General features: G+C 49.1%; 1 long non-coding RNA gene across 1 annotated transcript; it reads left to right on the top strand.

Annotated features, from left to right (window-relative positions):
- Positions 1-25,208: 25,208 nt before the first annotated feature.
- On the top strand, positions 25,209-64,432 carry LOC125942972 (uncharacterized). The gene is made up of 3 exons (XR_007465453.1): positions 25,209-25,396; positions 42,091-42,171; positions 64,206-64,432. It is a non-coding gene; the product is annotated as an uncharacterized LOC125942972 (long non-coding RNA).
- The last annotated feature ends 5,948 nt before the right edge of the window (positions 64,433-70,380 follow it).

The following is a 70,380-nucleotide window of genomic DNA, read 5'->3' as shown; positions in this document are numbered from 1 at the left end:
CCATAGCCTTTTCTGCCATCGACGTTTCTGCCCGGTCATTACCTACAATTCATCGACATGCTTCAGCGCGAAGTAATTCGACCCTCGAAAAGTCCATGTGCTTCTCCTGTCGTTCTTGTTGCAAAGAAGGACGGCTCCGTAAGGTTTTGCGTCGATTATCGCCGGCTCACCAAGATCACTCGCAAGGACGTCTATCCTATGCCACGCATAGACGACGCAACTGACTGCCTGCAAGGAGCCGAGTTCTTTTGATCTCTGGATTGACGCTCCGGGTATTGGCAAGTACCTATGGAAGAAGTCGATCGGCCGAAAACAGCCTTTATCACGCCCGACGGCTTGTACGAATTTAACGTCATGCCTTTTGGACTCTGTAATGCGCCCGCGACATTCGAGCGCATGATGGACAAAGTTATGCGAGGCTTAAAGTGGCACACATATTTGTGCTATCTTGACGACAACGTAGTTTTCGCGCCCGACTTCACAACGCACCTCGAACGCCTCCGGCGTCTTTTGACGTGTTTATCGAACGCCGGCCTACAACTAAATATAAGGAAGTGCCGATTTACTGCACGGCAACTCTCGATTCTTGGCTATGTCGTTTCGAAGGACGGAATTCTCCCCTACCTCGACAAACTTCACGCCGTTGCCGAATTCCCCAATCCAACGTCCATCAAAGAATTGCGCAGTTTCATCGGTCTATGCTCGTACTTCAGACGCTTCATTCAGAATTTCGCCGCCATCGTATCGCCCCTGACGAAACTCCTAGGGGGCAACGGGCTCCTCACCTCGTGGTCATCAGAGTGTGACGAGGCGTTCACGAGTCTTCGTCGTTTGCTGACTCCCCCCCCCCCCCCCCCCCCCAATTTCGTGCCACTGCGATCCGACGGCCACAGATGCCAGAGGTGTTGACCTTGGCGCTGTCTTCGCGCAACGCAAGCAAGGGTTCCCTGAGTATGTCGTCGCTTATGCCAGCCGAACGCTTACGAAAGCCGAGCATAATTACGCCGTGACAGAAAAAGAATGTCTCGCGATCATCTGGGCTCTTACTTAAAATCCCTATATAAGAAAAGTACCGCCATCCTTTGACAAATGCCGCTTCGCTCTCTCCTGTGTTATCCTGTATCTCCGATTGGACGATGATAGCGCGTGCTTTTCACTTCTTTATATTTTATTTTTTTCCGCCTCAGAGCCATGTTGAAAGTCCTCTGCGCAGCCGCAGTCGCCGGCGGCGGCGGCGGCGCGCGCCCGGCCTGAAAGCTTCAACGTGGACTTTCTAGGTGCGCCACCGTCGACTTGGCTTTCGCAAGCAAAAAGTAAAGAAAATGCAAGCGCTTTAGGAGAGGAGGCGGCGGAGGAAAGAGTAGATGGCGGTACTTTTCTTATATAGGGACTTTACTCTTACTACGTTCCGGCCATATTTGTATGGCCGCCCATTTGATGTAATCACGGACATCCGCGTACTCTACCGCAGCGGACGACACCTATCGGACGCCGATGCCCTCTCACGCCGATGCCCTTTCGCGCTCTCCCTTGGCTGCCAACAATATATCTCGGTTGACTGTGTCTTCCATCGACCTTCGCACCATCGCTTCTGAACAGCGCAAGGACCCCTGGATTGCGTCACTTACAGGCTGGCTCTCTGATCCATCGACCAGATCACCAACCCGCGCGTTGCGCCGTCAAGCTCACCATTTCGCCATTCGCGACGACCTGCTTTACCGGAGCAATTACAGCTCCGACGGCCTCCGGTGGTTGTTAGTAGTGCCTTGCAGCCTGCGTTCTGATATGTGCGCAGCTTTCCACACCGATCTCCAGTGTGCCCACTCTGGCGTTTTCAAGACTTACCAGCGCCTTCAACAGCGGTACTACTCGCGAGGGATGTACAGCTACGTTCAAAAGTTCATACGCTCTTGTCTCGATTGCCAGCGCCGGAAATCTTCACCCCGCCTCTCGCCAGCCAGGCTGCAACCTTTACGTTGCCCCACCCGGCCCTTTGGACGCGTCGGTATAGATTTGTACGGGCCCCTTCCCATGACATCCACTGGAAACCGCTGGGCTATTGTGGCAGTTGACCACCTTACGCGATACGCTGAAACTGCGGCGCTTCCGGCAGCTACTGCGCGCTACGTTGCCTCCTTCCTGCTTCGTCGATCCATCTACGTCATGGCCACCCCAGGAGCTGCTCAGTGACCGCGGACGTGTCTTCCTCTCGCAAGTAGTTGAAGCTGTTCTCAAAGAGTGCCACGTTGTTCATCGCACAACAAAGGCGTACATTCTCAAACCAATGGACTAACGGAACGATTCAACCGTACGCTCGGCGACATGCTCTCAATGTACGTCTCCTCCGTCCACACGAACTGGGACGCCATTCTGCCCTTCGTCGCCTACGCGTACAATACCGCTACGCAGAGCACTTCTGGTTTTTCACCATATTTCTTATTGTACGGCCGGCACTCATCGCACACCATCGACACGATGCTACCATACCGGCCCGACGCGTCTGAATGTGCGCCCATTTCTGATACGGTGAGACATGCCGAAGAGTGCCGCGACCTCACCCGGGCCTTTACCTCCAATGACCAAGAGCGCCAGAAGAACACTCGCGGTCACACCACCTCTGCGCCCACCTTTCTTCTTGGAGCGCTTGTGTGGCTCTCAGTTCCTTCCGCTGCACCTGGTCTGTCTTCCAAGTTAACGCCCAATTATGAAGGTCCCTACCACATCGTCGAGCGTGCATCACCCGTCAACTATGTGATTGAGCCCGTTGCACCATCTTCGGACATGCGCCGTCGCGGACGCGACATTGTCAACGTCGAGCGCCTCAAGCTATTTTATGATCCCCTAATAGCGACGAACTGTTAGGTCGCCCGACGGCTCCCGTTTTCGTCTCCCAATTGTAGTTAAGAAGAGGGACGATGAAGTGGCGCATTCTTACCAGCGCTGTCTAGTGGGGCAGTCTCTCCAGCGCATCACCCGGACTACGCCGCTCGCGCTCGCGGTTCCCTGAACTGATCGGACGGTCAGCGTTACGCTTGCGTGCAATAAACGCCTTTACAATATATATATATATATATATATATATATATATATATATATATATATATTGCACGCCTTCATATACATGTATATATATATATATATATATATATATATCATAAGAAGCCAACAAACATTGACACCAATAACAACATAGGGGAAATTACTTGCACACACTAATTGAATTAAAGAAATGATAAATTAATGGAAATGAAAACGGATGAAAAAACAACTGTCCGCAGGTGGGGAACGAACCCACGTCTTCGCATTACGCGTGAGATGCTCTCACCATTGACATACCGCGGAACCGTTTCCCATCCGCTTTCTGGGGTATTTATGTTTTACAACTGGAACTAACTCTGGGAGTGTTAGCCAGTGCCACCACTCACAAGCCAAGGGGCGGATTCGGAACATCCTTTCTGCCGCAGGCGTCAGGAGCACGTGATCTTTTTGGGTGATGGCAACTGGTCAATAAACCCAGATATGCTCCCTGAAGGCATCAATGTTGCCGGATTCGAGCCCTCGTTATGTAACCAACGAGAAGAAAGGGAACCGAGGGGCCCGATTTTTATTAATCATATCATAAGAAGCCAACAAACACTGACAACAAGAACAACATAGGGGAACTTACTTGCACACACTAATTGAATGACAGAAATGATAAATTAATGGAAATAAAAACGGATGAAAAAACAACTGTCCGCAGGTGGGGAACGAACCCACGTCTTCGCATTACGCGTGCGATGCTCTCACCATTGAGCTACCGCGGAACCGTTTTCCCATCCGATTTCTGGGATATTTAAGTTTTACAACTAGAACTAACTCTGGTAGTGTTAGCCAGCGCCACCACTCACAAGCCAAGGGGCGGATGTGGAACATCCTTTCTGCCGCTCCCAGAGTTAGTTCTAGTTGTAAAACATAAATCCTCGTTCGCGGCGATCAGCACTCCAGTGCTGATCGCCGCGAACGAGCTGAACGAGCGATCCAGGCCCTTGTCCAGCTTCCCAACGAAAGCGTTACCACGTTCGTCGAAGATATGACGCGCCTCTTCAGACGAGCAGACCCTGGACTGACCGAGGACAAGAAGTTGCGTCACCTGATGGGAGGATAGAAGGAGCAGCTTGCGCTGTTCTGGGGCACAATCCTCCGAAGACTGTCGCCGAATGTTTAGCTGAGGCAGTAGTGTGAAATAGATGCTTCAGCATTGCTTGAACTTTTAAGAGCGGCAAGTGAACGCGACTACAGACATTTTGACGGCCATCGGAAGCAACAATGACAACATTCGAGAACTCACCCGCGCCGTTGTGCGCGAAGAAATACTGAAGGTTTATGGCACGCCACAAGCCACGGTGAGCTCCATTGCGAGTGTCATAAAGCATGCACTGCGCGAAGCACTCCCGTCCACCTTTCCTTTTGCTGACACCGCGCCTGCACGTTCTGTACACCATCGTGCGACTTACGCAGAAGTTTAGAGACACCCGGCTTCGTCAACTTTGCTGTTTGTTCAGGCTGCTCATCCGGTTGCCCTTCCACCAGCCCAACCGGTGCAGTACATCGAAGAACGATGCACGCCTCGACCGTTTCCTCATGCGACTCCTCCGGTTGTGCTTCCGCAGGAGCAACCGGTACATTATGCCGAGGATCAACTAATGTCCCCTCGGAAGTCGGACGTTTGGCGCACTCCGGATCACCGTCCTCTGTGCTTTCACTGTGTTAAGGCAGATCATTTGTACGGTTAGTGCCTATGCCGACGCCTCGGCATCCGAGGATTTTCCACCTACTCACCGCCACCCCGACTGGGCCAACGACCTCGGGACATTGAAGGTTATCTCGCTCAGCAGCGCATGCCACCGCCTACCGCGCGGCAGACGCGGTCGCCGTCGCCTAGGCGATTTTCACCATCACCCCAGCGATATTTGAGCGGATGATCGCCAAGTCCAAACTGACTACAGCGGCCTTTGGGGGAGAGGCCGCTGGCAGTCGGCGCGCTGAAGACCTACAATCGACGCGAATAACGAAGGGTACCGATCCGACATCAACTGGGCGGAACGACAGCAGCTGAACGGAATAACCGGTTTTCGCTCGACATACTGGTTGTGATCGACGGTTACCCGGTCAGCGCTTTAGTAGGATACCGGAGCGGACTATTCTATATTAAGCGGGAAGATGACGTGTATTGAGAGCAGCTGGCCCCAGTAGAAAACGGCGGCGAGAGCTAACTATCGAGCGGGGGCGGTTAGCTCGCACACTTCGTACTTCTTGTGATCCTGCTCTTGCACTGTTCGCAGGACTACAGGTGACAAAATATATATAAGAAGCATCTCATGCAGATTTTGAGGATGCAAAATAATTGGTGTCCTTTGCTGCGACTTTTATGCGGATGTCACGCGGACACCTTCAATCACCATCAAGCCCTATTGCTCGGGATCGATCACAATCGAAATGCACCACGGGCCGCGTTAGCTAACGTTGCAGATAGCACAAGGCTACGGCAGGATGCAAGCTACGTTATGCTTTCATTGTAATGTAGGGGCATACGCATCGAACATGCTCTCTAAGCTCTTCATACACAAGCAATCTCTCTTTCGGGTATGCGCACTGCGACTCTGCGTGCCCAGCGAGAACACTGCGTCCGTAACTTATAAAATCCTAGCTCAAGGACCTCATGGGACGGCTCGCTCGCTGGGCTTTATGGCTGCAAGAATATACCTTCTCTGTCGTATATAAGACGGGACGATGGCACCAGGATGCAGATTGTTTCTCCCGCTACCCCGTGGAAGAACCTGCAGATGCGGACGCCATCGCTTCCGTTTTCTATGTGTCACAGTTCCTTCAAATCGGCCACGACAAATCATTCGTTGCGAGCCCTCATCGACTGGTTGGCGTCAACGCCTGGTGACGCCTCTCTGCGGATGTTTCTCCTCCAGGAGGGAACATTATACCGCCGTAACTTTGATCCCCACGGCCCTGAGCTTTGCTCGTCATCCCATCACACCTGCGTTCGACTGTCCTCCGCCAACTTCAGGATGCTCCCTTGGCTCGGCATTTGGGTGTCTCGTGCTCATACGACCGCGTACGCCATCACTTCTTTTTGCCGGGCCTCGCCCGCTCCGTGCGGCGTTACGTTGCCACTTGTGAGCCCTGTGAGCGCCGGAAGAAGCCCTCCGCGCTTCCAGCTGGATGTCTCCAAGCCAATCGACCTCCCACCCGAACCCTTTTTCCGTGTTGGTCTAGACGTTTTTGGGTCGTTTCCGCTCTGTGGCCCCGGAAATAAATGTGTCACCGTCGCTACCGATTAGGCTACGCGGTACGCCTTAACCAGAGCCCTCCCGACAAGTTGCGCTATTGACGTCGGTGACTTCCTACTCTACGACATCATTTTAATGCATGGTGCTCCTCGCCAATTACTAACTGAGCGTGGCCGTAGCTTTCTCTTGGCAGTCGTCGACAAACCACAAATTCAGCGCATCTTACTATCCACAGACGAACGGCCTACTGGAGCGCCCCAACCGGACCACCACCGCCATGCTTTCCAAGGACGCTGCGGCCGACCACCACGACTGGGATATTCATTTACCATATGTGAGGTTCGCTTATAATTTCTCCGTCACGACCCCGCGGGCTATTCACCATTCTATATGGCTGAGAACCCGCGTTGCCCTCGGACACATTGCTGCCCTCGCCCGCTGGTTCTACCACTGAATACGCCTGCGACGCGATCGCACGCGCCGACCACACCAACCTAGAGGCCTCACAGCAGCATCAGTGACACCTCTACGATTGTCACCATCACGGCGTGCACTTTTATCCGGTTTCTCTGGTGCTTCTCTGGTAGCCCATCCGCCGTGTAGGCCCATCCGAAAAGCTGCTGTCGCGTTACACTGGTCAATGCCGTGTGATGCTACAAGGGACCGACGTCACATATGAAATCATTCCCACCGACCCATCAGCGTCGTCGTCAGCTGCATTTGACATCGTTCGCGTAGCGCGACTCAAGCCCTATCTCACACCTTTCACCGCGAATGAGAAGCACCGGGGCGGTGCTTCTACCTATGGGGGTGATGATATGGAACAGCCGTCACATTGTGGCTCCACTGAAGAGGAGTGAGACGACATGTTCCCGATTGGTATAGTGTCACCATCATGGCCACTGTTAGCCTGCATGTAAATATGTTGTAAATAGGCTTGTACATGAGCTACCCGTAACATAATTACTGAAGGCTAATAATTTCACTTGGACGCGTTCAGTCGCCAAATACGACTAACGTATCTTTGCACCACGCCGAGAGCAATTAGTGAGGAGAATACAAACTTCACTTTGTTTTGCAACGTGAGCGGCCCATAATAGAAGGCACTTGGCCTTCTTTTTCACGCAAAAGTAACATTACAACAAATATTATGGTGAGAGAGGCGTCTTATCTTTCAATACTGTGAACTGGGAAGTGCGGCCCGCTGTGGCGCTCGCCTAGCGAGCTCAAGCACTGAAAGTACAGAAATTTTTGGTTACCCGGGCCTGCAGCCGACCCCGTGCCAAGTCCGTGCTTTAGTCTCACTAGAGAAAACATTCTCCTACAAAGTGGAGACCACGACGACGACGAATAGGCTCTTGTGGGGAACCCGGAGTGCGTTCCGCAGAATTTTCATGAAATTAGCAAAACCTAGCAGGAACCAGTGAAAATTCTACCATAACGAACAGCGAAATATACCTGGACCACGTGGGGCCAAGATTTGGCAAGTGGACCTTTTTTATTGCGATACCAATTATATGGACACTTCAACCGGATTTCTGCCGTCACCTTCGCCGTGAGGTTCCGTATAGATTCCAAGGGGTGCATTTTATAGATTCCAAGGTGTGCACCTTTTGCGGTGTGCATTCGCCACTCAGTTTCCGTTGAAGCGATAGACCGCACAATTCTTCGCACGCTGCGGCGGCTGCGCTTGTTGCCAGCGTTTTGACAGTCGTCTGTGGTCATTCAGTGTGATCTATTCATGTTTGCTTGTGCGTGATGACACCACGCTTGTCAATTCAGTTAGAAAGCGAATGTGTCCAGGTTTATGCAGCCGATAAAACTACTATCCCTACTCCGAATAGCTCTCTGCTAATTTGCTATCGCAATTGACGCTTTGCCTTTCGGGCGAAACCGCGACATTTTTTTACTACCAACTTTCAACGTTTTCTGCGGCGTCCACGTTTAGGCTTAGGCTTAGTACAACCATGCCTGTTTAGGCTTAGTACAACCTTGGCCCCGCCGGCCTTGGCGAGCGTCGAGGCAAGCGCCGGGGACGTGACACTCCCACACCCCAAGCGCAGCTTGATATGGATGTCATAGAGGTGGAAGGCGAAGGAAATCGCCTCCGAAGTAATGCAAGATCCAGGCTGGATCACGGCTCACGAGAAGAGACGCAGGACCGGGAAAATCAACAACGACCAAGACGAGACACAAGCGAAAACACCGGTCATCACGGTGCGATACAAGAGCGATGTGCGCATGCGCCAACCACCGACGGCGCCGAAGCAACCGCTGCGGCCGCGCGACAAATTTAAGATGGTCATTCGCCCGCGGGGCGGCTTCGATACGGGGCGATGCTCCGTGAGGCCGGCTTGACTCGTGAAGTGGCGACAGACGATAGGCTCAGAATCAACGCACTACAGAATACACTAACGATGAGCACCCCAGTCAAGGACTACGCCATCAAGCACAACAAGGTTGAAGAAATATGGATCGAAAACCAAAGCTACGCCGCAGTAGCGTACATAACAGCGCCGAAGGATACATCGAAAGGGGTTATCCACGGAATAACCGAGAGTCAAAGCCAAGAAGTCATCGAGAACAGCCTGGTCACCGACCGAAACCCCACGATACTGGACGCGAGACTAACTCATTTGTTATAGAATTCGAAGGCACAAACGTCACCCGCTACGTGTACTACCGTTGCGCTGAATACCGCTGCCTACTGCACAAGAATAAGCACAAAGTGTGCGGACAGTGCGGGCGCATCGGCCACAGGAGGGGACGTGTGCCCCAATCCCAACAACAAGAAATGCCGCGGATATGGCATACCAAACTCGATAGAAGAACACAGATGTACACCGAGATACAAATTATGCGGCAAGCAACACATCACGGTAGACAGGATGTGCACGGAAATCTTCAGGACGCCATATCTAATAAAAAAATGACAGTGGGAGAGAACCCAGCAAGAGCAACAGACACTCAGCGCCGAAGACTTTATGAGCTGCCCGAGAGAGCGGCCGAACCACAATAGCACTGACGCCGGTGGAAACGGCGGAGGCCGCGGCAGCAGCAGGAGTCGCTCCCGCTCCTACCCGAGGCTGCCCCAGGGCGGCATCCGAGACCCCGGACGCCGTCCAGCTCCATGACTCCGCGACCTGGTCGGCAGCAGCAACACCATAGCAAATTGAACCCGCCCAACAACAACTGGTTATTGGCAGATCCACCCTAGAGGAACAAGTAGCTTAAATTCAGGCAACGCCAGCTCAGGTACTGCAGGAGAATAGAGGCCTTAGAGCTGAAACAGCACAGCTAGATGTAGCAAAGACACGAGATCGGAGCCGGACTTCATCCGTCAGCGGTAGAGCAGTGACGTTCAACCCCACACCGTATACAGGTAAGCGCTCCGGCACCGGCCCCACCGCACAAGCGAAGGGTGGAAGAATAGCACCAGACTAAGGACGAACCAATCTCGAATCTAGCAAACTTAATGAACAAACAATTCAAAATTCTCGATACGCAGATGAAACGACTAGGACAACGCATGGAAGCAATCGAAAACAAAATGGGAAGATTCGAAATCCGCACTACAGCATTAGAGAACGCCCTGGCAGAAAATCGGCACGCACCAATGGGACCTATAAAGAATATGAAACCACACCAGAGACGCACCGTAGTGGACAGCCGTATGGCCACTGGGGGGCCATAAATTAGCAACAAAAATGGCCCCGAATGAAAATTGCACTGAATATCTGATCTGGCAAGGGAACTGCCGAGGGTTTAGTCTACAACGGGGAAACCTGCAGCAGTTCCTCTTAGGCAAAGAAACCCCAGATGTGATGACCCTGCAAGAACATATGGGACTGCCAAAATTATCAGGGTACCACTCCTTTGAGCCTCCGACGGGAAAGCACTCGCTGTAACCCGTCAAAAGAAGCTTGGTGATCATGCAACACGAAACCACAGTATAAAACTCAGAGCACGTCCTCTTAGAAATCATACCGGCATGCAAGAACGACGGTAGCCTCTTAGTTCTAAACATCCACATCTCTGTAAGATACAGAAGTAGGTTCGGGCCCCTGTTGAGAAAAATTGTAGACATTGCAAAACAAAACACGGTGGTAGTAATAGGGGACTTTAACGCGCCGTACCCCGCGTGGGACTATCGCAGAGGAACCGTCAAAGGACGGAATCTCTGGATAGACGCACAACAAGAGGGGGATCCTCAACAACCCATGCTTATTACCAACAACTTATTACGGATCCTCAACAACCCACGCACACGGGTAACAGCACAAGCGTGGACACCACACCCGACCTGACGTTCACAACGAATACACAGGACCCCAAGTGGGCAAGCACAGAAAATGAGTTGGGCAGCGACCACTTTATTAGAGCCGCAACAATACACACGGGAACCAGAAGAAGAAGAGTAGGAAATTGACGATGGTGGATTGGGATGTATTCAGACAGGCAGAAGAACAAAACAACACAGTGGCAGACATCGATTGCGCAGAAATAATTGCGTACATTGATAAATGAACACAACATAAACACAAGGTGGTAAAACAGGCTACTCTCGAAATTCCTAAGGAAGCAGGGCTCGAAGCCGCCGAGAGAAAACTCCTCCAGCTGTGGGAGACGCTCAGTAGCCTACAGAGACGGTGGAGGTGCCAGAGGCTGAATAGCGCCCTTCGGCGGCGAATAGCGCGTTTACACACGGAGATTTAGGATCACGCGAACCGCTTAGACCGACAGCAATATGAGCCCACATGCAAGAGAATGGAGGGCCAGCTCGGGCTGGGCAAAGCGTGGAACTTCCTTCGATGTCTCTTAGACCCGGAGGGCAGCAAAACGACACAGAGACAGAACCTCAACAAGATAACCCACACTTACGGGGGAACCAACAACGAACTCATTCGCGACATGCTAAACAGATACATAGGAAGCGTTACGCGAGAACCACAGAATACGTACACGGGCAGGGAAAACCCCACATTGCATGAGGAGATCACGGAGGCCGAGGTGAGGGCCGAAATACTCCGGCTACGCACAAAGTCGGCATCGGGCCCTGATGGCATTACGAACAAGATTCTCCGTAGCGGGGCACAATACCGCGGAAGTGGAAAACTGCACACGTGAGAAGCATCACCAAACCTGCGAAGAAATTACTGATTGAGGACCTCAGGTCCATCTCTGTCACCTCGTGCGTGGGGAAGCTGATTGATCACGGCGTTCTCCCTACATTAAGCAACTACATGAATGACAGGGGCCCGTATCCGCTCACGATGATCAGGTTCAGGTCGAAAATGTCCACGCAGGACGTCCTGCTTAAAATCAAACATCAAATCCTCGACACACGGGGCATGGGAACGGGGCTAAAAGCCATCTTAGAGCTGGATCTCACCAAAGCTTTCGATAATATTACGCACAACGCGGTCCTAGGGAACTTCCAGGACCTGGGGGTAGGTCGCAAGGCGTACACCTACATCCGGGGCTTTCTCTCAAACCGCACAACTCAAATCACAATAGGAGAAATCAAGTCGGATGACATAGAACTGGGTATTAGGGGAACGCCGCAGCGCTCGGTATTGTCCCCCTTTCTCTTCAACAGGGCCATGATCGGCCTGCCAAACATCTTCAGCAAGGTCCACGGCCTCAACCACAGCCTGTAAGCAGACGACATAACGTTGTGGGGTACAGGCTGCAGCGAAGGCCAAGTGTAGGAAACCCTCCAGCAGGCAACGGAGGCCGTCGAACGCTACGCGGCAAAGAAGGGGCTCAGTTCCTCCTCGCAAAGATCCCAACTCCTTCTCGTGTACCCTAAGACCAGGAAACAATACGGAGGAACACCGAACATTAACATCAATGTGAACTGGGGCCCGATACCTATCGTCATCATCATTGTCGTGAGCGTGTATTTCTGTCCACTGCACGACGACAAAGGCCTCTCCCTGTGATCTCCAATTACCCCTGTCTCGCGCTAGCTGATTCCAACTTGCGCCTGCAAATTTCCTAACTTCATCACCTCACCTAGTTTTCTGCCTCTGGCCTATCGTAGACCAGATCAAAGTCCTATGACTCCGGTTGCCCCCGGAAGGCAGAAACTTGGGGTCCAACATTGCGCTAGAGAACAGCACACAACAAACATTAAGGCTAATTAAACGAATTTCCAATAGACACTACGGCATGACGGAGGTCCGCCTCACTCATTAAGTTCAGGCCTTCGTCATCAGCCGCGTCGTGTTTGTGGCACCGTACCTAACATTTGGAGCAGCAGAAAACAAACAAGGGGGAATGCATCATCACACGAGCTTTCGAACTGGAAATTCGCGTCCCAGTAACAACATCCAACAACAAACTCTTAGAGTTGGGGCTACTCGATACGCTTGACGAACTAATGGAGGCACACACTGCCGCCCAATACGAAAGACTCACACAGGCTCCAACGGGTCTACATATTCTACGAAAACTGAAAATTCGATACGAAGCGCAACGCGGCACGAAAAAAAGCATTCCAGTAGAGAGGAGGAGGGAATTTAAAATTCCTCCACTGCCCAAGAACATGCACCCGGAGCTCCACAAGGAGCGACAAGAGGGAAGGACGCGCCACATTCAGCACAAATACCATGACGTAGAGGGCGTGGCCCACGTAGGCGCCGCGAAATACACAGAACGTAAAGGGATGTGCGTAGTAGCGGCAAACGCCGGCGGAGAACCCCTCGCGAGCGGCACCATGAGAACGGATAACCCCGAAGTTGCGGAGCAAGCCGCCATAGCATTAGCGGTGGCCTCCGCCAGAGCGAGAGTTATCATAAGCGACCCAGAAATTACAGTTCATAATTTGCGAAAAATTCTGAAAAATAACAGTGACCGTCATCGCGGGACGATCCAAATTGTTTAGGCGCCCGCGCACTCCTCTTCCCCGGCAACGAGGCAGCTCACAAGGTAACTCGAGGACCTACTCGCCGAGCAAGTGAGCCGGGCCTGCCGGGAACGAGAGGAGACGGCATGGTCAGCTACAGAGAAATGACCTGTAGCGCCCACCGACGCCGCAGCGCGGAGCGCTTTGTTCGGCGCTCTCAGCCGGTGCCTTGGCGCCGGCTATCAAAGAAAGAAAAAAATAAAGAAGCGCAGCGCGTGCTCGAAGCGCAAGCTCGGCACGCGCAGTGTCGTTCCAAAAGCCAGCCACGCTGGTCGTCGCAGCCCTGTTGCTCGGCTCACCGCCTTCGCCCTTCTGAGTAGGGAACGACGGCACGGCTCGTACAGCCGCCGTCACGTCTCTGCTACATTGGTGACCCGGGAGAGCGCGCGTTCCACCGAGCGACACGCTGCCATGGCTCACTGGCCGGAGCCGCAGTTCGACCCACCACTGCCGCCGTTCTCGTCCAGCTACGTCGGCGCATGGTTCGCTCAGTTCGAGGTGGCTCTGGAGCTTAACCACATCTGGATCCAGGAGTTCAAGCACGCGGTACTCCTCGACGTCCTGCCGCTTGCTCTCCAGCTCCACCTCGGCGTTCCATCGCCTGGCCCGCTCCCGTACGACGAACTGCGGCAGCGCGTGCTCGACTTCTTCGGCGCTGTCTACCACCCTCTTCCAGAGGTAGACCGCGCGGTGCGCGCGTCATCTCTGCCAGCGCCCTCACCGCCAGCACCAGACGCGTCTGCTCCTGCGCCCGTTCGCCACCATCAGGCAAGCCTTCCTCCCTCGACTTGCCCCGATACCGTCTCGGCGACCACCCGATTCGCTACCGCACAGTCCCCGGCCTCCGGCTCTCTCCAGGGGTCTCTTTCGTGCGGGTACGCGCACAATGTTGTCGCCGAGGGTATCGTCACGACCATGACACCGGCCAGGTCATCGCCTTTCTCGCCCCCAACGATGGCAGGCGACAGTGGAGACATCGCCGACCCAACGCCGGCTACAGTGCCCCACGCCATCGGGTCTGTCTCCGTCATTGCTCCTCCAATGACGACACCCGACCCGTCCACGCGGTCCGCTGAGCCAGTCTCCGAGGCCGCGCGCGAGCTCGGCACCGCACCGATCCCACTGCCTACGACTCTGCCGGCTAACGCCACCGCGGACGTGGGTCACGACGACCTTCTGCGACCCCCGCTGCATCCCACGTCAGGCGTCCTCCAAGAACCACCGGACGCTCATGCAGGCCCTGACCCCACTTTTTCCAGCCGGTCCGTGGCTTCCTCGCGAAGCACCCTATCGCCGGACGCGTCGGATCGTTGTCGCCTCCCGACAGGTTGTGCCACGTCCACATGCAATGCAAGCGTCGTGGCCCGCCCAGGGCTTCGACTGCATCGCTCGTGCGCGCTCCCTACACGCCATGCAGCGGTGCGGTCCGTCATACGCCACCGGCAATGCTCGCACTGGTACCGTCGACGCGCCATTCGCCTCAAAGGCCTACCAGTTCCTCCTTACTCAAGACGCATGTGCCGATTCTATCGCCGGCTGGACGCGCCCCTCCCAACAGCGTCCGTTCAGCGAGTGCCTCGTCCGTTGCGGAGCTCCCAGTGCCGCCCGCCTGAGCTCTGCGCGGCAACTCGATGCCCTTCACGTTAACGACTTGGACTGTCCACGGACACTTTCGAAACGCGGTTTCACTGGATCACCATTTCGACGTTCCGTCTGGGCGGGGGGTATAGTGAACTAGAAGACTAGCGGGGGGCCCTGTAGCGCCCACCGACGCCGCAGCGCGGAGCGCTATGTTCGGCGCTCTCAGCCGGTGCCTTGGCGCCGGCTATCAAAGAAAGAAAAAAATAAAGAAGCGCAGCGCGTGCTCGAAGCGCAAGCTCGGCACGCGCAGTGTCGTTCCAAAAGCCAGCCACGCTGGTCGTCGCAGCCCCGTCGCTCGGTTCGCCGCCTTCGCCCTTCTGACCAAGGACGACGGCACGGCTCGTACAGCCGCCGTCACGTCTCTCCTACAAACCGATTACTATCGGCTGGGAAGCGCCCGGAACCCACCAGTTCATCCCGCGCAAACCAGGAAACAGGCGGTGGCCTGGCGCCTACTTCAAACGAAGATGTATCATAACCCGGTGGCCTGCAGCAGATTCTATCCAGGGGTGCTATGCAGGATGTGCCGAGTTTCTCGTTTCCACGAGTTTTACCCGAGTTTGCTCAATGGCAGTCAGTGAACGGAGATAGCAAGGAAAGCGCAAGAACAATGGGCCAAAAGAAATGTCGAGATAAAGCCGCGTATGACAACACGAGCACACCCTGCGCGGCGTTTCAAGCGCAGTATTGTTATGAACCATCGCAATTATCATCGCAATTTAGCAATAGCGTGACTGTCCCGCTGTCTATCTGCACACTTGCCCTGAGCCGCTTGCCACGCCTTTCTCGGGCGCGTCAAGGGCGTGCCTCCACTTTCGGGCATTATCTTTCTATCCTCCGTCGAATACGAACAGGGCACATGCTGTGCATTCTTGCATCTACACTTTCCTTCAATCGAATACTTTAAAATACAACAAATAAAATAATGAACAATTTATTTCTTACAGTATCGGTTTTTCGTTTTGAATTCTATAAATTTCTGATTACAAACGGAGATCGAGCTAATTATTTCATTTTGCAATTTTTTGCTGTGCGTGGCGACAGTGAGGCGACAGCTTACAAGCGGATACATTCTAGAAGGTCGCACACACGAGGGACTTCATACAGTGACATGTCGCCAGGGGCGCTGCAGTGCTATTCTCTATTAAGTCAGTCATGACAATGATCTGACTATTCTCTGTCTATTAGGGGAAGGGCAACGCATCGCCGCGGCATGGCTGTTCACCGCAGGCGCTTCATTGAGGCTATTAAGGCCGCCACTTTACCAACGGAAAACGGGACTCAAGCCATAGGGAGGGGAGCAAGGGCTGTCGCCGCAAAATGGCTGTACGGTACCATGTTTATTTCTGTGCGCGAAGCCTCTGTGATTCATTGTGAAGAAGGGCGAGCTGCCCAGCGTCACAATTATTTGCTTTTCATCGCTTGTCCAGTGAAGGTGCCTCTGTGCGCATATACGCAGCATTTTGAGTGTGTTCTGCACTCCAAAGTGCTTGCCGATTGTTTGTGCTGGAGCTAACAGCGATCGCAGATGGATATCGTAACGACACCGCAACAATCGCATTTTGGCAGGGGAGGGCTCTAGTCTGCAGTTATGAAATGAGACTTCGAACGCAGGAAGGTGTTGCAACTGTTTAGTGTGCAGTGCTTGTGTTGAAGAAATGTCATCGTAATGGGTCTAGAAAAGCAGACGATGCCCTACGCTGACCGTGTTAGTGACACTACAGCTCCTCTACATAGCCGATGACAGATCAGTCATCTAAAATGACAGCTGCGATACGTTGTCGTTGGAAAACACTACGCACTCCTCAACATCCTCGTCCACCACGGCGCATCGACACCTTGCAAGTAGCTACAGTGACGTGCCGATAATTATTTGCTGTGTGCTACGTCGCCACTGTGCAGGCAGTGAAACCATGTTGTGGGGCCATCACAGCCCGAGAAGATATACGCGTGTGTATAAGCCAGCGATAGTCGGCGCTCAGTACATTACCGATGGCAGTGCGTTGTGCGTGTTTTATCTCGGCGGTCAAGATTGTTGGTGCCTCTCTGCTTAGCACCGTGTCACTGTTGCCGAACAATAATTTGGGCGTGGCTCAACTTTGGTGGGTGCGCGCACAAGAATTACATGCCTCGCGTGGGGCGTGACCTATGGTTTTAATTGACAGGCGAACTCGTGCCAAACTCGTACATCGCGAAACCGTCTCCGAGTTGAACTCGGGAACATGGCCGCGGCAGCAGCAGCCTGTGTCATCGCATCCAGCGACAGCAAGCGTTAATAGACCGTCTGGGCCCGTTCCCCTACATGACCGAGGTAGAGTTTCAACGTCATCTTCCCCTTTCAAATACGTCAGTGCGCGGGCTGTGTAGCGAGTTAGGGGAAAGGTCTCGTCTGCGGAGACAGGGCGGTGGGCAAATTATGCTTTCGGACCACAGATTGGTGTGAATAGTCTGCAGAGGGAGAGTTCGTGCGATCGCTTCGGCTCTCTGCAGCTTCAAGCGCCGTGCGTTCACCGTGTCCCAGCGCTAGGCCAGGTTCTGCGGCGTCATTGCAGTACTGGGGCACCTGCAAGCACCTAGGGTTCCAACCGGACCAGCCAACCTTTGGTTGGTTGGTCCCATTGTAGTGGTAACATTGTAGAGGAAGACTCAGAATGGATGCCAGGCTACCTTCCGGTGCAACAGGTGCCGAAAGGAGTCTTTACAGCAACATGGTTCCGCTGCACTGTACGGGCAAAGAAGCGAAGGAAGATACTTCGCCAACACGGAACGCCTCGGCCGTCCGAACGTCCACCTGCTTAGGCGGCAAGTGATTTCGCTCACGTACTGCGTGAGCAATAGCGTAGACGTGTGGCTGTTGAAGGAGATGACCAGCGACTTGTTTCCTTTATCGAAGCATGCCATTGCCGACTGGAAGAACTACGCCCGTGAGGTCATGATGAACGAGCTGCTGGCACGACCTCCACTCGGGGGCCCCGGGAAGATAGTGCAATTTGACGAGTGCCTTCTTCGCAGCAAGCGAAAGTACAATCGAGGCCGCCTGTTGAAGGGCGACAACGTTCCACCAAGCCGCCAAAATTACATCGATGTTAAAAGATCGTGCGCCATGGGTCTTCGGCATTGTCTGCGCTACCACAGGAGGGCTGCGACTTTTCAAGGTCGACGACGAGACGAAGCCATTATTGCAGCCATTGTTCAACCAGGGGTCTTTATTCGCAGTAACGCATGGGTCGCATAGAACTGTATTCCAAATTTAGTGGATGCTAACGAGGCGAGCCTCAATCTGCACTGGGAAACAGTCAATCACAGCGTGAAATTTTTAGGCCGCATCACGAGCGTCCAAACGCAAAAAAAAAAAGAAATTTATTGTCAAAACTTGAATCGCCACCTTGTCAGCGGTGGTGACGAGGTAACTGCACCGCTGCTGGAGTCATTCCTGGCATAGATGTCGTGGTAATCACTTAACCGCCACGTGCGCTGCGAAGACCATTTCTTGCGTTTGTTAGAAGCCACGGATCGCTCGGGCTACCCAGTACAAAGACTCTTTCCTGCGGTTGTTAGAAGCCATCGCTCGGCGCTTGCCCGTGTCAAGGTGCATCACAAAGTAAAAGAAAATAAAGCGTAGTTTTCTGACCCTTGTATGAGTGCTTTCCGGCATTCGTGAGTGCTTACACGGTAAGCGCGTGGCAAACCACTACTCCGCTAGCAGACGCTCATTCGTCTCGCAGCCTTACTTTAGCGCGAGCAACGAGAGATCTGTTGAAAGCCCAATGTGAAAACCAGGCGCACACCAATCTGTGCTCGGAAATGGGAGCGCAAGCAGGTAGCAAGCCGCACCAATTCAATCCAGAGGAAAGAGAACGAACAACGAGCGAACTCTTAAACGCCTCGTGCGGAAACCAGCGCACACCGATCTGTGCTCACAAATGCTAGCGCAAGCGCATAGCGAGCCGCGCCAATCCAATCCAGAGGAAGAAAGAGGAGGACGAGGAGGTCTCTTCGTGGTATAACGCGAAACGTATTAAACTGCAAATTAGTCTAATACACATTCAGTGCACATCTTGTAAACTTACAAACGCTTATAACCCACAATAATGTGACTAATATTATCGTAATAAATACATTTATTTGATAACACGCTTGTGCCTGTAATGCACTCGGTGGAACGACAAACAAGTAAAAGAAGGTACGACCATGCACCGACCGTATGATCACGTGAGCCCCAGTTTGTCGACCGCCCATATGGCAATGCCCAAGAGATGATAGCCACCCAAAGTGAACCTAGATAAACCAATGAAAACGGAGGCGTGCCGACCGACAAACTTTGTCTTGTTACCATTAGTTCTTTCATCTTGGGGCGTCGCCAGAGCTCGTGAAGATCCCGAGTTTCGCCAAACTCGGCGCATCCTGCATAGCACCCCAGGGCGATAGAGTGATCACTGCAAATTATGTAAACGTAGGGCGCATCTGCCATGTATTCTATGGGCATGCTCGAAGGTGGCTCCTTTCGAGGGCCGCAAAATTCAAAACCGACACCAGTGGAAGACCCTGCTACTAAGCTCAGAGAAGGAATACCAGTTCTGACCCAGGGGATCTCGGCCCTTTGTTTCTGCGGTTGTCCCGTATGTTTTTTTAACAGCAATAAATGCCAAGCAGCTGCTAGTATACGCCGGCCCCTCTCCTCTTCCTCCCGGGCGCGCGCTTCGATTGGTTGGGTGTTCTCCTCCCGGCGAGTGGGTCACGTCACCTGTCCGGCTCTGCTCCTGCGTGACGGCAATGGCATCGACAGCGCATGCTCGACGAAGAACAACTACGCTGTTAAAAACCATCATCATCAGCGTTGGTTCGAGCGCCGTCTTCTTCCGCAGCTGGCTCGTTGGCGCCCCTCGGTTTGCGCTCTGCACGGCATCCAACGACCCGTCGAACAACAAATCGACACGTAGAACAACAATTTCGGCTCCGTTTTCTGGCTTCAAGTCAGTTCCCGCCCGTTGTGCCTTAGCACTGATGCCAGAACGGATGATGGATGGCCCATTGTTATATCCCTCGCCATCACCGATGCCTCTTTCACAAGTGCCCGGTACTCGGCGGCGGCACGTCCCACCAATCTTTGTACCCCTTTGTCTTTGACGAACATGCCGAAGTCGCTCAATAGAGTCAATAATGATAATAAAGAAATTTACTATAGCAATATCCACTATAGTAGCCCCAGCATAGTCACAGCTTTTCTGGTTTCCAGCTTCACAGTAGTGGAAGGGCTCAGAATTTTTACAGCGAAGCTGTTAAGGGCTCACTCTTCGATGGTAGCGTCCGGATGTACAAAAAAAAAAAACTCTCATTGGCCGTATGCTGTATGGGACGAGCAGTTTCACGTGGAGCGAACGCACAGCGGAGAGCAAACGCGACTTATGTGCGAGTGAAAGCGCGCGAGGGCGAGGAACGTACGCTTTCAGGGGGAGCGAACGCACGGCGGAGAGCAAACGCGAAATATGTGCGAGTGAAAGCGCGCGAGGGATGCGCGCTTTCACGGGGAGCGACCGCGCGGCGGATAGCAAAGGCGACTTCCTAGTGGAAGTGGAGTGGTGGGCGAGGAGGGCATTGAGGCACCCTAGACTCCCACTGCGGCGCATGCGTGCAGCCCAGCCGGCATCTGCCGCTTGTGCCGCCGACTCTCTCTGGGCTCTCGCCAGCCTCTCCCCTAACAGTGGGCCTCTTCAATTATCCGTCTCTAGCAGTCCCGGACTGTCCGAAAGACTGCATACGCAACGCTCATTGGCTGAAAGCACCGTCTCGGGCAGTCCGGGACTGTCAGGAACGGATAATCGAAGAGGCCCATTGTGTACAACGGCGTTTAGCCGTTCCGTCACGCAGACATCGCGCTAGCGCTCTTACCAGTTGCCCTTACAACTAACCATAGCCGGGCCGCGTGTCGTTCGGTCGCAACGAGCGACGCTGAACTGGCAACTTATTCTCCCACGCGAATGGAGGACAGCGGGAAGGCAGTGCGGGAGGGAGGGGTTGCGGCTTCTGCTCTGCGAGCAGCTTGTACTTTGCGCGGCACCCGGCGGTCGCGCACACCGTACCTTGAAAGCGATCTGCAACACGGCTGTTACCTTTGTATGCGCTGTGCTTTCGCCGCTCCGTTTCCGTTGAAGCGATAGACCACCTGAGCTTTCGCCCGCTGCTGCTAGCGCGCTTGCTCACTCCAGCGTTTGGACAGCGGTTGTGTGTGGTCGCACAAACAACGCGCAGAAGTGTTGTCGACGGCGGCGGCGTTTTGCCCGCATTCGCACCGAACGAGCGCGGCGATGGTGACGTGTTTATGAAGAACGTGCCAAACTTTTGCCGTACACCCTATGGCGGTGTACCGTAGCGACCATAATGCCACGGTCCCTGTGGTCACTAAATAAATAAAAACCACCGGATCATACATATTTCTCATTAGTTATTGTTTAAATTGGCAATTACACCATCACTTCTCAATAGTCGTAATTGGAAATACATAATTCCCACCTTAGTACAGCATTTCTCGTCTTCCATCTCTACCCCAGTGCAAGGACTGAGAGTTCTTTTTTTCATTATATGGGAGCAGAATGTTGAACAAAACAAGAAAAAAAAGCGATGCAGGAATTTAAAGTAACTGAAAACAACTTAAAAAGTCACGAAAGCACGTGCACGCGTCCAATAAAGGCATCCAGTCCGGTGCTGTGTCTTGTGCAGGGTACACACTACGAACGTAGGCAGCAGATTCCCGAAAAAACGACCGAGTGCTTCGCTGTGGTTCAGCTTGCCTGTCACAGTTTACTGGGCCAAATCCTACATTGGCCAAGTACCATGAATATGTCATATTGTGCGTGACAAGGATCTTTAGGAGGTCAGAAACGAATTGTTGATAGTAACAAAATTTCTGCTGCACTCAGACAGTTTTTTGTACCCCATTATCAAGCGCCTCATTTGTAATGTTATTACCTAGATGCACTTAAGTGTGTCTGTCGAATGTTCCTTCCGCCAGAGATCATAATTTTTTTTTCATTGGGCAACACTTCCTATCAAAACCTTGTTAGATAAAAGGGGCTGTTTGTTGTCGTGGTCGACAAAAATTCCGCTTCTGTCCACATGCTGAAATTATTGATCACTGTTTTGTAGATTGTAGGAAGCCGTGTTCTTGTGGGACATTTTCCGAAGTGCCCCATGCCAGCGCTTGCTATTTGCTGCGGAAACATGCCCTGCACAGGCGTCCCAGTGCGCGAGAAGTCATGCGATGTGAGATGTGTGCCGCGTAGCATCGATGTGTGCACACTTTGCATTGCAATTGCAAATTACAGCGTAAGCTCTAAAGGGCTTATTCCAACAACCGTTTCGGTTGGTAATGTTATCCGCCGCCGGTCCCCGTTGCAGCTTTATGGGGGCATGGCCTAGAAATGGTTGGATTTTTTTGAGGAAGTAAAAGAGGTTTAAGGAGAGGCATAAAAAGTAACATTCCTGCGCGGCACACCCCGCACAATATCAGAATAAGCTGGAGGAGCATCTCCATGTAAGAAATGCCTGATTAAATCAAGCAGGCCATGTGGCTGTTTGTGACCGCCCCGTTTCATAGCGCATGTCTATATATCACCACCAGCAGCAGCAGTGCAGCATCGTATCGTGACAGTTGTCACGCGATGTCGGATGCACGCCGCTTAGCGTAGATACGTGCAAGTTTTAAATTACAGTTGTGTTGTACTCCACCAGGTGTCACGACATGTAGCCGTTACACTGTGCCGTGCCACGTGTCAAAGGATGTGACATGTGTGCCGCGTAGAATCGTTACCTGTGTTTACTCTTCGGTACACCTTATGGCGCCTCCTCGGAAGGTACGAACCCCCTGCTGAAGAAGCAAGTCGCAGAGCTGCGCGGGCGGCTGCAACCAGGCAACGTCGGGCTCAGCAGACCACTGTGCTGAAAGCTGCACAAGCTACAGCTCAGCGTCAACGGCGGGCGGACAGTTGATTTCGTTCTCACGAAAATGACGCAAAGAGCCTTTGCCGCGAAGACCCTCTAGTGCGTGTTGCCGAAAATGGAGCTCCTATGGAGCCGCGCCTCCGGCATACGCTTTGATTGCGCTGCGTTTGCCGCGCAGGCCTGTGGCTTTTGATTGCGATAGCAATTATTTGGACACTCCAGGTGCACTTCTGCCATCGCTGTGATGTTCCGTAAAAAGTACGCGCCGTATGCTGTATGTGCGAGTGAAAGCTTGCGAGGGTGAGCCAATAATGGCGGCTAAATCTCGCACACGGGAGGAAATCGGGGATGAAACGCACAGTACCGGTGGTAGCGGAGCGAGGTGCATGGGTGTTTCTACTCCGGCGGCTACTGCGTATGGCAGGGCCCCACGGGCCTTACCATGAAAATGACTTGCCATGGGGACAGAGTGCGCCGAGTGCTGATAGCTTTGTATGCGCTGTCTTTTCGCCAATTAGATCGACTTTGAATCGAGAAGCAGCACGAAGGTGAATTCGCTCCCTGCAACCGCGCTTCCTCACTCCAGCGTTTTGACATGCCGTTTCCGCGGTCTTCGAGTGAGATGTGTTGACGTTAGCTCGTGTACGCGTAACACCATACTTGTTAATTTAGTTAGTAAGCGAAGGTTTCCGAGTTTATATGGACGATAAAACTACTATCCTTACTTCGTATAACTATCTACGAATTTGCTATCACAATCGATGCCTCACATTTCGGGCGAAATTGCGACTTATTTCTTTTTATAAATTTGTCTAGCTTTTTGTCACTGGGAGAGCTATTCATAAGAACCATTTTATTGAGATAGGAATCAGGTCACCTTAAGGCGCTCACGCCGGTACCATCGTGCTGTCACGGTATTGACGCGCATGCGTAAACCACGCTTGAAGGATACGTCCAGCTTCAAGAGCGTCGTAGCCGTGACAACCTCACGCAGGATGTAGCCCGTACCGGGATAGGTATGGCTACATCGTGTTCCACCCTGTGTAACAAAATGAATCACCCTTGCGCTCAGCTTAATCACCGCTGCCGTAGCCAGGGCAGCATTCTGACTTATATAGGTGTCATTAGCGTTGCACGCTCACGTTTGAGAGTTCCTACTGAGAAGTTGTCTGCTTACCAAACCCTAGTGCATACTCAGATCTGAACGCTAAAAAGAGTAAACGTCGGGCTGCATCTAGCGCTGCCAATGGCCAAAGTGTTTGCCTGTTATCCGTCTGTTTCATCTCGTGCACTACTGAAATGCGACACCTGTAATGCCGTTGTCAACATTCCTCCCCCTACAGCGTAGTGTCACGGCAGGTATTTGTCAGGACGCTGTTCCTGTTGCGCAGCTGCAGTAGGCTCGCCTGTTGCGTAGCGCCATGTCGACTCATCGTATTGTTCATACAACTTTCAATGAGCTAGCGTGCTACGCTAATCCTCGTTGTCACTTTCAATGTTTCGCCTTTTGTTACATATTTGTCTAGCGTCCATAGTGCCTGGGGTGTACAAGAAAAAGTGTACGCAAGGTTTCGTTACAGTTCTTCACAATAAAGTGCCTTGCCAGAATCTTTTAACCCAGGTTTTGCTTCTTTCTGTCTTTTCTGGCTATAGCTGCACAAGTGCTTTTTAGGAGAAAGCTGTTCACAGTGTTTTATCCTTGCTGCACTGTAGACATACTGTAATGTCTTTGAATAAACGAGCGAGATAGTGATATCTTTAAGGAAAGTATAGAACAAGCATCCCTGGTGAGCACAGGCCGGGCCTGTTCATGCATCGATGGGCCCCGAGTGGGTCCGACCTTGGAGCGACGAACCCGTGTGGGGCCCGGGCAAAGTCGGCCCCCGCAGTACAGTACTCCATAGCGAGCTGCCAGAGTTGTGAAAAGCGAGCGCAAGCGACGCTGCCGATGCTGCCCTGTTCCATTGCCTCTGCGACGATGGATATACAGAGGTTTACTGTAATATCAGCATCTTGTAAAAATAAATAATGCCAGGACAGCTTCACAATGAGAGAACATAGGGCACTAGAGTGGAATGTTGAAGCAAGTAAACATATATAATACGATATCGCAAGCGGTAGTGAGCAAGGAAGAAGCGTGGTGCAAGAAATTCAAATCAGTGATCATTCTGGCAATATTAAGTATTTACAGCTTTTGACATGAGTGCACTGGCTTAACGCTTATGGTGTGTTTATGAAGAGATGTTCAATGTATGCCTTTCAGATAAAAATTAATCTCGTCGAATTATCGATTCTGCATGTGCAAAAGCAAAAGACTATAACTATTGAAGTTTTTTTTTTCTTTCTTAAACATTTTTGCTTCAACACTCCCAGCACACAGGATAGGGAAGTGACGAACATTTTTCACAGCTTTCCGAGGCTTTGGGTAGAATATTTATTCTGAAGCTATGTTTGCTTTCAGCGAGACTCATCAATGCGTCCCTTAATTACTCTGCTGATCGTTGTGAAGATTTTTACTCGTACGCCTGTGGAGGGTGGCTAACTGAACACGATATACCAGAGGACGATCTAGCGTTTGGTGTTTATGAGAAGTTGGAACAAGATATGCAGAAAACAATAGAAGGTAAATATATTTTTATTTCGCTTTTGTTCTCACGTCTTGTCTTGTTGCTTTTGAAAATAAACCGGCACTTGAGCTCGCTCGCACGGTCAGTGCCGCCGTGCTGTATACACGATCAGACGATGATTTATTGGCATCCCCTTTGAAACGGGGCGGCGACAAATAGTCACCTAGCCTGCTTGATTTAATCAGGCACACTATACATGTGCTTTATCTAGAATTTTTGTGTACCCCTATTATTCTTTTTCTTTTTCAAAAATTTACCTTGTACCGCTACCTATGATTTTAAGGTCGTATCCAAATTTTCCCTGCTTTTTTTCTACCAGTACTCTAATCGTCTCTACGGCTGATCTGTTGATGTTTTCTTCCACTTTAAACCAAAGCGCTTCTGGGAGTTGCACGTTACCTACGGTTCTCGCTGGGTGGATCCCGCCGCATTCCATTAGGATGTGCTGAGTGGTCTCTGGAATCTTTACTGCAGCATACACATGCCTCATCTAGTTCCGAATATTTGTTCCGGTATGTTTTGGTCCTTAGGCAACCGGCTCAAGCCTCAAATAGCAAGGCACTGCCCTTTGTGTTATCGTACAGATTTTCCTTCTAATTTCTTTCTTCTCATTCTTGTTATTCTCCATTGTCCTTTTTGTTTCCATTCTTTGCATACAATTCACGGTCTCTATTTCTCTCACTTTCTTTCTGATGACTCCGGGTTTTCTATACACACTTTCGATTATCCTGTACATGGTTGCCAACTTCCTTGACCTCTTCCTCTATTCTGTGTCCATGCTTTTCATGCAGAGATACTTGTGCACTTTAGACACCCATTTACTTTCATCCATGGTCCTGACCCTTTCTTGAAAACTAATTTTGCTCTGTGCTTCTCTGACTTCAAAAGAGGCCCAACCCATCTCACCCTGAACTGCCTCATTTGTGGTATTACCGTGGGCTTCCAAAGCCAACCGGCATACTAATCTTTGGTTAACTTCCAAACCCGACAAGATATTCGATTTTAAGCATAGAATGGCATTTGCGAATGTTAGCGCTGGCACCATTACTCCTTCCGGATTCCACACACCACCTCATACTTATTGTGGCCCCACAGTGCTCTGTGTTTCATTATTGCTACATTCCGCTTCCCCCCGAAATTTTCAGATTATCTTGGTGGTTGCTTGAGTAATTCTTTCCTTCGTTTATGTGTACGCCGAGGTACTTGTATCGCTTCACTATGGGTATTACTTGCTGTTGAATTGACACCACGAAGTTACTCGTCTCTTCATTAAATATAATAATTCCTGATTTCTCTGTGCTAAACTTAAGGCCTAGATTTGTCGCTGCATTCCCACAGATATTCGCAAGTATCTCTGAATCTTTTTTATTGTCCGCTATTAGCACAATGTCGTCTGCGTACATCAGTCCTGGGACCTTCTGTTGCACCATTTGTCCATTACGCAGTACGATAAATCAAAACCTATTTCGCTGTTTCCCAGTCGTCTTTCTACACCCTTGATGTAAAGCGTGAACAACAATGGTGACCGAGGCATCCTTGCTTCAATCCTTCGTGAATTCCCACCATTTCATTTCCTTTTCGACCTTCCCATACCACTTGTACTTGGTTTTCTCTATATATCTCCCTCAGCAACTCCACGAAATCGTCATCTATGCCTTCGTATTGAAGAATATCCCACAACAATTCCTTGTCTACGTTGCCATAAGCTCCTTTATTATCTAGAAATGCTGTCCATAAAGGTTTTTTCTGAGCTGCTGAAATCTCTATGCACTGAGTTAGTACAAACATATTATCCTCTAAGCGTCTGCCTGGCCTGAACCCATTCTGTAGTTCCCCCAATACAACGTTTTTCTCCACCTACTTCGACAATTGTAATTTATAGCTTGCATTGCCATTCTATATATCACCGACGTTACTGTAACTGGCCTGTGCGAGCTCGTCTTATCCTTATCTCCTTTGCTTTTGTAGATGAGATTCATCTTGCTTTCACGCCATCTAACGGAAATTTTCTTTGTTCTAATCACTTGCTCTATCGCCTTAGTCAACAGTTCCTTGCTTTTTGGACCGAGGTTTTTGATTAGCGGTATTTCGGATTTCATCGGGTCCTGCTGCCGTGTTGTTAGGGACATTTTCTGCTGCCTTTTTCCAATAAAAGCTTACTATGCTAAATTTTGATCTCTCTGGCCTCTCTGCTGTTGCTGGATCTCGTGTCTGAACTAAGCTTTTTCTCGTGCCGAAGTTATTCCTAATAACATCTGTGATGTACCGCAGCGCATCGTCTCCTTCGTAGATGTTACCGTCTTCATCCCTTATAGCCGTTTGCGAGTTTTTAGGTGGAGCTCAGAGTGCTTTTATATGGTTCCAGAATCTTTTTGGAGTGGCTTTGTCTCTTTTGTAAATGTTGTGCACCCAACGTTCACTTGCGCATTTAATTTTCTCTTGTACTAGCTCAATCGCAACCCTTTTCTTTTCACGGTATGTGTTCCATCTAAGGAGCACCTTTCCTTCTTGTAATCCCAACTTTTTGGCTTCTCGATGAGCCCTACGCTCTTCTATAGCTTGTATAATTTCCTTGTTCCACCACTTACGTGGTTTCTCTTTCTAATCCAACAATTGTTTTGCCGTGTCCGCCTTATTTCATGCTGCATAACGTCCACCAGTTCCTTATATTCCCAGACTGCTGTAGGAAAAGCCTCAATTTTCTTCTCTATGTTGTTTGCGATCTCTGTTATTTGCTCGTAAACTTACAAACTTATAGCTCATAAACTCCTTATAAACTCTGAGGCAATTGGTTCATGTTCTGCGCTGGTATCTCGCCCAAACTTTAATGCTAAACGTCTATGATCGCTTCCCAGGCTATTTTGTCCATGTTCGTCTATTATCATTTGGTCTAGTTGTTCGTAGACCATTTCTGAGACTAAGGCGTAGTCGATACATCACTGCCTGTTTCCTCATGGGTACGTTACCTGTCCATGACACTTATTCTCCCTGTTAACTACTATAAGGTTCTGTTAATCACACAGAACCAGCACTAGAGAGCCGTTGTAATCAGTATATCAGTCTAAATCGTCCATGTGTGCGTTCATATCTCCCACTAATATCATCTGGCCCGATTTACTAAACTCATTAATATCGCTTCTAATGCAATCAACCAATTCCTTTTTTTTTCTCTGCTATCACTACCTGTCCATACGTAAGCTACTCCCAGCCACGTCTTTTTACCTTGCCATGTGCCGCTAATCCATAAATGCTCTTTACATGTCTCGTTTTTCCTTGGCCACTTCAGACCTCGCCTAATTAGTACGCCTACGCCTCCGCCTTTTCTTGACCCGGTCATTCTGTGGCACCCTTCCCATACAAAATTGTCAATAACAGGCGGCTGCTCCAAATCTCCTCGATGCGTTTCGGTCAAGGCGTACACGCTAATCGCTTTCATCATTCAGCTGCACGCTCGCAGCGCCCTCTGTGCACGCTCGCAAGTGCACGCTCGCAAGGGCCCTCTGTGTGTTGCAGCAGTGTATGCAAGGACGAGCCTGAAAGGCTAGTGGCTTCCATTGCAACCAGTGGTGGACGTCACGTGCCCTGAATTTTGAAGGCGCAGAACTGCTCGAATTGTGGACTCTGCGCCTGTAAGAACAATCGCTTTGGGGAAAACACGTGCTCTCCCTGTTGTCAGTGGTTTTCAGACCGCCTGCTTTATGGCTACGAATGCTGGCTGGCAAAGATGGACTCTTCATGTGACTTTTTCGGAACACGGTAACATATTCGTCTACTAAGTAAGCGAATGTCTTATGATCACCATCAGCCAATTTTTGTCTCCGCTGCAGGACGAAAGTCTCCCCCGGTGGTGCTGAACCCAGCTAGCTCATCCCAAGTTATGCCTATAAAGGTTCGCACTTCACACCACCGAATTATTCGCCGTCCTCGACTGCGCTTCTCCTCCCTTGGCACCTGTGATGCAGGTTTTTTTTGTTTAATTGGTTCTTATGGTTGTCTGAGGTGGAGCCTTCGAGAACCCAATTGAGGACAAAGCTGTTTGTAGTAAAACGCACACAAACATTTAATAAAGCTAGAACGAAAACAACCTATAAAACAAACTTTCAAAGACATATCTTGACAATAAACACACTCAGAGCTAGAATTATATCAATAGCACACAAGTTCGGACATATCACACGTGTGAATGCGTACAACAGTTTCGACGCAGAGAAGCGGAGATGAGACGATACAAGAAGCGGTGTTGATCTCAACAAAGGAAGGTCGGTTTATTGGACCCTTGAACAGGCGATCCGATTACGGCATATCTGGTTTGGACTGGGACGGCTTGGCGGCACGGGCAGACGGCGGCGGCGTTCTGGCCAGGCAGCTAGGTGTAGAACTCGGGTCCGTAGCCCGACTGCTCACGTTCTGCCCATGGGCGCAGAAGCTCGCCGGCCTCGGGCAGCAGTTCTTGATCGAGTAGAGTGGCGACACCCGGGAACGGGTTAGCAGGAGGCCCCGGTCGGGTGAAGTCCTGGAGGCTCGGGTCCGGAACGCGACGGCTCGTCTTCAACTCCCGGTCCGGTTGCCGACCTTCTCCTGGCGTCGCTTCCTGGAGGTCCCCCTCTTCTGCCAGCGCGCCTGAATTTTCTGCCGCTCTGGCCGTATCGTCTTTAGCTGATTGCCCGCTCAAAGCTGCCTGTTTTCTTTTGATTGGATGCGTTTTCCTTTTATTTTCTCTTCTTGCGCCGCGTGTTCACGTGCCGGACGCTCTTCGACGTTGTTGTCTTCCATCCAGCACGGATTTTGCCTCCGTGCGCGCATTCCGTTTCGTCTCCTTCTTGTCTATCTCCATCCACCGCACCGTGTCGCGCACTCCACACATGACAGCACCCATCCTGTAACTTATTAGGCCACGCGTTATCTTCCGTACGCATTCCATGGCCTGCTCAGCTCACTTATTTCCACCTAATGCCAACTAGAATATTGTCTATCCCCGTTTTCTCTCAAATCCGAACCGCTGTCTTCCTAACGTTACGCCTGATAGTTTTCGTTAAATTGGCCATTGCATGGTTCTTAAAATATTATCACGTTTCATTGTTAGCCTGCAAGTTTCTGCGCCATATAATAATGCCGGTAGAATACAATGATTTGTGCACTTACCTTTTTAAGAAAGGCGGTGATGTGCTAGTTATCATTTGGTATTGTCTGCTGTATATGCTCCGACCCATCATTGTTTTTTAATTTTTTTATTAGTGTACCCTCAAGACCCAGAGGGCGTTACAGAGGGGGTGGGTACAATGTAAATAAAGAACAAAACAATAAAAGGAATTCACAGGAAAAACACAACAGCATTAGTTTGCAGCTACACCAGTAAGTGTTCAGTAACTGCAGACTTGAACAACGCTTGGTCCTCAGTGGCAGCGATGGAGGGGGAAGGTGATTCTACTCTCTACTTGTCTTCGGAAGAAAAGAATGTAAAAAGAGATTAGTGCGGCACAAAGGTACGGCTACTTTATTTGGGTGGTCAACACGTGATGAAAAGTAAGCTGGTTCTGAGATGAATTCCTGTCGAAGTACTTGATTAGGAAAGAAAATTTAATGAATAAGCAAGAGACGGGAAATCCTTCTTCTCATTACCAGGTCTGGAAGGTGAAGAGTGGATTTCATCAAGGTGACACTGGCAGTACGAGCATAATTATTGAGTATAAATTGAGCTGAACGGTTCTGGACCGATTCTAAGGTGTCAATTAGCGTTGATTGAGCTGGGTCCCATACGGCTGAAGCGTACTCGAGCTTTGGACGGATTAATGTTTGATACAGCTGTAGTTTAAGGTGTGCTGGCGCTTGGCGAAAGTTTCGGCGAAGGTAACCAAGAGTACGGCAAGCATTGTTAGTAATGTAGTTAATGTGAGAGTGCCATGATAAATCATTTGATATGTAAACACCAAGGTATTTGTAAGTACTAACCTGCTCTAATTTAGTTCCATTCAAGGTGAAGGTAAAAGGTTCAGAAGTGTTAGAAAAACGCGAGATTGCCATACTTTTACATTTATTTACGTTAGGGGCCTTAGCCATGCACTACACCAGTCAGAGACGCGATTAAGATCAGCTTGAAGAAGGTAGTTGTCGTTTTCGTTAGTTATTCTACGGTACATGACACAGTCATCTGCAAACAATTTTATGGATGACTTGATGTTACACGGAAGGTCATTGATATATATTAAAAAGAGCAAAGGACCTAAAACTGATCCTTGCGGAACGCCAGCAGATTTAACTGCGCAGGGATGTGAGGAACAATCATTAGCTGTTACGTACTGAGTGTGGTTCGTCAGAAAGCATTCTATCCATTTGAGGATATTGGGGTCGATGTTCAGCGTGCTGAGCTTAAGTAGTAATAGTTGGTGCGACACTTTATCAAAGGCTTTTGCGAAGTCTAAAAACATGCAAGTCAACCGGAATTTTATTATCTAGCGCTAAGATGACATCATGCGTAAAAGACAGATGCTGAGTTTCACACGAGTGGTGCTTACGAAAGCCGTGTTGGAACCTGGTGAAGAACGAGTTGGTTTCAAGAAATGTTATAAGGTTAGAATAGATTACATGCTCAAGCATCTTACAGGGGATACTTGTTAACGAAATTGGTCGGTAGTTTAAGGCAGAGTGTTGGTTACCGGATTTAAAGACGGGAATCACCTTCCCCACCTTCCAATCAGGTGGCAGAGTGGAGCACTGAAGAGACTGCATAAAAATGTGTGACAAAATTATTGAAGAGTACACTTTAATGTTTTTCAGAAATTTAGCGTTTATCTCATCGGTGCCGCAGGCAGACGACAGCTTCAGTTTCCGGATTAAGTTAATGACTCCTTCAAATTCAATCACGAGAAAATCTATTGGAAAAAACCCGCGGTCGCAAAGCTGCGGCACCGATATTTCTCGTGAATCGTAAAAACATTGCGAAAAAACGTTGTTAAGAACGGAACAGCATTCTTCGTTGCGCAGTGGACGTCCATCGGAATCAGTAAGTGTTATTACGGTGTCTTTCATTGGCTTAACGCTTTTCCCAAACTTGGATGGGTCAGTAGACATTAGCGAGGGAAGCGTAATGTTGAGATAGTCACTCCTGGCGTTTTTGATAGAAGTGCGATATGCGGAAAGAGCTTCGCGATAAGCGTGCCAACGAAAAACACTGCTGCCGAGCTTTGCAGACCGGAAGAGGCGCTTTTTCTTATTAAGAAGCCTTTGTAGGTTTGTTGTAAACCATGGCGCTCGCTGCTTTTTGGATATAACTTGTACTGGTACGTGCCTGTCGATCAATGAAGCGACTTTGTCTCTAAAGAGGCTCCAATTCTGCTCGAGCGACCTGTCAGAAAAGCCAGGCATATAATTATCGATGAACTGTTCCAGTTCCTTATTTATTGCTGCATAGTCCCCTTTCTTGTAGTTTCTTATAGTCTTGGTAATAGTAGTTCGGGGTGAAATGTCGACGTTCAAGGTAAATTCAAGACAGCAATGGTCACTAAGACCAGGAAAATAAGTCAATGAGTGCACCAAGTTTGGTGTCGTGGTCAGGATCAAATCCAACACCTTAGCAGACGTAAGGCCTACTCTTGTTGGTTTGGTGACCAGTTGAGTGAAATTAAAATCTATACATAAATTAACAAATAGTTTATTCTCGACGGTCATTTCAGTGTTCATAGGGCCGGTACCTGACCAATCAATTTTAGGAAAGTTAAAGTCTCCTAACAGAAACAAAGGAGCTTTGCGGGAATTGTAAAACTAATGAGTTCAACGCGTCATGTAATAATTCACAAAAATCAGGCGTCGCGTTGGGCGGCCTGTAGCACACACAAAAAAGAGCGCTTTCATGACGCAAAGAGATGTGCGAACAAACAAGCTCTGAAGGAAGAATTCGCTGGTATCATATGTGACGCTAGGTTATCGGCTACTGCTATAAGTACACCTCCCTCTTTTCCGGTGTGACGATCACATCGATAGACGGCGTATTTTTTATCGCAGTCAAATAGTTCGCTACTTGCTACTTCGGCAGAAAGCCACGTTTCTGTAAGCGCCACAACGTCAGCAGAGCATAAGTCAACGGTAGCCGATAAAGTGTCTCGCTTATTGGTTATGCTTCGCACATTTGATAGCAGCAAAGATATGCTTCGTGGAACAGGGGGCGTTACGTTTGTTCTGCTAGGACAAGGAAGTGGCACGACCTGCAGACGTAGAAGCGGACGAGAAATCGCTTGAACTTACGGCACTTCCAGATTCTAGCTCACAAATACTATCGGTTGCTCGCGAGTATACAAAGCACTTTTTGTGTATGTATAGTTTGTTGTAACGTACCGTGAACTGCTCCTTACTAGCTTTTCCGTATTCAAAAAGCTTTTTGCGCACACTTCTTGTAGCCTTGCTGAAATCTTCATTAACCGACACGTCACAAGCCCTCAGTTTGGCTCTTGCGGCCAGAATGCCCTCACGTAGCTTGGAAGACGCAAATTTAATTATGACAGGCCGGCACTTACCCGTTGTGAATTTTCCCAGCCTGTGCGCACGAGATATGCGTTCGTCATCAGTACCCAGGTTAAGCTTCAACGTTGAATTAACAATTTTACACACCTTTTCTTCACACTGGGCCCATGTTTCGGAAACACTGTCTTCAATGCCATGTAACATAGATTATCTCGGCGAGAGCGACCTTCAAGCTCGTCAATAAGTTCGGTTAAAGTTGCCAGTTGCGGTGACACGCCCGAGCACACATTTTCTCCAGTCAAGCGCATAGTGTCTTCTACCAGAGAAAGCCTGTTATGAATGTCGCAAATTTTTTCCTCAAGTGAATTCTGCGCTTCTTTGACAGCGTTTAGAGATGCTATAACTTCATTGTGCTTTGAATCAACGTTCTTGCGAAGGGATTTTATCAAAGAAAGAAGTTCTTTGTGCTCTCTGCTTGGCTCCTCCTTCGGCGGCCCAGGGTTTAACTCCACATCACCGGCGAGAAATAATAACCTTGTCTACATATACACACTCGCAACCAAGAGAGAATAACACTTGTGGGCATGGAAGTACTAGCAAACATTGATTGCTAGACCTTTTAGAGTTCAACGAAGGAGAAGAACCCACCTGCACGATAAAGCAGAATGGCGACTGAGGCGGCTGCATCACTGCAGTACTTCCATGCCCACTGAGCGGGGGCGGGGGAGGCCAGCTGCTTAAGAAGCCCTCTTGCGATGCATACGGCGATGTGGAAGACCAGGTTACGGTGAGTACAGGCTGGTACTGGCGAAGAAGTGAAGCGGGCCCATCCCAACAGGCAAAAGGTGTTGGTGGCAGTTCAAGGGGAACACGGCGTCACATCGGGGAGAGGGTAGCTCGGTTCCTGCGCTGCCTTGTAAATTTCTGTAAATTTTCTTATCATGATCATAGTCCTCTGTAAATGCCTAATCTAGATAAACGTACTTTCACACAAGTTATAAAAACTGAATGCCTGTTTTGAATTGTTCTCTTTCTAGGCTGTTGAGTATTGAGCTTCTCTTCAGCCTAATTATCTTCACCCCTATTCTTACAGCTTCGCGGCTAAGGCCCTCAATCATTTGTTATAATTCATTCCTATCGTTGCTGTACAGCACAATGTCATTGCAAACCATACTTTGCAGATATATGTTACTCTTAAACTTATATGTTACTCTTAAACTTTCCGAATCTCATAGCTTTATTCCTTCTTCGAAGTATTATTTCAACTTTCATTGTGAACGATTAGTGTAGCTGTAGAGTCTTTATTGATAGCTGCTAAGATATTCACGTATGCTTCCCGTAATACTTGATTAGCACAATGCCTCTATGACTGCTCATATTCGTGCTGAATCAAATGACTTTTCAAATTGGTTGTACTTCCAAGTAATGTTCAATTGCACGATAGAAGATATGCGCATTGCTCCGCTGTAGTTACGGTGAAAAAAATTCACCGACGATTGCAATACTCCCTAATGCGCAAATTTGAGCGCAGCTCTATACGACTTTTGTGATATATTGGCTAGGCGTGGTCAATATGTCTTGTGCGACACTTAGCAAAAGGAGAGTAGTGTGGTGCTACAGCCTCACTAATCAGGAAAACCGCGAGAGGCAGCACGGAGGCGACCCGTGGGCGCGATTCAAAGAAGCCGCCGCAGACAGACTTTCTCTCCTGCAACGGTTTGTTTCATACTGACGACGCGCTCTACTGTGGTGCCATCTCGTAGCCATCGTCGCCGCAAATGCCGTCTTGCGCGGCACAAACCTTTTCTTCTGACGCTTTCGCCATACCGTCCTCCTCCGCTACCGCCTCGTGGTCCCGCTGCACCCTCCTCCTCCGCTTTCCTCCTTCTCCCGCTGCGCTCCACGATCACTTTCATCCTTCGCTGAGCTTGTTTGCTCGGTTACGCCGAGGGACAACATCGACGCTGTCTGCAGGAACGGGCGCCTAAGAGCTGCGCTCTAAAACAGTAGCAATAGTTGTGAGTCAAGAAACTAGCTCTTGATTGAGCGAACCTGTGCCAACATAAGCAACTGACAGCCGCAGCGCATAAAGCCCCTATATATAAAAAGTAGCGCCATCCACTTGCCTCCTCCTCCGTTCCACTATCGCGCTCAGCGCGACCAGCGCGATCGAGGCGCCATATCGACAGTGGCGTCGCCTGCGTCGGGCCTGCCGTGGCAGACGACGGCTAACGCGTTACCAGAGGAAATCCGAGGAAAACTTCGATCGCGCCCTGCGGAGAAGTTTTTGAGGCGAGATTTTGCTTCGTCAGTCAGTAGCTGGTCTTAATAATGCCGTTTTGGAAGTAGCAACGCGACGATGCGAGACGGTGCAAATATCAAGTGTGCAGCAAGCATTTGCGCACGCCGGATGGTAAACAAAAAAAGCATTTTGCCCTCGCCTTGTCGGTTGCGGCAACTTAAGGCGCAGCAGCATGCCATCACAACGAAGTTCTTGTCCCTAACACGTTTGATCCGTTTGTGCGTACAGCACTTTCGTCGCACAGGCCCGAGAATGGCAGTCGAAGCGCGCTGGAAAGAAAAAAAATATACAACAGCGCAACGCGTGCTTCCACGTGTCACGCATTGGCCAATGGGGGAGCGGAGGAGGCTGGGGCGACAGGAGGCGGCAAGGAGGAAACGCCGGGGTGAGCGCGGTGGCGGCAAGATCTAAGAATGGCGCTACTTTTTATATATAGGGGCTTTAGCACCGCAACGATAGCGGCGAGCCCAGTCGGCGATCGTCGAAATCTGATCTGTGGATCAGACGCATCTCTCATTTATACATGGTTCATTGGCCCTTCCAGCGAAATTGCTGATGCTCGCTTAGGTTCTTGTATGTACACCACTATTCGTGTCGCGCACGCAGTCTCATTACACAAGTCTTGGAGAAAACATAGCCACCAGATAAAAGCAGGGATAACATTCCAGAAACTTGCGATACAGAAAAGCGTGTCGTCTGCTGCGCGATAACTTTTAAGATTCGTCAGCCGGTGAAATACGGTCAACGAATAAAGATGAATACGAGTGCCAATGCCGCCCTTCTTAAAAAGCATATTCCGAATGCTACAAACAGGAGAGCGAAAAACAAAAGCAGGGGGGAGAATGTTCCTATACCTCCTTATTGGTTCTCCTATAGCAGAGGCTCAGTCGACGCTAGCGCCAAGGCGCACTTCAGTTAGACCCTAGCGGATGGATGACGGTACTACGGTGGCGAAAAAAACAAAAAGAAAAGAAAAGCGGCGTGTTTTTTACCCTCCCCCTATCGCTATAGGACTTTTTTTCTTCCTTTTTTTATGATAATGTTGTTCCGCTCGTTTCTCCTTTCCCCCCCTCTTGACTTTCCTATCCCTCTTCCATGCCTCGCCTCACCCTCCCCTCATGCCTCGCCTAATGCTCTTTTTTTTTATTTCTTTAGCTGTCCGCGGTGTGCTTTTTTTTGCCGCGGGAGTATGAGACGCACCGCCGGACCTAAGCGCGCGATTCGCGCTCCTCTCCTGTCCGGCCGTGCCATTCGTGCATTCGTGTTGCGTGCTTGTGGGCAGTGGATTCTTTTTGCGTTTTAGGGGCGAAGCTCCTTAAGGCGGCACCCGTTCGTCCCTCGTCGTAGTAGTAGTGTGTAACCAGTCTGAGAAAAATGAGAAAAAAAATTCCGAAGTTGTGTCCGTAGCGCGGAATCGAACCAGGGACCCCTCGCTTCCGAGCGCGCGGCGTTAGCCCACTACGCCACGAAGCAAACATAGACACAAGCACCACGATGGCAATAAATACCCAACATTAACGAAAGGCCGCGTTTCTAGCGCGTTTCTAACGCGTTTGTGCTAGCGCGTTACGGCCCGTGTAAAAAGCTGGTGTAAGACGATGTGGCCTCTCCGCCTTACCTTCAACGCGTTTCGAACGCGCTGCCCAAGGTGGTGTCAAGTCAAGTTCAAGTCGAGGAGCGTTTATGAATACGGGGGGTATACTCTCTCAGCAGTCATGTGATGGCGTCGGCAAACGCGGTGCACGTTCCGGCATGTGTAAATGGCTGCGTAAGACGCTGTGGCCGCTCCCCCTTACTAGAGAGTACTACACGTCTCTAACGCGTTTGTGCTAGCGTCCCCTTAAGCGGGAGATCCGATGATTCCCTCCGCAGCTTCGCCCACTCATCATCATTCACCCCGTGGATATGCTGTGATTTTTTCATGCACGCAGTCGCGTTCATTATTACGATCAACCAAGCATGTGCCCAAATTGTATTAAAAAATAGTTCCACTTACAACACAGCAGTTCTTTAAACTCACTTTAATGTGTTCGTTTGCAAAAACCAGAATTGGAGCAGACAGTGCAACACACTGTAGAATAGACCAAAACGCGGATGGTGTCTCATGTACGCACACTGCCCACATTTATTGTAATTGCACTAATGGCCAATGCACAGAATAGCTTCACACGACCTGCTTCTCCCTCGGTCCATAAAATCCACCTCCGTGAAGTGCGCCGAGCATATTCTGCGGTTGTTGCTTGACCTTGTCTCTGGGAAAACCCATTAGGTCCATCCTTCCCGCGTAGGTTAAAAACGCTTCCATCCTGAAGAACTGCGAAGATCATAAATTATAACATCCCAGTTTAAACATACTAAACTGAGCTCGTTTCGCGTCGCGGCAGAATACTACTAGTTGTGATATATCAACCTTAATTCTCAGAAACGCATTTTTGAACTATGGCGACCAATTAGATCGAGTGCAAAGCGCACACCTACACACGTATTCTTGCGATACGCACAGGTGGTACTATATTTATAAGGAGCTTTATGTTCGCTGCTTGTTGACATAACGATTTACTGCATCGTTGTGGTGTTTTCAAATCAGCTAGCTGCTGCCTCACCACCGGACAGCCATGTACGACTGCGGACAATTACTATCACAAATAAAAACCGGAAGTAAACTGCATAGTGCTCACCTGTTGTCTTTAGGGATGTGGTAGAATTTCAGATCGCATGGCTGACGTTGTCTTGATGTGTTCGCACACCACTCGAACCACACACGAACAGCGACAGTTGCGAGACAATGCACGGACATTGCACGGACAGTTGCAGACATCACACGGACCACACTGCTAGCGCGGAAGGCGAAAACCGCAAAACTGACCGCATAATGCCAGAAAACAAAATTGCTGCCGTTTTGGCCGTTATCAGCACGGCCAACGACGAGCGCGGGCTGAGCCAGCCGTGCCGCCGATAGTTGAAGGCGAGAGAGAAACGACAAGGTTGAGAGAGGGTTGACAAGATAAAAAAACAGAAAAAGCGATTTTGGTTTCGCATCCATCTCATGGATGGCGCTGCAATTCGCGTGGACAAAAAATCAGCGGAGTTTCCGAGGCCTGACAAAAGTACATGTAGTGAAGAAAAATAACAAAGCAAAAAAAAAAAAAAAAATCACCGCCCCTTCCATTCCGTGAATAGTGGTCAAACAGCAAAGCTGTGTTAATTACGCTGAGTGTTACACCATGCACATAAAACTTCGCAAGCAGTCTATATTGTAAATATTTTGTTTCACCATTCGTTCACCCCATTTTCGTTTTCGCGTGCTTCGCGTGGTGAGCATGCTATAGGAGACCTTTGTTGCGGTTCTCTCAGTGTGTTTATTTTTTTTTGCGTGCAAGTTGCGCCGCCCCTAGGTTAACTTCATCTTCCTGATCGAGGCCTGCACATTTGTTAAGGAGCAACCGCCTAAATCCACCTACTTATACCCTCACTGCGCGTACGCTGACCTGTTCCGTCTAGGCTAATTTGGTCTTTTTTCTCTTCAAACTGAGACCAATTCTACACTTGACTAAGCTATAAACCCTATCATGTACCCCACCTAACATTTCTACGCCCTCGACTACGCTGGTGTCAGCGCAGAGTAAGGAATGCATTTGACTTATAGTTCCTATGATTCCGTAAGGGCTTTTATGTCCACTTCCTGTTCTTTTGCTTTCACAAGGAAGGTATGCGCAGTCGATTCATTATCGCAAATTCTGCACACCATTTCTAGAGTCGATGGCATGGTCGACAATTACTTGTTCCCAAGCCTGCTTTTGTCCAACTTTCTTATTGAAGTCTCCCATCACTACAATATATTGAGCTTGCTCGTTTCTCTTTACTAATTCAACATCATCGTAAAAGTGTTCTACGTCTTCATTATCAAGACTGGACATTGGAGCGCACGCTTGTACTTCTTTCAGTCGATATATCCTGTTATCTTTATCGCAACGATGGCTACCCTTTCATTAATGCTGTATGGTTCACCAATGTCGGCCGCTATGTCTTTATAAATGAGAAATCCTATCCCTTATTCTCTCTTGTCATGAAGAGCTCTCCAGCAGAGGATGGGGTCATTGGTCAGCATTGTATACGATTAACCAGTTCTCCGACCTCATAAAGGCAAATGATATTCTAAGCAATGCATGATAATTCCTCAAAGACCCTGCTTAGCTAGCTTCCCTCGAGAGGACTCGCGTGCTAGGCCTTGCCAAGCCGAGTTACCATAGGTTGCATGACCGTATCCAGAGATTATTATCACCTTCTGCTGCGTCGGAGGTCACAACGCCGCCTTGATCAGGCGCTCCGAAGTCGCTTGAGACTGAGGGCTACAGGTTTAACTGCAAGTCATGGGAGGGATAGTGGCCAAGTACTATACCAGGGAGGCCAATTCCAGTTCTGGTGGCAGGACTGTCTTGCTGAAGCTCATTAGGACGTTTCTATTTTAATTGCACCTGTGCTAGTATGCCCCACTGGCGCTCGGCCATATATTTCTGCCGGTTTCAGGCAACATTCCTGCTAATGGCTACTGGAGGTATATAGTCCCCAAATTCTGGAGCCCTATATTTAAGTAAAAGTGAAATAAATTATTACTGCTGTCACTGCTTCGCCTTTCGGGCAAAACTCGGCCAACTTTTATGTGCTTTGTTTCCTGAAAAGTGGCCTAGCATTTCTCTGCAGTTCTGTCCTTACTTGGTTTTGTGATTCGAAAAGTTAAAGATAACGTATTGACAGAGAAAGTCGACTTCCAAATTACAAATGTTGATTCGAGAATGGTTTTCGACAACTCAGTTTATTATTATTTATTTGAACATAATGGCAGCCTCACATTTGAGGCTGTTGCAGGAAAGGGGCAGGATATATATTCAAGAGAGCACAGTTCACGTAGACGCGGACATATATAAGTTGAGTTGAACAAGGCAGTAAATATGCACTCTATATTCATTATACAAACGCAATAAAAGGATGAGAAAAACTAGTAAAATGCATGTTGGAAGCTTTAGCACATGAAAGAAGCACAAAGAAAGAAAGTGTAGATACAATGGATATTCATTGCGCAAGAGATAAGGCTCCGCAGGTATTGCGGGAATCATGACCAGCAAAAAACTAAGGCAGGAAAACAATAAACTGAGAAGTGAATCATAATGCCACTGTAGGACGCAGCGCGCCTACGTCCCGATCGTAATTACAGAGCATTGTTTGATATCTTGGTGATAAAAGGTTCTTGTGATATGTGCGGTTGACAACATCATCAGGCAAACTGTTCCATTCATGGATTGCATGTGGAAAAAAGGAGTACCTGAATATGTCGTTGTGAAATCTGTATTCTGTTGAGTGCTTGGTGTGTTTTGTTCGGGAACTACGTGTATATGTCAGCAGTTAGTAATATTAAGAAGGAAAAGAAAATTAAGGTACACCATGACTGAAGAGATTACGACAGAAACAGTTCATTAGGAGGGAGGAATTATTTCGTGCTTGGTGTGATTTAGAGCAACACTGTTCTGACAATGGGAATAGACCGGCTTTTACGAATATTTCATGAGCTGTCATCTAAACACCTCACACAAAAATAGCGCGCCAGCACAAATTAACATTCAGCGTTTTCAGGTATGTTTGGTAAATGGATAGTAGCATACCGGCCGCAAATAAATTATTACAAAGTTAGAAAAGAAGTCAACACAACAAAACAGTACCAAAATACTGGAGCCTGATTCTCGTGAATACTTAGCAGGCCAATTTGCTTTCTGCGGCAGTGGGCCCCACTACTAACAAAACTTGGTGCGTGATATCTAGGGCACCCTTTAGGAACCTGCCCGAAGTTTCATTTTGTTTGATCAAAATGCTAACTGGCAAAGCACAGTAAAGAATTTTGTAAGTTGCAATGCTAGTAGATCACGTTTTCTTCCTCCGCAGACTTGCTTGGAAACTTGAGCAGCGCTGGGTGTAAAGAAAACATTGTGGGCAATCTAGAAGCCATGTACAAAAAGTGTTTGGGTAAGTAATAAGATATATGTAATTATCCATCTTTTTACACCGCAGTAATGTACGCTTTTAAGGTTCATGTAATTCATCTTTTACCTCTTTTTTGAGCATGCGAATTCAATTTTAACTAAGATCTTCCGTATAATAAGGACAACACGCCGTCACCCTGAACTTCTTCCTAAAGAAGTGTACATTTCATGGTATAATTCTATGGTGCTGTCGCACCTAAAGTACTATTTGTTTTTATTGGGAACAACTACTGCTATTACCTACACATAATAGAGATCATAATGAAAAATGTATTGCCTGCTATGGGTCATAGAAGTCTTTTAGCGTGCACAATATGCAATTTGTTAAAGTAGAATATTGCCTCGTGTACTTATTTATCGTTTTTTGGGTGACCGGTGTAGGGTAGCAAACCGGTTGTGCTGAAATGGTTAACCTCCCAGTCTTTCCTTCTCCACTCTTTCCTTCTTTTCCTTGGGTGACCGCGTTTCACCGTCTAACATGTTATCACTCAGCGTATGACGGGCCTGCGTGTATCGGAAGTTTCTCGAATCTTATCGATGGTTCTATCCATTGTCTCTTGTCACCGACGCTCATGTAATCTGACTGCTTGTATGCACGACGCGAATTGTGTAGTACAGCCGGGTCCACGTCTGTGTAGAGCGCGCGAGCAGACAGCCTTGCTCTGTGGGGCGACACCATGCGGCAGTTGCGGAATCTGACGCATTGTGCCCAGGAGCATGCGCGGCCTAATATACATGTAATAGAGCATGGTGGTTTGTCACCACTTTAAAGGCACGGCCGTAGACATAGGGGCGAAACTTCGTGATCGCCCAGACGACTGCGAGACACTCTTTTTCTGTGGTAGAGTAGTTCGCCTCGGCACGGGACAGCGAGCGGCTAGCATTTGCTATTACTCTTTCAAGGCCGTCTTGACGTTGGACGAGTACTGCGCCAAGGCCGATGTTACTGGCGTCATTATGCACCTCGATGTCAGCCTCTTTGTCAAAATGAGCCAGGACGGGTGCTGACTGCATGCGTTGTCACAGTTCAGCGAAGGCCGCCTGTTGCTCATGCGTCCAGGCAAATGGCGTGTCATCCCTGGTAAGGCGAGTCAGGGGTTCCGCAATCTTCGAAAAGTTGTCGATGAAGCGGCGATAATACGCACACAAGCCCAGGAAGCGTCGGACGGCCTTCTTGTCGGCAGGAGGAGGAAAAGCTGCTACAGCGGCAAGTTTGTCGGGATCGGGTCGAACTCCTTTGGCGCTGACGACGTGTCCGAGAAACTTGAGCTCTTCATAACCGAAGTCACACTTTTCTGGTTTAAGCTTGAGATCAGCTGATCGGAGCGCTTCTAGCACTTGCCGCAGGCGATGAAGATGTTGTTCAAATGTTTCAGAAGAGACAACTACGTCGTCAAGATACACAAGGCAAGTCTGCCCCTTCAATCCAGCGAGGACAGTATCCATCATTCGCTGGAAGGTTGCTGGGGCTGAACACAAACCGAAAGGGAGCACTCGAAATTCGTAAAGGCCGTCAGGAGTCACAAATGCAGTTTTGTCGTGGTCTCGTTCGTCGACCTCGATCTGCCAGTATGCACTTTTCAAATCGAGTGACGAAAAGTACTGGGCACGCCGCAGTCTATCTAACGAGTCATCGATACGCGGCAGTGGGTACACGTCCTTTTTAGTTACGTTGTTGAGCTTCCGGTAGTCGACGCAAAAGCGTAGCGTTCCGTCTTTCTTTTTGACAAGAACGACCGGGGACGACCATGAGCTGTTAGAAGGTTCGATCACGCCGTCTTCAAGCATCTCTTGTACTTGCGTACGAATCGCGTCGCGTTCCTTAGCCGACACGCGGTAGCGCTGCTGGCGTGTCGGCCGTGCGTCGTCGCATGTGATGATCCTGTGTCTTGTAACTGAAGTCTGGCGTACCTTAGACGAGCTTGCGAAGCATGCCCTGAATTCAAGCAAGAGCTCGTGCAGTGCCGCCTGTTTGTCTGGAGATAACTCTGAATTAATGTCGACGTTGCCCAGTGACTTGTCAGCCATCCTCACTGGTTCAGGGGTAAAACATTCAGCAACGTGCTCTATTTCCTCGGCAAACGCTATCGAAGTACCGCGGAACAGGTGTCGATGCTCGTTACTGAAGTTGGTGACAAGCAATTGAGAACGGCCATCATTAAGCTGTAGCACACTTCTAGCAGCTCAAACACCTTGCATCAGTAGATGCGATAAGTTACTTTCAGCGACCACTTCACCTTCGCGCATTCCACCGCACTTCACTTCGACAAGGACACTGGTTCGCGGAGGAAGCGTAACACATTCGGTGAAGACACGAAGGGCGTCGTCTCGACACTTGTGGTCGTACCTGTCGAGGGCTCGGTCTGCTGAGAAGGTGACTACACCCCCCCGTCGTAGACACGGCGTAGACAACAACCTCGCCCTGACGTAGCTAGTTCACGTTGTGCGCATGAAACCATATGTTGCGCGTTCGTGATTATTATTTTTTATTTATCTTTCTATTTACGCTACTGTTTGCAACCTCTCTGTTTCTTGAGACTGTACCCGTCACGCTTCCCCGCTGTTGTGCTTTCGTTTTTCCTCAAGCTGTGATTGTGTCCTTTGCACGAGCACCTGCCTTGCCCATGCTGTTTCCCCCTCCTTTTCTAACATCGCTTCTTGAGCATCGAGCCGATGCTCTTTCCGAGGAAGGGGGAAATGCCACCAGCAGTAGTGGGTACAGTGCTAAAAGGCAGGCACGGACAAGAAGAAAGAAGTGCGCGTGCTTCCCCGCCCGCTCGATAGCCAGCCCCCAGCGCCGTGCTTTTAAGGAGCCTACCCTCAATAAACGTCACGTCACCCGTTCTCTCACAAGGCGCGTGACAATATCTATGGTGAGCGCTTTCAGCTTGCTCATCGTTTTCATCTTTATACAATTGTCATCCCAGATCTCCTTCTTAGCGGGTGCTATCTGTGGCTTCACCTAATAACAGCGTTTGATGTGGTTCCGCTCTTTTAAGTGGCGGAGTTTCTCTTCGATCCTAGTGCCATACCAGCTTCCTGATTTCTCTGGCGCTGCTCTTATGCCACCCATACGCCTGCCTAGAAGTGAAAGGTTGAATTCCGGCACCTCTGCTTCTACTATAGTCCTACAGGTCGAGGAACACCAAGCGCGTCAGTATGGACTGTCAATAGCCGTCATCGTGATACGCAAGATTACGCACGACACCATGAGGACATTGAGGACTGGACTGACAACTACAAGAATGTAAGCGACTATAACAAGTGGTTGACTGTCGAATGTTAGTAAACGTCGCATTTTACCTCACGCACGTCGCGAAAACATGGTTCATCTACAAGGTACAGGAAGTCGCCGATTAGGCCGCAGTTACGCAGATCCGACGTATCTTCGGCACTACTCCTCGCTGTTCTCATGCCGCCAAAACAAAGCTAGCCAATCGCTGCCAACACGAAGGCGAGTCGTATACTTCGTACAAGACGTCTTGACACTTTGCCGACAGGCCAGTAGTAACATAACTGAAGCAGACCACATCCGACACATTTTGAAAGGAATCAGTGCCGTCGCATTCATAGCCCATGGTGGTTAAAAACCCAAATTCAATTAGTGACATCACCACTACACGCCAGCGGCGTGACAAGCTTCACTCCCTTCAGGTACGGCGTCCCTATGACATTGCGCAGATACCCAGTGAGGCTGATCTACAGGATCTACGGACTCACATACACACCATCATACGTGAAGAGCAGCCACGGTCAAGATGCGGCGTTCCGGCGTGTTGCTCCTCACAAATACACAGCTTCTGTACTCTGTAAGATCATCAGGGAAGAAGCAGCGTCGTTGTCATATGCATAACGTTAGAGTCTTTTCACCACCCCATCGCGTCCCCACGTATGCTGACGTCGCCTCGCAGCCGCCTCCGGTGGTGCAGACCTCAACACGTTTCCCTGCCTTTAATCAAGCTGCTAAGCTGGGGTTAGAGCAACCCGCTGCCCAATATCAAGCTGATGTACCTTGCCGACTGCTACTGCTTGTATTCCCCTAGCTCCGATGACTAATTAACTACGCACCGGCCACGGCAGGGTATTCCCATCATAGAATGTGTTAGCGCGACTGAACGAGGACGTAGAACAGAACAGACACAGAGAGAAAGCGCTGGTATTCCTCTGGCCCGCAATCCCTACCCCCGTGCTAGTACTGCGAAAATCGGGGGCACATTTCACGCTTTTGCTGTCGGTGTCAGCTCGACGAACGCCGAGCTTCCGCGACGTTTGAGCGTTACCTTGTCCGTTGACTGGACGTTTACGAACCACGCGTGTAGTCAGCTCCCTCTCATCGATTTCCTTCCCCTGGGAACTCTGTGGATACACCTCGCCATTACCGCTCGTCGCGCCTCAGTCTCCGCCCTGCCGCCGCTCTACTTCACCGCTTCGTGCCATTATGACGCCTCTCGATCCAAACTCGGAGCAGTACCGCAAATGCTCAACCACCGTTACCGCGCGAGGCCGGTGCAGCCTATCCCGTCCACGCCATCTGAGTTCGTAGGCATCGGTCTGTATGGTCAACTCCCGAAAATGCCCACTGGTAACAGCTGGATTGTCACTGCTACCGACCAGGCTTCTCTTTTATCAAGCACTGCCTCTGAAATCGCCAACTTCTCTTTACGGTATGGCAACGCGTATTTTTCCCGCGTTCTCTATGAACCGCTTTGCGCGTCTCGCATAATACATAGAACAAGGTCCACGTACTGCCATCAGACCAGTGGTCTGACAACGCTTTCATCGTACTGTAGCTTACTTCATATATATATATATATATATATATATATGTTGTCACTGTCAACGCGAACAAGAGACAACACGTTGAACAAGACGGCGGAACAACCAGAACAACAGACGTCTTCTTCGTCTTTGAGTTCCCCCTATCCCACTACACGGAGCACGTTAAAGCACATATCGTCATCGTAGTCTAAATGTCTACATAGAGTACGCGTCATTAGCTCTCCCTCGAAAAGAGCATCGCCCCGATGCTAAACAAAAAGTTCGCTTGGTGAAAACGAAAGTCCCTCGTGCAGTCACTCGCTGACGTAGGGCTTCATGCGCACTACGTGTACAAGTTCAGAACGGTGTTGGCGGTGCCTTGTGCAGTAAGGGCAATCTGGAATGACGTCGTATGTGACGTCACTTAGCCGACGGAGCACTTTATAGGGACCGAAATACCGCCTCAGCAGCTTCTCAGATAGTCCCCGTTTTCGTATAGGCGTCCAGACCCATACTCTGTCACCGGTGTCGTAAGTTACAGGCCTATGACGGGCATTATAGCGACCTCCATCGTATTCTTGCTGCAGGTGTATTTGCACGCGTGCGAGCTGCCTGGCTTCTTCTGCACGTTGCGTAAACGCATCGGCATCCGTGTCAATGTCGTCAGGTTCGCGTGGTAGCATGGCGTCGAGCATCGTCCTTACTTCGCGTCCGTGGTCAAGGCTGAATGGAGTCATCCGTGTAGTTTCTTGCTTAGCCGTGTTATAAGCAAACGTGATATAAGGTTGATACTCGTCCCAATCTTTGTGCTGTATATTCACGTACATGGAAAGCATGTCTTCGAGTGTTTTGTTCAGGCGCTCTGTTAGTCCGTTTGTTTGTGGACGGTAGGCTGTTGTCTTTCGATGAGTTGTGCCACTGAGCATCAGGAAGTGATCTAAAAGCGCGGCTGTGAATGCGGTGCCTCGGTCTGTTATGACGATGGTTGGTGCGCCATGTCTCAGCACAACATTCTCTATGAAAAATCGGGCCACCTCTGCTGCTGTGCTTCTCTGGATAGCTTTTGTTTCGGCGTAGTGAGTGAGATAGTCAGTTGCTACAATAACCCATCGGTTACCAGTAGTAGAAGTAGGAAGTGGACCCAAGAGGTGAATTCTGATCTGGTCAAATGGCGTTTGCGGTACTTGAACGGGTTGTAGCAAACCGGCTGGTTTCGTTGGAGGTGACTTGCGCCGCTGACAATCTAGGCAGGTCCGAACGTGATGTTTCACGGCAACGGGCAGTCCTGGCCAATAATATCTTTGTCGCACTCTGTTCAGTGTTCGCATATATCCTAGATGCCCAGAAGTGACCTCCTTGTGGCATGCTTCCAGCACTTCCCTATGAAGAGCAGTAAGAACGACGAGCAAATAGCTTGATCCGCTCGATGAGAAGTTCATTTCGTATAGGACTTTGTTTATTAAGCAATAGGATGATAATCCTCTTGCGAAAGCTTTAGGTGCTGTCTGAGTTCGTCCGTCCAAGAAATTAATCAGGCCAAGCAACTCAGGGTCGTCACGTTGTTGTTGTGCAATGGTAGACGTGTCGAGAAGACCGAGGAATGCTGTTTCCTCTTCATCGGTCGAAGGAGCTGATTATATGGGTGACCGAGACAGGCAGTCGGCCGTCGGTATGCCGTTTCCCCGACTTGTGCTGGACCGTCATATCAAACTCTTTCTTTCGATAATCCACACAGAAACACAGGCTGCCGTCCTTCTTCTTTACCAAAACTACAGGTGATGCCCACGGGCTCTTGGAAGGCTGAATCACATCGTCTTCAAGCGTTTGGTTTACCTGCTGCGGTATCGCTTCACGTTCCTTTGGGGCCACACGATAAGCGTTTTGGTGAATCGGTCTCGCTTCGTCCTCTGTGATTATGCGGTGCTTGGTCAGGGGCGTCCGACCGACTCTTGACGTCGTCGCAAAGCAGTCGCGGAACTCGGCCAGTAGTGCAAGAAGTCGTTCTCGCTCGTGTTGCGGTAAAGTAGCGTTTACGTCAAGCACAGGTGCTGCGTCTTGCGCATGCGCTTCTTCTAGTACTGAAAAGCACCCACGAACATCAGCGACATCGTCAAAATAGGCCACAGCCGTGCCCTTTGGTAGGTGCCGTCGCTCTGTGCTAAAATTGGTCAACAACAGGTTCGTGCGCCCATCGGGTATATTTACGATGCCTCGTGCAACGGCGATACCGTGAGTAAATAACAAGGGAGTTACTTGGTCTGCAACTCCTTCACAATCAAACGGTACGTCACATGCAACCGAAACAAGGATACATGACCGAGGTCCACGTCGTTTTCGATTAGACGACAGGCGTTACGTTTCGGCGATAAGCAGTGAATTAAATCCGGAGTCCTAGTGAAACGTAATCAAGCGGTCCGGGATGTTGATTATGGCGTCGCATTCCCGTAGAAAATCCATGCCTAGGATTAACTCTTTACAGCATGTTGCAAGAACTAAGAAAGTTGCCACGAAGGACGAACCTCCTATGGTGACTATCGCCGCACAGCTTCCAGCAGGCGTGAGCAGTTGGCCGCCCGCAGTCTTTATATGAGGTCCGGTCCAGGGCGTTTTTACTTTCTTAAGGCGAACGGCTAGAGCTTGACTCATTATCGAATAATCGGCACCAGTGTCGACTAGCGCTGTCACTTGCTGTCCGTCAACTGAAACAATAATATCGGCGCTCACAATTTCGTCGGTGTCAGAGTTTGTCGTTTTCACGGTGTCCTGCGGCGGAATTATTGGGGGTTTTTCGTCGTCTTGTCGGCCCCGGCGTGGACTGGGCGACATTCTGCCCCGGAGGTCAGCAAAAGTATGTCCACTCGGTGCACATGAATGAGCAGGGGACGGAGAGCGTGACCGCCGTCCAAAATCGGCCTGGTGGTTGGGCTGAGAGTCATCGTTCAGAGTGCGCGCTGCGCGAACACCTTGAAAAACAGTGTCGTCGCGGCGTAGCATGTAGTCGTCACTGGTGCGTCGACCGTCAGACCAGGACTGAAGAGGTCGAAATGAGGCGTCGCGGTACCAGCAATGGCGGGAAATATGCCGATGCCTCCGCAGTGATAACAGAGGGGGCGCCTATCAACCGTGCGCCATGGGTCCGTTTTTCGAATTTGCGGGCGCCTCGAAGCCCCTTCTTGTGGCGATGACAAAAATGTAGCGGATGACGGCTGGCGGTAGGACGGGATCGGCACAACAGGTGGGTGTCTAAGAGGTTCCTCTGGTGGTGATGACCAAGGTGTGGCTCTCGGTGGCTGATGTTGCGACCGTATGGACATAGCAGCTGGTTGACATCGGACAGCGTCGGCATAACTCAGGGGACGCTGCTCGTAAGCAGTATCGCCTGCGGAGAACCCTTGCCTAATTTCCTCACGTACGACTTCAGCGACTGACGCCATGGGTGTGCCCATTGCCGGTATCCCGAGCTTCTGAAGTTCTTCGCGAAGAATCTCCCTAATTAGATCACGAAGGGAGTTCTGATTGCTAACCGTCATTGCGGCGGCATCGATAGGAGTGCTGCTGGGCAAGCGATCATACTGCCTGCATCTTAGATGGAGTGCGCGTTCAATACCAGTTGCTTCCTTTATAAAATCCGCCACGGTACTCGGTGGATTGCGCACAAGTCCGGCGAACAGTTCTTCTTTTATGCCACGCATAAGGTAGCGTAATTTCTTTTCCTCATGAGAGTCAGCTCTACGACACAGGCCGACCATGTCCTCGGCAAACATCGCTACAGTTTCGTTGGCTTTCTGAAAGCGCAGCTCAATTAGTTGCTGGGCACGGTCCCGTCGATCGACACTCGCAATTGTTTCAATCAGCTGATGTTGGAAATCATTCCATGTAGCGAAACTGGCTTCGCGGTTTTCAAACGACGTGCGAGCACTACCGTCAAGGGCGAAATACGCGTGGGAGAGCTTTTGTTGAGCAGTCCACCCATTGACCTTGGCAACACGTTCGTACTGGTCAAGCCAGTCTTCAACATATTCATGTGTGCCACCATGAAAGCGATCGGGAATCAGTGGTTGCAGAAGGGTTACCTGGGACGCACTGTGAGTAGAGCTGTCTGTGGAACACTGAAACTTGTGGCAGGCTGGCGGTTGCCATTGGCAGAGGTAGACAGGGCTCGGACGAGCGTTCTTGTAGGGGGTTGAGCTCGGGGGCAAGGCCTAGCAACCGCCGACTGAAGTGATGTACAGGAGGTGCAATTGGAGATGGGCTGGATGAATGGCTCCCAGGAGGAGTCCGGAGCATCAGGCAGGGTTGTATACCCAGCACCTCCTCCAGTGTCACGTGTCAACGCGAACAAGAGACAACACGTTGAACAAGACGGCGGAACAGCTTTAGAAACACCAGAACAACAGACGTCTTCTTCGTCTTCGAGTTTCCCCTGTCCCACCACACGGAGCACGTTAAAGCACATATCGTCATCGTAGTCTAAATGTCTACATAGAGCACGCGTCAATTATATTGTTACGCGCTATTCCCGCACACTGAAGTACTCATCCTGCCGAGCATGAAAGAATGCGCCAGAAAGACGCTGAAGATGACGATCGGAGTAATGCTCGTGTTGTTGTTCCGCCATGCTGCCTGCAGCCGTCTCTCTTTGTCTATATCTTGTAAATACAATTTCCCATCCCTTTTGGCTACTCTTATCTCCGTGGCCATATATATATATATATATATTGTAACGGAATGAGGGACACAGAGACAGCACCCGTTCCTGGGCCACCTTGCTTGCTTGCTTCCTATAGCATGGCGCATACCCACCACGGGAGATTGGGCAAGAAGCCGGCGGTTAAACAGGTGGGGTGGGGGGGGGGGCGAAAACTTTAGGTAAGAAGTATTGTGCGGATACAGTTGCAATTATTCAATGAAACTAACTGATGTTAGAGCCGTATTGCCAGCTGTTCTGTGATCTGCCCACGTCCTCTTCCTCTACCTCACTCTTCGCCCAAGCAGTCAAGACACGGTGCCGTTCTACCACGTCACACTCGGCCACGTTGTGGATCTGACAAACAAAAAAAGAAATAAAAGTTCAGGCCAGTCGGCGTAATCTTTTCTTGAGGCGCGACACATGCACGGCGAAGTTATTTGTTTTCCGCCGGTCAAGTCCAAAGCTTGGATCCGAGGTGCTAAAACACCATGTATTGTCTCCGACGCGCATGGTGATGGCGAAGGGCCCCTCGAACTTTGCGAGTAACTTCTTTCCCGGACAGTTGCCACCTCTTTGCAACCACACCTGGTCTTCGATGTTGTACGCAGGAGCAGGTCGACGGCGGCGGTCATAATAGTGCTTCTGTTTTTCTTGCGCTTGTGTCCCTTTTTCCTTCGCCGCAGCTGTGATCTTCTGGCAGGCGACTGTGCGACTGTCAGAGCGTGTGACGCTAACGGGAGCATCTAGCCTGAGGACCGCGTTCAGCTGAGGCAGCTTCCCAAATACGATGTCATACGGCGTCACACCAGTAGAGGTATGGAGCGCTGTGTTTACCGCATATGCAAATACCGGAAGGTGGACTTCACAATCGGACTATCCTTTCTGTCCTACTATTGTATATGGAACAACCCGTGCCTGAATGCTCTGGTTTGTTCGCTCAGTAAGGCCGTTTGCCTGGGGATGAAGCGCGGATGTATAATGATGCTGCACCCCCGCCGTGGAAAGGTGCTTTCGTAGTTTCCGGCTGCGAAATGTTGTGGCATGATCTGATATCAATTTCTTTGGCAAGCCATGTCTCCCTTCAGACCTGTGTTGCAGAAAATCGACTAAATCAGTTGATGCCAAGGATGGTACGGCAGTCACTTCCACGTATTTGGACAGATAGTCCACAGCTACAATGATGTAGCGGCCCTATGTATTCAATAGCAACCGTATGAAAGATGTCGTCGGTTATCTCCGCAGGTGTTAACAGTCCAGGCTGGCACCCCGGCAGTCTCTTAAACTGTTGACATGCTTCGCAGCTAGCAACGTAGGAGCGAACATTGCTTTGCATCTTCGGCCACCAGAAGCGTTTTTGTAGCTTGCGTAGCGTGGCTCGTTGGCCAATGTGTCCTCCTTCGGGGGTGTCATGAATGGCTCGCAGTATCTCTGTGCGAAAACACTTCGGAACCGCCAGGAGGTAACGTTTTTCCGAGCGGTTGTTTTACCACCAACAACGGTACAATACACCATAGCGTATTGCAAACATCGAGTTTGTTTTTCTGCCAGTTATAGAGGCAATTATTGTCGTGAAGTCTTTGTCCTCTTGTTTCGCTTTAGGCAATTCTACTTGGGTAAGAAAGATGTGATTTTGCCTGTTTCGTTCAAAGCGTTCGACGGGGTTGCGTGATAAGGCATCGGCGATGCTATTAAAGACCCCGGCACGATGACCCACGTCAAAATCACATTCTTGAAGCGTGATAATTCACCGGACGAATTTGTGCTTTAGCTGTTGCTTGGAAAACATCGACATAACGCAGAAATATCAGTTAGCATGGTGAATCTGCGCCCGAACAGATAGTGTCGGAATTTCTCATCCACCACTACTGTCAGACATTCCAACTCATTGTAATGATAGCGGCGCTAGGTGTGGGAGAGTTTTCGGCTGGCATAAGCAACGATGTGTTCGGCGCCATCAGGATCGTGTTGCACGAGCACTGCCCCTAGAACGCCTTGGCTAGCATCGGTGTGCACTTCAGTGGTCCAGTCATCATTGAAGTGGCTTAATACTGGACAGACAGCGAGCTTTTGCTTTATCGTCTTGAAAGCGTTTTCTTGCGCGGCGCCCCACTCAAACTGCTCCTCCTTTTAAAGGTGATCACTCAAGCGAGCTGGGGTCGAAGCGGAGTGTGGAATAAACCTCCGCAAATACGAGGCCATAACCAGAAATGACTGAACTTGTTTCAGGCAGGTTTGTGTGGGATATTCCGACACTGCCACTATACGCTCCAAAAGTGGCTGAATGCCATCACGGGAAATATTATGTCCAAGTTACGATTTCTTATACAGACCAAACTGGCACTGCTCGTGGTTTAAGCGAAACCCCGCCTCGTAAAGTCTGTGAAGCACTTCATCTAAATTGCGAAGGTGTTCATCCTCGATGGTTCCAACAACCAGGTTGTCATCTAAGTAAACCACACAGGCTTGGTTCTTCAGATACCCTAGAACTGAATTCATCGCGCGCTGAAATGCACTAGGGGCCGTTCGCAGCCCAAACGGCGTGTGATTGAATTTATACAAGCCGTACGGAGTGCGAACGGCTGTCTTGCACCTATCTTCTTCAGCAACGCTGATCTGAGAATACCCTGCGCGTAAGTCCAGCGACGAAAAGAACCTGCAGAGGCGTACTGTGTCAATAGCGCCGTCAATTCGGGGTAAGAGGTACGAGTCGGGGCGTCGTACACTTGTTGAGCTCCCGGTAATCCACGGAGAAACGCGAGGACCCGTTTTTCTTCCGCACGAGCACGACGGGCGCTGCCCACGGACTTGATGAAAGTCTAATTATGCCCGCGAGAGCATTTCGCTTACTTGATCTGCGATCACGGAGCGCTTCCTCTCAGCGTATCTTCTCAATGGTACGCATATCGGAGGATGGTTCCCTGTCGATATTCGACGCAGGAACATCTTAGTGCCCGTGAGATCGGCGGTAGTGTCAGCGAACACCGCTTCATGGCGAGCCAGTATCGAATTTAATGTAAGCAAACTAAGCGGCTCACCTCTCGGCGTTGGCAGGGGCGTCGCAGTAGTCTCAGTTGAGGCAGGCCGGAGCTTTACATGGCCGCAATGGATGGTGAGTTGAATGTCGTCGCACAGTAGAAAATCTGATCCGAGAATCATGTGCGTAGGCAGGTCCTCGAAGACGGGAATGGCCGGGAGAAACTTTGTCCCTGCTGTTGTCCGGACATAAACGTCGAGCATTATCCACTGGCATTGCACTACCTCCTAGTCCGTGGATTGGAGGCTGCGTCCACGGAGAAATGGTGTCGGGAGCACGACCCTGGTATAGTGCCTGCCGTCCGATCGGCGCCGGTGTCAATGAGTGCGGATAAGTCGCCTATTCCTTCGACATGTACGGTAACAGTGGCGTTGCGTAGGCCTGGTACTGAACTAGGGACTGCGGCTGTTGGCGGAATTCCTTGGCATGGTGTCCAAGACATCCGCAAGAAAAGCAGGCCCGGCGCGCTGAGAGGGGTGCTGACAGTCCAGCCTGCAGCACGCCGAAAGTGAGACGGCTTTGAGTACACTGCTGCAGTTCCGCGTCCTTGTGATCGAAAAACCAGGGATGTGATCTCAGGAGACTGAGAAGACAGGATCGCAGCATGAGTAGAGTGCACAGTCCGTCGATCACGTACTGGCGCGCAGCTGGAGACGGCTGTGTGAGGCCACAGTCTTTGAGGAGTCGGAGCTTATCGTAGACGTAATTGGTGAAGTATTGAGTGGGAGCACGTCGGCGCGACCGCATACGCGTGAACTGGTCATCGTGGGTGGAGGAGAGCGCACTGAAGGCAAGCACTAAAGCTGCACTCCATTCGGTCAAAGTTTGGTGATTGCAGCCATCGTATCGATGCCATGCTTTGGCGGAATCGCGAAGTCGCCTCTCAACAATCGATATTTTGACGTCGTAAGGCCAAGAGTACCGACTGGCCAGGGAAATGATGTTTTGCTGCCAGAGTGTCGGCTTATCCGGAAACCCTCGAAATTCCGGAATTTCTGTGAGAGATGGCCGAGGCAGTGTGGTACGTGCCAAGGCTGTGGCGACGGAGATGTTGGCTTCTTCAAAGTACTTGTTTCGCAGCGATTGTCTGTGTGCATACGGCAGGGTAGCTCGAAACCACATTCCAGGTAGGAGTTGTTAACTCTGGCGTCGATGTTGAGGTCGCTTGCGGCGCGGTACGGGAACAAAACCGAAGGGAGCGCGTACGGCGTCCCTTGGCGCCGAGGTAGTTTCTATATCAACAGCAGTATAGTCGCTGACCTGAGCTGTGTTGACGGTTGCAGACAGTGTGCTCGCGTGGACAGGAGTGGTAGTGAGCTCGGTTGCAGAAGCCAGAGTAGTAGAAACAGCGGCAAGGGGAAGTGTGCGTCCGCTCCGCAACACGGTGTCCGACTGCACGTCGTCCAACAGAGGATCGTTGGTGGACTGCGCCACTGTGACGGAATGAGAGACACAGAGACAGCGTCCGTGCCTGGCCCAGCTTTTCTATTATCGGCCCACCTCCTCTTCCTCTACTTGGCTGTTCGCCCAAGCAGACGAGACGCGGTGCCGTTTTTCCACATCACAGTAAATATATATATATACTGTGATGTGTAAAAACGGCACCGCGTCTATATATATACATATATATATATATATATATATATATATATATATATATATATATATATATAAGCACTCCCCGACCACACTAACTGGGATATCCTGCTTCCTTTTGTCACATTTATTTAAACCTCAGCCATTCAATGCACAACTGGACAGCACCCATTTTGTCTCGTCCAAGGGCGCAATGCTACTTCAGTGTGAGACATTACCTTCTTATCTGCTGCCCCGTTTAGCACGGCTTCCCTTCTGGCAGAGTTTGTTTCACGAGTCAACTATACCAGTACTGTTCGCTGTGACCACAAACGAAATGTGTGGCATTATTCCGCCCAGGCGACGTAGTTCTTCTATGGACCCCCATTCAAACCCGTGGACTCTGTGAGAAGTTTCTACATCGCTACATTGGCGTGTAAACCATCATTTAACAAAGTCTAATGTGAATTACCGTATTCCCCGGCTCATTTTGTCGACGAACGCCGTCCCCTCAACACCGAGGTTGTCCACGTGTCCAGCCTAAAGCCGTTTACTCGTCGCTCGCTTATCCTTTCATTTGCGGCTAGGTTGTCTACTAGAAGAGAATATACAAAGAGTAGGAGCGCTTTTAGTGCAACTCATCGTTTTGGGCTGTATATAATCACCATCAACTGAGATCTTTTTGGCGGGTGCTATCTGTGGTTGTGCCTAATAAAAGCGTTCGTTATCGTTCCGTACTTATAAAATATACATACAGTGACGGGACTTTTCAATAGACCATATGTAATTTGAAGGATAAGAAGCTCAACTTCGGGGTTCTCTTTCGTTTACTTGCGCATCAGTTTCAGTTGGTTGACTAACCGCTAGCAGTAATGTCATCTAGTTGTTGATTTAGGGAAGTAGTCATTCTTCGTACCAACATTATATAATATTCTCGATAGCAATATTAGGAAATCCTGAAAAATTGTCGTCGGTTCATTGACCGAAACTGCTGGCAAAGTTGTGCTTGTCATCTTTCTATATTTATTTCCACACCTTGCAACAGGCGCCACATAGTTAGAAAGCATACGAAGACGCATGCCAGTCCACGCGCCATGCGCCGGCACCTGCTTTGGCGGGCGCCACTGAAGGAACAGATGAAGTACCACCGATACAAGCACGGCGCTTAAGTGTTTCGTGTCCTCAGTTGGCGGCCCGAGACTCGGGCTCAGAGCTTCAACAAAAGGTCGCCTGCTTTTTCTAGAATGTGGCATTTCTTGTGGATGTGCTGGGTAGCCTCGACCTACGCAACAGACCCCTGCTAGCAGCAAGAACATCAGCACCATACCGGAGCTTACACCAGTGCACCGTGCCAGCCCGAAAATTCGGGGACTAGAGCCTGAGATTGTACCGAATTGAATAGCATCGCCATCACCGCGGCCATCCTAGCCAAACCGAGCAGATACATCGAGGAATACGCAGGGGCGGTCTCAGAGCCTTCGCCTGAAAAATTGACGTCAGCGACCTTTCGAGACGAGGCCAATGATACACGACATCCTGAAGATCTTGAATCGACGCTACCTCAAACCGACAGAGATTTGATGACGCCTGTATCCGGAGATTCGACAATGCCTGTATACAGAGATATGACGACACCTGTACCTCAGCCTGGAGACAAGTGTGCTAGTATACACTGGTGCTCAATACTCGATTGTTAGCGGAAAATTGGCGAGCCTTCTCAAGGAAGGTATTATGCGTTGGACTCGGACACAAGTTCGTACAACTTGCGGACACGTTGTCCCACCGCTAACGTGAGCGCTGCTAGGATACGAATCCGAAATTACATGTTTCTCGCTAGCTGCATTGTTATGCATCAATGTTCCCGTGATTTAATACTTGGAATGAAATTTCCCGGGGCAATATGGTGCCATCATCGACCTCAGGAAGCGTAATATCACTTTCTCATTGAGGAAAGCTACGACACAAGGTGGTGCCTGCCGCCATATAGAGCCGGTCATCGCGTTTCCAACGACATCATCATTATACCGTCACGTTCCAGCGTTATGGTTCAGGTGATATTTGAAGGGGCGCGCAATGGTGAAGCCTAGCAAAACATAGCATCTACCTTTTACTGACCCTAGGAATTTGCGCGGCACGACGCATTGTTGACCTTCGGTTAGGCCGGGCTGAGATATGGCTCACAACATTTTACCTATGAGCACCGCCACCGTTCTCTCGGCACTGCTATTGCCTACACTGAAGCCTTGGAGGACGTCATTGAGTGTTTCGCATCTAAAGAAACCGACATCGATGAAGTCCCGCTCGCAGGCATTGACAGCAATTGCGAGCTGCTGGAGGAGAAAAAAAAATTGCGTAGCTTGCCTGGAGGCGCAATGCCTACAGCGGAGCTGATGGCCACGCATCTATTCCTGGCTTTAACGCTAGGCTAAGCCCTAGCATGTCATACCCAGCATTTTCCGGAATTTATTGATTATTTGTCGATTATCGATTAGCTATTGATTGGCTATCGCAAATATTGGCTACGTAAATGGGCTAGGCTAAGCACTACCAGGTCATCCCTAGCATTTTGCGGAATTTATTATTTATTAGTCTTACCCTCAGGGCCAGAGCCACTGCAGAGGGAGTGGAACATACAATTAAAAACATATGATACAGTATTTGTTCTGTTGATACAATGCCAGCCGAAAAAATGAGATACAAGCGGGAAACAACAAAAATTCAAGCAGTTGACCGACAACAAACTTAATTACAAAAATGGTTAGTTATATTGCAATACACTTGTGTTTAAAACATTATGAAACTGGGAATAGTGAACAGTGCACGTGACTAATCCCGGAAGGCGATTCCAGTCCTGTGAGGTACGAGGTACAAACGATTCATAACATGCTTGCGTTAAGGGCGACATTATTCCCACCTTTTGTGCCTGGTGGAAACTAGAGGAAATGTATGATGGAGGAAGAATACGGTCGTTGTGCAGGGTGGCACTGTAGCATATTTTGTGGAAAGGACACAGGCGTGAAAACTTGCGGCGACAGGTGAGTTACGCAAGCCGTAAACAATATTTCATTAAAGTGATACTGGCGGTACGGCTGTTGTGCCTTAGAGTAAAGCGGACAGAGTTATTTTGTACAAGCTCAAGGGCAGAGGCTAACATATCAGGGCTGGGGTCCCAGATGGAAGCGGCATATTCGAGCTTACTTCGGACTAAAGTTTCGTATATGAGGAGTTTTAAACAAACAAGGACATACGAAAAATTACGCCGGAGGTAACCTAACGAGCGATTAGAATTGTCAATTATGTTCCTAATATGAAGAGACCAAGCAACAGAAGTTATGTGGACACCTAGGTAGCAATAGGATGTTAGGGATTCGAGAAAGGAGCTCTCGAGCAAGTAGGAAGTGGGGCAGGAAGTTGTGCGGGAGACACGTAATACCTTACACTTTGTGTTCAGTTCCATCAGACAGACTTTACACCATTTAGATATACAGTTTCTATTGTTTTAATATTGATTGTGTATTATTGATTGATTATTGCTTAGCTATCGATTGGATATCGCAAAGCATTGTCCACGTAATTGGGCTAGGCTAAGCACTACGAAGTCATGCCCAGCATTTTTCAGAATGTATTGATTATTGGTCGATTATCAATTAGCTGTTGATTCGCTTTCGATGACTGGCTAATCTTAAGTAGTCCTAACCATGCTTAGCTAGACTTAGCCAGGCTCATCTTCGCTAGTTCACAGGGGCATGTGCCGTCGCGCTTGGACCCTTTCTGCACTACCCACAGGATTGGCCTGCATTTTTTGTTCGCAGGTTACGGACTAACGTTCCGCTGTTAAAAGAAGGTACTGCGGCAACTATTATCTGAATTCAAGGTGTGCTTTGCTTCTTAGTGTAAAGTTAGTCAAACGCCAATCACGCAACATAGCATAATCACTTACGACGATGCACGTCCTATCCACCAGCAGCCGTATCCTGTCTCGCAGAAAGATCGCTTAGCAATTAAAGCACAACTAAAAGGGAATGATTGACCATGACATTATCCAGCCTTCAAGCAGCCCGGGGTCATCACCAGTCGTATTTGTCAAGATGGATGGCACGCTTCGCTTTTGTGTTGATTACCGAAAGCTCAAGAACGCCACAAAAAAGACATATACCTGCTGCCACGCATTGATGACTGTCTCGACTGGCTACGGCGAGCTAAGTACTTCTCAGTCCTTGGTTTAAAATGCGGCTATTGGCAGATTGAGGTCGACGAGCAGAACCGTGAAAAAACTGCCTTTATTGCTCCGGACGATCTTTACGAGTTCTGGGTGATTTCGTCCTGTCTCTGCTCTGCTCCATCAACATTCCAAAGGATGATGAATACTGTGCTGGCCGACCTGAAGTGGCAAAGCTGCCTCGTCTGCCTAGATGATGTGGTCGTTTTTTCAAGCAGTTTTTCTGAACATCTTATGCGACTACGTCAAGTACTCGGGGCTATCCGATTGGCTAACATTACACTAAAGCCTCAGAAATGCCCCTTCGGCTACCAAGAGCTAAGGTTACTCGGTCATGTTGCCTGCGCGGAAGGCATGCGTCCCGATTCCGACAAAACTGCCGCTGTGGCCGCAGTTCCAATCCCTACCGATAAGAAACGTGTTCGACGCTTCCTGGGTCCATGCGCGTATTATCGGTGCTTCATAAGTAATCTTTCAAGCATTGCTGAACCACTTACTCGTCTCGCAAGAAATAATATGCTGTTCATTTGGAGCACTTAACAAGATGCAGCTTTGACCGAGCTCCGACACCGCCTGGCTTCGCCGCCCGTTCTTGGACACTTTGACGAACAGGCCAAAACTGAAATTCATACAGACGCCAGTAAGATTGGTCTGGGCGCGATAGTCGTACAACGGCAGGAGGACGTTGAAAGAGTTATCCATTTCGCAAGTCACACTCTATCGCGCGCAGAGTCCAACTGTACCACTACGTAGAAAGAGTGCCTTGCCGTCGTATGGACCCTTGTAAAATTTCGGCGTTATCTTTACGGCCGCCCATTCAAGGTCGTGACAGATCATCACTCGTTGTGCTGGCTCGCAAATTTAAGGGATTCTTCTAGACGACTGGCACGGGGGAGCCAATGCCTGCCGGAATACAACGTAACTATCGCGTACAAGTCCGGGCGCTCACAGAAAGACGCCGACACGTTCTCGAGCGCGCCTGTCGAACCTGATGGTCAAGACCTCTAGGACGACAGCGCTTTCCTTGGGGCTGTAAACCTGACAGATTTGTCCCAACAGCAGCACGCAGATTAGGAATTATGGCCTATTATGGAACATCTGAAAGGCCGCAATGCCACTCTGCCCTGACAAATAGCTCGCGCACTGTCATCCTTTTGTATACGACAGGGCATATCGTATAAGAAGAAATCTGCTGCGAGCAACATAACATACCTTTTGGTCTTGGCAGCAGAGCTGCGTGACGAAATCCTGTTTGCCTCTGACGACGAGCCTGCTTCTGGCCACCTAGGCTACACCAGAACCCTTCCTAAAGTGCGAAAATGGAAAAAGCAGTCCCAGCGGAAAAAGATTAGCGCAAGTGATTGGTGGCCAGAACGGCAGAACTTATGATACACGGCCCAAGTGACGGTCATCCTAAGCATCACATTATATTTTCCAAAGCAGGGGTGGCCGTCAGCATGTGTGTCGTGATTTTGCAGTTCCGGCCACCAGTCGCTTTGCCGCGTGTCGTGATTTTGACGCTCGAGTCGGCACTCACTTGTGCTAATCTTTTTTCTGCTAGGACTGTACTGTTGACCGAAACTCGCCAATTGTGTTAAGCGGTATGTCCAAGCCTGTCGTGAGTGGCAGCGCCGGAAGTCCCAAGCGGCGAAGCCTGGGGGATTACTGAAAACCATTGGCAAACCTCGAAGACCATTTGACCAAGTCGGCATGGAACTCTTGGGCCCGTTTCCTCGATCATCTTCGGGAAACAAGTGAATAATAATCACCAGAGATTATTTAACGCGCTATGCTGAAGCACAGGCCCTGCCTCGAGGCATTGCTTCCGAGGTTTCGCAGTGCTTGCAGCGTAAGCTGTTATGGGCTCATTCCAATAGCCGTTTCACTTCGCGATGATGCCAACGCCGCTGGTGTACGCCACCGCAACCGCTATCGCCGGAAATACGAAAAAAGTGCCCGATTCCCACCGGGATGAAACCCGCGCCCGCTATGTGAAAGCCTGATACTCTGCCACTGAGCCACACAAGTGCTTGCTATCGGGCAACGGAAAAATGCCGTATAAGGCACGCGCGCAAGAGCAGACGACCCGAGCCTCCGCCGGTATGGAGGCGCCATCTAGTTAAGGTGCCTGCAAACGCAGCGTGCCCGACATGTAAGTTGCAGTTGTAAGGCTTGATCTGGCTCAGCAGACTGCTGTGCAGAGAGAATTACAAGCCGCAGCTCGCCGTCGACGTTAGGCGGACAGTTCAGATCATTCTCGTCAAAACGAGGCGAACAGACTACCGCAAACACCCTATTGTTCGTGGTGCCCAAATTGGAGCTCCGCTTGAGCCGCTCCACCAGCTTACGCCGTGATTGTGCTGCGTGTGCCGGGCAGGCCTGTGACTTTTTTGCACAGAACATTGTACTGCGTCATGACGCCCCATCGTGGGTCATTACCGAGAAATGAATGGCATTTACGACACGGCTCATTGATGATGTTGTCCTATTAAGTTGCGCGACGCATCGAAATACGACTGCCTATCACCCACAGACAAATAGCCTGACCGAAAGGCTGAACAAAACGATGACGGGCGTGTTGTCTATGGACGTCCACGTACAGTACAAAACGTGGAATGAAGTACTACCGTACGTAGCGTTTGCGTACAACACCTCTACGCAAGAGACGACATGCTTCACTCGGTTCTACCTTGTTTACGGTCGTGAATCTCAGACCATGCTTGAATGCTCCCATGCGACAGCTTTGATCATCTTGAACTAGACAAGGTCTCTTCGTGCAGCGCGCCGAGGAAGCACACCAACTGGTTTGCACGAACATAAACAACAGTGCATCGACACACAACACTACAACCTCCGCCATCAACAAGTCGAGTACCAATCAGGAGATCGGGTTCAGGTCTGGACTCCTGTCCGCTGGCAAAGCCTATCTGAGAAACCTCTGAGGTTATTTATGACGGCAGCCAACCAACTGGCCTGTCGTCGAAAGACACAACCCGAGATAGTGCACGTTGGGCAGCTGAAACCATAGCGCACTACATAACCACCATAATTTTTGGACTATGTCGTTCTTTTTGTTTTATTTATTTTTGTCGTAGACAAGCATTGCCTCAGTGACCTTACCGTAAGTTCTATGACTGCACGTCAGCAAGCGTTTGTGTGTGCATGTGTCACTGCGTGTTTACTTGTACGTTTCGCCCTGTAGTGTGTGTGTGTTTCTTTTAGCATCGAGTCGATGAGTCGATGCTCCACGGAGGCAACAGAATAATGCCGCACCTTGCAACAGGCGCTCCATTGTTATAAAGCACACGAAGACGCGTGCCAGTCCAGGCGCCATGTGCTGGCACCTGCTTTTATGGGCACCAGTGAAGAAGTATACGAAGGACCTCCTATCCACGCGCAGGTGCTGGAGTTTTCCGTCTGTTCAGTTGGCGGTCAGAGACCCGAGCTCACCACTTCATCTGAAGGTCGCCTGTTTTGCGAGAACATGTCAATATATATATATATATATATATATATAAAGAGAGAGTGAGAGAGATAGAGAGAAGGAGAAAGAGAGACATAATCTCACAAACCATAAGCTTTAGCATTCCTAAAGCATCCGTATTCTGTGTATGACTCAGTGGGATTTTCCGACGAATTAGACAGTGGTTCATTTCTCAAGGCCTTTCAAATGTCTAATGTACTAAGTTTACTCTGATACTCTCTTCTCAACGGTCTTACCATTATATTTAAAATTTACAGATAAGATTGATATTCCTGGCGATTTCGCCAATGTTCTAAAGGCATCTGGATTTAATAACTGGCCAATCAACAGTACCAGAAATGGCGATTGTGGATGGACTCTTCCGGATTTCTTTAACCATTCTGGAATTAATGCACTGTTTGATATGGCGGTAATTACAGACCGTAGAAACGCCTCGAACTTCATCATTAGGGTAATTGGAAATTTTGTTTTATCCGTGCTGACCATGTTTACTGTCCAGCGTCTATTTCAGATTGTCGTGAGGTGTAATTTTAAAGAATTTATATGCTAACCGTTATAAGCGGTCTTTAAAACCAAAAAGTGATTTCGACCAAGTTATTACACTCGGTCGTTATGCTACTTTATCTCCATGAGACTGCGTTGCCACCATTGTTGTGTTGCACAATTTTGATATAAAGCGGAGTAATAAAAACTGAATTGCAACGATACTCAACGCAACAAGCGCCAAGAAACATTGACATCAGCTACTCTAGGAAGTTCTGTACAGTACCAGTAATTATTTTTACCGCAAATAGCGATTGAGTAAGCTACAGGCAGCGTGAGAAACGCCGGGAAAAACGAAATACAGGCCGAATGAGAATGTAGGTTGACCCCTTACTTCGAAGGAAAAAAAAATGTGAAAACAGAAGCAACCAGAAATCACCAAAGGAGGTTTGTTTGCACCATGGGCCCTGGCACCGGTAGCAAACGTGCACACGGCTCCCGCATTCAGTCTGCAAGTGCGTCCTCAAGTTGTGCATGCATTGCACGACGCCCACGAAGTGACGTTTTACGTGGGTTGCAAGTCGACGGGTTTTCTTTTTGTGCCTGCCAATATCGCACACTTTTTTCGCCACAGCCAGACTTGTGCTGAGCGGACATGTTGCCGTTCTCTTCAGCGAAGTCGACAGCTTTAATGATGTACGACACTGAAACCTGTCTTCTCATGCCGCTGTTCATCGCTCACTAGATAATAAACAAATAACGAATCACACACGATGTCGATCATAAGAGCCAAAACAAAAGGCACAGCGGCAAGAAAGAAAAATGCCACCCAACGTATTTGGATACGTACATGGCATGAGTTAGGCGTTCCGCAACGTGCACGCCATAGTTTGTCCGGCGATGACTCAAATTCTGCTCAAGACCGCTGTATGAGACGAGTGGCGACTTTAGCCAACTTTTCTTAACGCGAAAGCGTTAAGGGCCCCGTGTCGCAGGAAATCCAACGTCGGCTACGACGTCGGCGTTACTAATCGGCATCTGGCGGAAATAATGCTGCGGAACCACGTCAACCCGAACCACCCCGACCACACAGACCCTCCGCGTGGCGCAAGGCGTTACTTAACAAAAACTGAAACTTTCAAAGCACAATTGGTCAAAAGAATCATAAAGTACGACTTAACCACAACCTACACTGTAAAAAATTTCCGTCAATATACGGAGGATTTCCGTCATTATACGGAAAAATTGCACTAAAAATACGGAAAATATCCCATTTTCAGAAATACAGCAAAACTTCCCTTAAAATACGGAAAGTGCTCCCAGTTTTAAGTTTTACGGACAATTTTCCGTAATAATACGGTGACTACACTGTTCTGTACGAAACAGACAGAATTCCGTATTTTTGTTATGCGATCATCCGTTATTTTGCAAGGAAAACTATACACGCTGTCTGCGTGAGCGCTTGTACTCACAAAGTTTCCTCTAAGACTACTTTATTGCAACGTAAATGGCGCCTGTGTTTGTACTGACGTTTATTTGGTGTCATCACTATATATATATATATATATATATATATATAAGTTAGTGAACGAAGAGCGGTGGCCATACATGACAACGTAAACAAACCTGCGTCGTTCAGGTGCTGGTGCATTGGCATACATTGGTGCGCTGTGCAAAAATTGTGCGCACTCTAAATCAGTACCGAAACGCAGTATAATGACCATGATTGCGTTTGCATTTAACAACAAATGGCCTCGAAGAGAACTGGCGGCCTATAAATCCAAGTACTGCGGCTAGATGAAATTTTAGACTGAGAGAAAGAATTAACTCAGGAGTGGAAGGGTTTTACTGAACTGTACAGTATTTAGTTTCAATCGCCCCAAAAAAAATATTGCAAAATATTTGCAAAATAGCTCATCTCCGTCAACGGCCATTCATTGACACTCCCCCATTACGCATAATCTGCACTGTTCAATTGTTGACAGTGTTCTCAATTCTTGCGGTAAGATGTAATCGCAAGCATTTATTCTGATTTTTTTTATTTAGATACCCTACTTACATAGGGGAAGGGGGGACATAGAGCAGAACACAATTTTCACAAATGAAGGAGCATCGCAGGTGGTAAATACATCACTTTGGGGTACAGCAAGTCGTGAAACATATTAACAAGGTAAATATTCTTACAAAATTCACACTCAACGAAGCAAGAACGAAATAGCAAAAGCGAATAAGGGCTATGGGAGAGAAAAATGTTACTAAAAGTGCTAGGGATTGTAAATACATTAGTAATGCTGACTATTTGAAATAAAGAAGACTGTGTGTTATCGTGGCAATTCTGGAGGGTAACTCATTCCATTCTTTTATTGATAAGGTTAACGGTGAATTCTTGTACTTTTCCGTCCGGGTGAAGATTGGGTTAACTTTGCAGGCATGATCGATGCGATGTGAAGTATGAGGTGGCGGTAAAATGTGTGACCGGGCAAATGATGTGTTGCTGTGATACAGTTTGTGAAAAAAGCATAATCTGGCGAATTTTCTGCGCATTGCGAGTGGCGGCATGTTGAGTGGTTGCTTCAAAGATGAAACGCTTTGAAATCGGGAGTAGGATGACATGTGAATCGCGCTGCTTTATTCTGGACGGCTTCGAGTATAGATTGGTACGGGCGATCTGGTAGGGATGCCAAATGAATGATGCATATTCCAGGGAGGGACGCACGAAGAAAGTGTACGCTTGAAGCCTGGTGTCCCTGTCAGCCAGATGCAAGCGTCGCTTCAGAAAGCCAAGTTTCTTTTGCGCTTTAGTTGTGATATATTTTACATGGTCAGTCCATGTAAAGCTAGAATTTATGTAGACACCCATGTAACCGATGTAACCGAGTGTACTATGCTATTATTTAATATATAAGTATTAGTTTGAGACTTTGGAACGGAAGTGAAGTTCAGGTGATTGGTCTTTTCTGTGTTGATTTGCATCTGCCATTTGCAGCACCATTCCGTTAGTTTATTAAGGTCAGATTGCAGTGTTTTAATGTCGTTAGGGCTAGCCATATATCTCTCTGTAAATCACAGAATCATCGGCAAAAAGGCGAACTGTTGAATTAATATTTAATGCTATGTCATTAATATATATCATGTATCATTTAGCACTTCATCTTGAAACAAGACCGGCGAGCGCACACTTTCTTGTACGGAATTCTGCTGTACAAAAATAGATAGACGCATTGTGAGTGAAGAACAGAAACGATGGATGGTTAGGCTGCTTGACTCTCGGCATGTTTGAATAGGCAAAGTTCCGAATTTGTCGCTGTGTGGTGTATGTTTGTGCGCTCGTCATGTGCCGTCATAGCGCGGGTATACTTGCGCGGAATGTGTTTCACTCGGCTACAAAACTTTGCACGCTGCGGCATCGAACAGGCACCAATACGTGTGCAAACTACGGGAAGGTGATCGAAGATGAGTGATAAAGCACTGTGTGTACTGTCAAAAGGAAAGAGAGAAAAAAAAAACGCCCTGTCCCGAGTTGGCATAATGATTCAACCTTTATTTCTTTTTTAACCCAACATGTAACACCATTTATTTCATGAGCTTTATCCATGGGTAAAAGTAATGGCACAACTCATTATTTTCCCGTTCATTACTTGCACCAGCCAGTCCAAATTAACACTATACTAGAGCTTATTGACGCATCGCATTACACTCTAGCACGGCATTGCAACGCTCACTGGACTCTCGTCTGGTTGACTTCTCTGCCTTTCCTCTCCTTGCTTTCTCTATCTCTTTGTATACAATGTACTACCTTGTGGCAGAAAAAGCGATCTCCTCTTCCAGAGTTCAATTATTTGTCAAGCAATCATTTTACTCTTCCAAGAACTACTGCCTAAATGGGAAAACGAAACCGATTTTGTTTTGTTCTCCGCGCTCCCAGCACCAGGTGGAACCACGCGCGGCGCTTCCGATCTCGGAGGATGTAACAAGACGAGCGGTTGACGGAGCTGCATTGTGCAGTCAGCCGGCTTTTATCGTTTTACGTTGTACGGTTTGTTAGTTTACCGTAAATATGTCTTGATTTGTACTCAAGAGTGGAGCAAGGCCCTAGGGAACAGAGATTGACGCATTGTGAGCGAAGAACAGACGCGATGGATGGTTAGGCTGCTTGACTCTCGGCTGTATGACTCTCGGCATGTTAGGACTGGCAAAGTTCCGGATTTGTCGCGGTGTGGTGTACGCTTCTGTGCTCGTCAAGTGCCGTCCTAGCGCGGGGATGTTTGAACGGAATGTGTCCCTTCGTCTACAAAACTCTGCACGCTGCGGCATCGAAGAAGTCCTGTGAACGGGTGCACGTATGCGCTTGGATACGGGATAGCCTGCCCTCAACGGATGTTCAACAGTGTACGCACGCTGCGCGTACGCGTACGTATGAGGTAAGCCCGTTGTAATTCTATTTGTTCGGTTTGCATAGCGTAGCTGTTTAGATGATGGGTGGTAAGCTGGCGTCGCGAACAGAACTATTTTTTTCTTCGAAAGGCCAGTAAACAGCGTTATAGGGCGAAAATGGCGCGTGAATAGGAAAAAGGATGATATAATTTCACCATGGTAACGCGATCGAAATTTTTCGTGTGGCGCGTATAACCTATTGCTCATGCGCGTTAAAAACTTAGAATAAGAGTGCATTCAGTTGCGCACATAATTTGTATTGACGCTTGTACTGGCATATACGTGCGATAGTTGCCTCCTTGCTTGCATGCATTTTCATTGTAGTTACAAAAAAAATTGTTAGCTCTGCTGTGTCTTTCCTTGGTGCAACTGCTTGTGGTGCAACAAGACGTTTTGCTTCTAATGATGTCTGGGCAGTCCAAGCGTTCGTGTCGTGTAGCTAGCTGTAAATGTATCAGTTGCAAAAAAATTGTACATGCCAGAGAAGCAAATGCAATCAACATAGACTGTATTTTATAAATACTTCAGTTGAACTGCTTAAGCAGAAAGTAGATATGCATAAAAATCAGATGATTGTGCTGATGCTTAGCAAGAACAAGGTAACATAACATTACTGATTCAATATTTTCTTTTATTGAAATACTAGTTGCTGGTGTCCTGCTGGAGCTCAGAAGAAATCTGCTGCCTGCCATGAGGTCATGTCTCTCAAGTTACCGCAATATTATTGCCTTCAAAGTGAGTGGATTTCTTTCTCTCAGCATTTAACTACCAACCTGCATCATGGTGATCCACTTAGCTGTGTAGGTGATCACTGTTAGTGACATTGGAGTGCTGATGGACAAGCACCCTTTGAATGTTACAAGACGCAGCTGTGGCAATATGTGAAGGTGTTAATATACGGTGTCCCAACTATGATGCATAAATATTTTTAAAAATGCAGATGCCACGTAGCTGGACAAAACAAAGTTATTATTACGTTTGCCATTGCTTGGAGATACTGAGAATATTCTTTGCATTCCGCCTAATTAGATAATTAGTCTTAATCGACCTCTCAATTACTCTAATTAGATGAAAAGTGTAAGTGAGGAAATTGTAGAACACCATGAACAACTCCCGATACAGCATCCTGTTGTGCAAAAAGTGCTACATAAGTGTTCTTTCGAACGGGAAAGAAGCTCGCGAATTCACATTAAATTGCCGCACGAATGGCCGCTCGAGGCTCTTTGCGTGTACTCCTGGCTTTCTTTCACGCTCGGAAAAACTTTCATGTCGCACGTATTTCATGTAATTAAAATATTTGACAAGTTGATTAAATAATTTACACTTAATTATGCAATTAGGCAGAATGCAAAAAAAGTTAGTATCTCCAGGTGATGGCAAACGTTATCTTGGTTGTGTCCAGATACGTAGCATTTTCATATTTTCAAACCTTTGTGTGTAATAGTTGGGACGCCCCGTATAAGCCAGATTTGTTTCTCCTGGTTAATATATTGATGACATTCGATTCTGTGTAGC

This window comes from Dermacentor silvarum, chromosome 2, assembly GCF_013339745.2.
Source record: "Dermacentor silvarum isolate Dsil-2018 chromosome 2, BIME_Dsil_1.4, whole genome shotgun sequence".
Classification (NCBI taxonomy): Eukaryota; Metazoa; Arthropoda; class Arachnida; order Ixodida; family Ixodidae; genus Dermacentor; species Dermacentor silvarum.
Note: the sequence above shows the minus strand (reverse complement) of the source record. Positions and strands in the feature narration are given on the sequence as shown.